The 72,089-nt window shown below is 40.6% G+C and overlaps 1 protein-coding gene across 1 annotated transcript; it reads right to left on the bottom strand.

Moving 5' to 3' along the window:
* Positions 1–38,952: 38,952 nt before the first annotated feature.
* OSTM1 (osteoclastogenesis associated transmembrane protein 1) lies at positions 38,953–69,122 on the bottom strand. The gene is made up of 6 exons (XM_089664857.1): positions 68,436–69,122; positions 64,884–64,995; positions 61,450–61,544; positions 59,133–59,255; positions 53,496–53,661; positions 38,953–45,835 (listed from the first exon to the last, which is right to left on the bottom strand). Exons 1-6 carry the CDS (start codon positions 68,778–68,780, stop codon positions 45,780–45,782), a joined length of 897 nt encoding a protein of 298 aa, XP_089520983.1. The 5' UTR covers positions 68,781–69,122; the 3' UTR covers positions 38,953–45,779.
* Positions 69,123–72,089: the final 2,967 nt, after the last annotated feature.

Below are 72,089 nucleotides of genomic sequence, written 5' to 3'. Positions count from 1 at the left end.
TTCCAAATCTCTTTGAGTAAAGGCTTTGTTGAAAGTATTAGTCAAGCCTTGATGAAGGGAGAATGTGTGAACCCCTAAAATGCGTTTGCTCTGATTATGACTCTGCTTTTCATCACCGTTGCTTTGTTACCTATATGGGTTTTCACATATCTGGATTCTCTCAGGACCCCATCTTATGAATCAGGTGCCCTGGAGCACCTTACAAGATGTTTTAGCTTGCTGTATAAAACAGATGCCAGCAATGGACATTCATCATTTCACATTTTGAGATTTGGTGCTTCTAAATCATGTACTCCAGGTTTCTATTGTCTGTGTCTCCGATGGGGAGATTTACCCATTTATTTGTCCCCATTGTCACCAAGACAGGATGTGAAGGAAAGATCCAAAACACTACAGGGGTCACCAAAACAGCCATAGATAAGAAACCTTCTGAAGGGAACGCAACCTCCAGGGGTGCGGTATGCGCTCAAGGAACAGGAATCACCTTCAGGGCTCAGGAATAAACCCAAAAGAGAGGCTTCCGATAGTGTAATAACTTTTATTTAAGGAGTAATAAACAAATGAAGCACTTACAATACACAAATCCAAAGATGGCCGCCCGTATCAAGGTGTGGACCATATGGGTAGTAGTGGTAGGTGAAGTAGCATCTCCCTAACGCGTTTCGTGGCAAGTGCACGTTATCAAAAACCTTCTTTGATAATTTCTGAGCCCTGAAGGTGATTCCTGTTCCTTGAGCGCATACCGTACCCCTGGAGGTCGCTGACACCAAAGGATTCTACTACACACTGGAGGAGCGTTTATTCCACTGGATACCTGGTAACGCCACAACAGGATAGGACGCAGATGTTTCTGGTGACCACAGCAGAGACGACCACCACTCCGGCAGGTTTCCTGATCCATTGACCAGGAGTAGGTCATTTTACTCCAATGCGCTACTATCTGCGCTATCTGGTTAGTGCATTCTACAGCCACACTTCTTACCACAGATGTCACAGATTTATTTTTGCCACTCCAATGATATATTGACTTTGACACCTATGTCACCATTTACACCTTTGTAACCAGGAGAATGTTATAGTATTGGTTGCCTAAGACCAATACTTTTATGCTAGCTGCGTTTATATCTATCCAGGTGGTCACACTTCATCGTGAGACAGACCATTCTACTCTAGCGCTGCATTTTTTACATTTATGACTGTTATCCCACGAGGCGTTTTGGAGGCTTGCCTTTCATGCTAGCTGCTTGCATACTTTTGTTATAAACTATCCAGCGCTCGTTACACCCTTTTTTATATCTATTTTAATGAAACTTTAAGAGTATCTATACTACATGAGGGCATTTAGTGCAAAGAGTCCTATTTTGGACCGAGAAGTGTCTTCTGTGCCCTTTAACCACCTGGCGACTGGGCTATAGCCGAATGACAACTACAGTGCGGTCATCCAGTTCTGGGACTGCATCATATGACATCCTCCCAGAACTGCGCCCCCAGCAGAGAGCACCTGGCACTCTCTGTGATCACTGTGTCCCTTGGACACAGCTGATCACATGACAGGATAAACGGCCAATCAATCGCAGCGGCCTTTTACTATGTGATCTGCTGTGTCCAATCACAGCTGATCATCATGTAAACACACTTGCTGATTATCAGCAGTACTTTCCTCACGCTATTACAGCGTGAGGAAAGTACTGCCGATAACCAGCAAGTGTGAAAGGAGACATCTACACTGATAATCGGGGCACTGATTATCAGTGCCCCGATTATCAGTGCAGCCCCAAAAGTGCCTATCAGTGCCCAGCAGTGCTGCTAATCTGTGCCCATCAGTGCTGCCAGTCAGTGCCACCTATCAGTGCTGCCAGTAAGGGCCATCAGTCAGTGCCGCCAATCAGTGCCCTTTAGTGCTGCCTGTTAGTGCCCATCACTGCTGCCTATCATTGCTCATCAGTGCCACCTATCAGTGCCCATTAGTGCCACTTTTCAGTGCAGCCTCATCAGTGCCTCCTCATCAATGCCCACCAGTGCCGCTGCACCAGTGCCTTCTCATCAGTGTAGCCTATCAGTGCTCATCAGTGCAGCTTCATCAGTGGACATCAATGAAGTAGAAAAATTGTCTGCTTGCTAAATTTTGTAATAGAAACTAAGAAAAACGTTGTTTTGCAAAATTTTTGGTCTTTTTTTGTTTGTTTAGCAAAAAATAAAACACCCAGAGGTGATTAAATACCATCAAAAGAAAGCTCTATTTGTGTGAAAAAAATGATAAAAGTTCATATGGGTACATTGTTGCATGACCTTGCAACTGTTAGTCAAATTGCGACAGCACTGAAAGCTGAAAATTGGCCTGGGCAGGAAGCGGGTACAAGTGCCCGTTAGGCATGTGGTTAATATAATTACATTTTGTTACTGGGGCCTGACTTTCCCTGACTTTATGGTGGAACTCTACCATCTCCATACTGGCCACTGACACTGTCTCACCAAACAGGTTTTAGCCATCAAGCCAGCGGACTTTAAGCCCCAATAACAAGGTGATACCAAATCAGAGAGGAACACAGGCGCAGCCTTTGTGGGAAACAAAGATAAAAGCAGGTGTCTATGTCTTAGCACTATCTTCTCTTTAAAGCACATTGAAAACCAAGAACAAAAAGTATAGAATAATAATAGAAGTAATATATTGCAGGTGACCAGGTCTTAGATATAGTGACTGTGTTAGTTTTCCTTTTTCTGGCTTTTTCCCCTCTCTATGGTTATCTGGGGATCCTACCAGTGACACACTTTCTGTTCTAGGGTGACAACACTCATTGCACTGTATATGTAAAGAAGCAGCTTTGTCAACCCAGAACAGGAAATGTGTTAGGACTACAGAACACCTCCCCAGTTCCTCATCCCCATAACATATATGGGAGGTGTTCTATGGTTCAGGGCTGATAACACTGCACACTGCAGCATGCAAAGGCCACAGGGCAACACTGGATTATTGGCAGATCAACTGGTAATTTTTGCAGATTTAACTAAATGTTTTCAATTGCATATTTATCAGAGTAAATAAAGTCCATTGTTCAATTATATTGACCCTGGCAGGGCCAGAGACTTTTGAAGCTTAGATGCTCAGACTAAGTTTAGCATCATTGGTATACAATGGTAGAAGGGATGGGGCCCCAAAATGGAAGCAATATGTGATCAGCAGAGGTGCCTATTAAATAAAAGGGTTTTAAAAAGCAAAAGCTGCTCATTGTAAGCACCCCCATCAGTGTTGAGTGGTTAGTCCCATCCCTGTAACCTGTTACATCTGGAAGAGAACTTGTTCTTTAGAAAAACAGCAGACTTACTGGCTGGATCACCAGAAGAAAATAGAAGAAAGAAAGCCTAAAAAAGAAAACTAATGTGGCCATCTAAGGATTGGTAAGCTGCAATATAATAAACGTTTGCTTTTGGGTTTAATACTGCTTGAAGCACCTGATATATGTATTTGCTGATATTACCTGTCAGTATTAGAGCTCAGGCATGTCTGAATTCGCAGTCAGGGGCGGACTGACCATTTGGAAACTCGGGCAGTGCCCGAGGGCCCGGGGTCAGTAGGGGGCCCCATGAGATGCCCCTGGTACCTTTTTCATAGGCTTTTTTGAGTTTGGGCAAGGGCACAGGGGCCCCATGATCCCCTATTGCCCGGGGGCCCCATGAGTTGTCAGTCCGCCCCTGTTCGCAGTCCTCCTACAGCTCTAGTCTGGAAGGAAGTGACCGGGCTGGGGAGCAGAGCAAGGCCCCCGGGTTGTATGCATCTCTGAATATTCTTCACACCAGGGGCGGACTGACAACTCATGGGGCCCCCGGGCAATAGGGGACCATGGGGCCCCTGTGACCAAATGGTCAGTCCGCCCCTGCTTCACACCAAAGTTTATATATATCAAACCCTGAGAAGTACAGGAGGGCGGTGAGGGGACCGGGTCCTGTGTAGATAAGGAGCAGGCAAACCTGTCCAGTCCCCACAACAGGAAATAAGAATGACAATTAAAAGGAAACAGTGACCATGAATGAGGAAATGGCGGTAAGTCACATTTTTTTTGATGGCTCATAGGAAAGAGGTGCCTTGTTGCCAATACGCAGACTGATTATGAATACAGATATTAGCACCCCACACCTCCTTCTAATAACTACTGGTATGAAAAAAAAAACTACCTAAATAACCTTTTTTTTATCTTTATTTATCTGAAGCCAGAGTCACATGACCATCCTTGTCTATCCTTCTGTTTACTTCCTGGGGTCCTTCTTTGGGTGTCCACATCACTGCCTGAGTGATAGATGCACCTTCTATTGGCGAAGGCGACACTTCCATTGGCTGGATCCTCTCTCCAGAGGTAGAAGAACTCTCTGGGGTGGTGAGGAGACTGGTGCCCAAGTAGATGATGAGCAGGGAAAACGTCTGGACCACAGGGTGGGAAATGGGCTTGGTTTATAGAGGAAGCGGTGACTTTCATCCAATATACTGGAGGATGGCTTAGGAAGAGATTTTCAAGGCTGAGGAGTAAGGTAACTGACTCTCAATGCCTCATTTACATATTATTTTTCCTGGAGTTGGGCTTTAGTTGAAGGCAGAGTTCACCTTTACGAAAAAAAACTGCCTATGCTGAGAAAGGGGCGTCTGTAGATAAAAACAAACTGCAGTTCACTAATGCCCTTGCTATAGGTGTAGGCCATTTCCGTACCCCCCCCTGACTGAACAATGCCAATAGATGGCCTCATCCTGTCCTGTCTTGTTGCTGTGTTGCTGGGATGTAGCTAAGAGACTCCCAGCTTTTACTGCTCACCTCCCCCATCAGAGGAGTAAGCTCTTTCTATGATTCAAGCCCCCTCACATGCTCCTTTCCTCCCCTGATGTAGTAAATCTGAGCTCAGCATTGGAGAGCTCACTCCTGTGATGGTGGAAGTGAACAATAACAATTGGGGGGGGGGGGTATCTTCTTTTTCAGAGGTTGAACATGAAGGACATTGGTCTTGTTTAACCACTTGCCCTCCTGAGGATTTACCCCCCTTAATGACCAGGCCTCTTTTTGCTACTCGGCGCTGCACTAATTCAACTGATAATTGCGCGGTCATGCAATGCTGCTTCCAAACGAAATTTACGTCCTTTTTTTCACACAAATAGAGCTTTCTTCGGTGGTATTTGATCACCTGTGCGCTTTTTATTTTTCACGCTATAAACAAAAAAAGACCAAAAATTTTGAAGAAAAACAATATTTTTTACTTTCAGCTATAAAAAATATATAGTAAACTCAAAGTTAGATATAAATTTAGACCAAAATGTATTCTGCTACATGTTTTTGGTCAAAAAATCCCAATAAGTGTATATTGATTGCTTTGTGTGAAAGTTATAGCGTCTACAAACTATGGTATAGATACTGCAATTTACGCAATTTTTTTGCTATACAGCGCTGCGCTAGTTTAACAGACAATTGCGCGGTCATGCAATACTGTACATAAATGAAATTTATGTCCTTTTTTCCCACAAATTGAGCTGTCGTTCGGTGGTATTTGATCGCCTGTGCGTTTTTTATTTTTTGCGCTATAAAAAAAAAGTTTGACAATTTTGAGGAAAAAAAACAATATTTTGGACTTTTTGCTATAAAACATGTCCAGTAAAAAAAAAATGTAAAAATCAAATTTAGTCATAAGTTTCTGCCAAAATGCATTCTGCGACATCTTTGCTAAAAAAAAACCCCAATACGTGTAAATTAATTGGTTTATGTGAATGTTATAGCGTTTACAAATGGTGGGAAAGATAGTGGGATATTAAATTTTTTTTTATACTAATCATGGTGGCGATCAGCGACTTATGGCGGCGATCAGTGACTTATGGCGGGACTGCGGGACTGCGGCGGACATTCTGACACTGGGGGGGAACTGACTTGGGGTCACTGACATCCCCAGTGACACCAATACAGTAAACAGAGCAAAAAAAAACACTGACACTGTACTAATGGCACTGGGGAGGAAGGGGTTAACTTTATTATTCAGTGAAAGGGTTAACTGTGTGAGGGGAGTGTTTTACTAGGGGGTGGGGGGGTGGGGGGGTGTACTGCAGGGAACACCGCTGATCGGGACAGATAAACTCTTCTGTACTGATCAGCGTGTCAGGAGCTGTCAGGGAACTAACTGAAAGCACAGCTACTGCAGCTGTGCTCTCTGTCACTGATTGCCGCTAATCACTGGGACATAGCAGGTAACTGACATCCACGGCCATGATCGGCGGGACAGGTAGGGCGGCAGAGCGCCTCGCGCGCACCCCCTACCTGTTTTAAAAACACATTTTAAAAACGTGGTTTTGCCCAGCCATGCCGCCCTGCCGCTGTATTTCTACAGTGGCTGGGCGGCATGTGGTTAAAGGATGTACCGCTATTAACCCTTGATTTTTATTTTATTTAGCACTTCCTTGGCACCCCCATGTTTTGCCGAGCTGCAATTAAACCTTAAATTTTATTTAACACATCTTTATTATCCCCCATTTTTTTGCCAAAAAGCATTATGCCTTTGGCTCCCACTGCTTTCATTCTGTCCTGTGAAACCAGGAAAAGAGAAAAGCTCTTCTGCAGACATGTAAGCAGGTGCAGTTGTCTTATCTGCCACTAAGTGGCTCTGTCTCAAAATAGTATGGTAATAGGAAATTATGTAAATGGATGTTAGGTCTCCTTTTAGAACTAGTGATGTAACAAATGTAGTTGCTGCCTATATAAATGCCAATATCGGAAGAGTCCTAATCTGACGGGGCATGGAAGCCAAACACCACACAAATCTGCAGATGTAGTCGGCAGCTATTGCAAAGGCCCTTTAAAGGGCCGAAGGTCGGGGAAAAGATTATTGGTTCCATGCATTGACTCTACCAAGTGGCATTGGCCCTAGAACTATGAAGGGACCATCAGATGGGAGGTCAATCAGCCACTTCTTAAGGAACCCGTGGAGACCACTGGAGGAACCCTGGTTTAGAAGGTCTCTTTTCACTTGGAAATACTAAGTACATTCCTACATTTACCACCACTTGAAATCCATGAACCATTGCCACTTTGTCCACGACTGGCTCAGCAACTTCAAGTTACCAAGAACCCAAAATTTTCATTATGAGATTTACAGGTAACTCTTCCTACAGTTGGTGTTAAAGTGCATGCATCCACTGAGATTGCAGCAAGTTAACCTGCATCCTGAGGTGAGAGGAAAAAACCTTTGTTATCCAAAAAGAACATTAGAGCAAGTCTGCATTGAACATGCAGGCACAAATGAGGGATCCTGGAACAAAATGCCATGGATTGAATCAGAGATAGAGTTGTTTGCTGGTAGATGGTAATGGTAGACATGTTTGGTGCAAACTTTTTTTGGGAAAAAGCTCTCATACCAATTGTAAAGGATGGTGGTGGAAACATAATTCAGGGTTCGTTCTCTGTTTCATGTACAGTCTAGATTAAACAAGAGAATTGGGAGACATGATTAAAACCTTTAAATACCTCAAGGAGGTGAATAAGGTTTGGGTGGGCAGTATTTTCAATATGAAGCTAAGTTCAAGAACACGGAGACATGACTTCAAACTAATGGAAAGTTCAAAACTAATCTTTGAAAGTACTATTTTACCGAAAGGGTAGTTGATGCTTGGAACAGACTTCCAGCAGAGGTAGTGGGTCTGTCAATGGTAAGCGGATTCAAACATGCTTCTAGAAAAGAGCCACAGGAGCCCAGGCAGTGTCCCAGTACCCAGATAGTCTACAGCCCTCACACAACTGTGTCCTCACAGACACCTACTGAATGCTACCGGCCCTTTTCAACCCTCTCTTGCAGGCAGGTTAACCGTTAGGAACCAAGTCAAGGCTGGAGACTCTTTCCCACCCAAAAATCTCTCCAAGTCTCCGAATTCCAGGTCCCATTTTTTTTTTTGTGAATCTGTGCTAAGAATTTGCACCTTCAGCAGCAAGTTCCGGGCTGTCAGAATACAATAGCCTGCAGAGAAGATTCTTCCATCTACTCTGTTACCATGATGGGGGAATAAAGTGATTTTTCTTGTTTAACCTAAAAGCGAAATCTTACTGTGTATGAGCAGCTTAAAGCGGAGTTCCGCTCAACCTATCAAAAAATAAAAGTCAGCAGCTACAAAAAATGTAGCTGCTGACTTTTAAAAAACAGCCACTTCCCTGTCCCTCAGTCCTGTGGTGTGTCCCCCGCGGCTCGTTTCACCAGTCGTCCCGTATTCCAGTAGGCCCACATCTTCAGTGTGGGCACCCGGCTGTGATAGCTTGTGGCTTCACAGCCAGGTACCCACTGTGCATGCGCGAGTAGCGCTGCGCTTCGTGAATGGTCCTGTAGTCTTCTGGGATCTGTCACGTGTCCCAAAAGACTACAGGGAGGGAGAACACCTTCCGCTTCCGATCTCCTAGGTGATCGGACTGGAAGTCGGAGCGGGTACCTGTCAAATTCGGGTACCCACTCCCCAAAGGTGCCAATCCTTAATGGGAAGCGGGGGAGCAGTCCTTAAAGCGGAACTTCCCCTTTTGGGTGGAGCTCCACTTTAAGGACCATACTTGAGATCTAAATTCTAGTAAGCTCTATTTACAGTTCATTTTTTTCTTTGATAGTGTAGAACAATGCTTGGTATGCATTACATGCTGATACACAAACAGAATTAAATTCCATCTTGAGTCTTATCGGACCTCTGGGGTTTATTTACTAAAGCTGGAGAGTGCAAAATCAGGCTCGCTTCTGCATAGAAACCAATCAACTTCCAGGTTTTATTTATAAGTATAGAACCAGCGCCACGGAAATTGTATAAGACAAAAGTAAGCGGCAGAACCTAGTCTATAAACTTATAGGATATACAAAACTTCAAAAAAATAGGTTGCGCTTAAATACATACAAAAGTGTAACAAAAAATGTGACAAAACAATAAAAAACAATATTTTAAATCAAAGTGAAATCCAGCAAAAAAGAAAAAAGTGCAAACGTTCAAATAATCAATAATGTCCAAAATAATTAATCACCAAGTGAATCCACCACCAAAAATGGTTAAAGCTCCGTGAGGACGTCGATGACGAAAAACTTAGGGCGGTGCCTTTGGATGTGACATTTAGCACGCTCCTGGTCTGCTTGCACCTTGTATGTGCATGTTTAGCTGGGTTGCTTTTATTCATTACACACGCTGTCTATACTGGTGTCAGTCTGGACACCTTGCTTGTAAGTGCATTTCTTCATTCAAGTTTGTTGTTTTTTAAAACATACTGCACCATGATTGTTCACTTTTTTCTTTCGAGTGACGGTCTGATCATCTCTCAGTTTGGATACTAAATCACCTTTGGAGTGGATTTTCAGCTTTGCAGAACATCATCTGTTGGAGTTCATCCCTCATTTCTTCAGTGTTGCTGTCACCATATTAATTATTGCTCCCAGAGTAACAAGTGCTATATGCTGGTTTTTTCAACAATCAGCATATTACTCTGGTGCGTTTTATTTAACCATTTTTGGTGGTGGATTCACTTGGTGATTAATTATTTTGGACATTATTGATTATTTGAACTTTTGGACTTTTTTCTTTTTTGCTGGATTTCACTTTGATTTAAAATATTTTTTATTGTTTTGTCACATTTTTTGTTACACTTTTGTATGTATTTAGGCGCAACCTATTTTTTTTGAAGTTCCAGGTTTTATTGCCAAAGCTTAACTGAACAAGCTGAGGTTAGAAGCTGATTGGTTAGAAGTATTGATTGGCTCATTTCTGCATAGAAACCAATCAGCTTCCAGGTTTTATTGCCAAAGCCTAATTTACCAAACTGAGATTAGAAGCTGATTGGTTTTTATACAGAAGTGAGCCTGATTTTGCACTCTCCAGCTTTAGTAAATAAAACCCTGTGTGACAGTGAGGCCCAGACCAGCGGAGAGGGATATTGATTGTTTGTAGCAGAAGCACACAACCCGCATCTTCATCCTGCTGCTAAATGGGAGATTCCAGTACATCTTGGCAATCCCCATGTGGCAGAATTTTGTCATTCTGCAACAGCTGCATTGGAAATATTCCACCACTGCCATTTTTTTCCTAAAGGTTGTTTCCAGCATTCCTTTACAACCTCTGCGAATGTAGATTCTGTTCAACCAGGACATGGGGAATATTGGAACTGTGATCTAAAAATAACCTCCTTACAGAAAAATATCAATTGAATGAACACACCCAAATGGAAAACATGCTTATGACATTGCTTCAGTATACAGGAGCTCCTACAACCTTTGGAGCATAGTGCAGAGCAAAACTCAAACAAACAAGACTCTTGAGGCTTGCTGGGGGCAGCGGAAAAGCTAGTAGTACAGGATGCATTCCCCTTGTCATTTCAAATGACATAGGGCTGTCCCACAGTGCAAAATTCCAAGTTTCCCCCAGCAAGCCTCAAGAGTCTTGTTTTTTTGAGTTTTGCTCTGCACTATGCTTCAAAGGTTGTAGGAGCTCTTGTACAGAGTACACCTTGCAAGGCCTTGATTACCCACATAGGGATGCACAGGTGTTCCGTGCATTCTTGTGCAGGCAGCCCCATTCACATCGACTGGAATACAGCAACTACTCAGCAAAGCTGCTACTCACAGTTTGACAGCTGTGAGGGTGTGAGTGCAGGTGCATGGCTCTGAGCACAGACAGTGCATTCAGGGCTGTACACCCACAATTACACAGCTATGCAGATGGTGCGTCCTAATTGACATAGATGTGACTCACACATTACTCTGGAAAAAGATGGTGTGGTTGTTTCAAGGAGCAGAATACAATGATACTTGAACAAAAATGAGTCGCATGGTCGAGTTGCCAGAAAGAAGCCTTTACTGAGCCAATGCCACGCCTCACAGCTTCTGGCACACTGTAATCTGGAGTGATGAGACCAAAATAGAGCTTTATGGTCACAACCATAAGCACTGTGTTTGGAGAGGGGTCAACAAGGCCTAACAACAAGAATACCATCCCCACTGTGAAGCATGGTGGAGGCTCACTGGTGTTTTTTGGGGAAGAGCTCTAAAGGCACAGGGAATCTTGTGAAAATTGATGGCAAGATGAATGCAGCATGTTATCAGAAAATACAGGCAGACAATTTGCATTCTTCTGAATGAAAGCTGCACATGGGTCGCTCCTGGACTTTCCAGCACAACAATGACCCTAAGCACAAGGCCAAGTTGACCCTCCAGTGGTTACAGCAGAAAAAGGTGGAGGTTCTGGAGCGCCCATCACAGTCTCCTGACCTTAATATCATCAAGCTACTCTAGGGCGGGTGTCGGCAACCCGCGGCTCCAGAGCCGCATGCGGCTATTTTTCACCTTTGCTGCGGCTCCGGAGCACACTGCCCACCAGGTGACAGGCAATAGGGTTGCCGTAGCTCAGTGGTCGGCAAGCCGCGGCTATTTACACATTTTAATGCAGCTCTTCTGTGTGCCGGGCGCCCGCTCCCCTCCCTCCTCTCGGGCGGCCGCCCCAAAAGTCAGGACTCTGCAGCTAGCCCAGCAACGGGCAAACTACGGCCCGGCGGACCTTTTAATCCGGCCTGCGGAGCGTGGCAAACATTGGCTGTCAGGATGTAGGCGGGGCAGCGTGACGAACTCCTCTCCTCTCACAGTCCGCCCTGAAGACCGGAACGGCGCGGGAACACGGCGAGAGGAACGCGCGGAGCAAAGGTAAGTGAATTGACACAATATGGGGAATGAATTACTATAGGGGGGATGAATTACTATGGGGGATGAATTACTATATGGGGGATGAATTACTATATGGGGGATGAATTACTATATGGGGGATGAATTACTATATGGGGGATGAATTACTCTGGGGGATGAATTACTATGGGGGATGAATTACTATATGGGGGATGAATTACTATAGGGGGGATGAATTACTATATGGGGGATGAATTACTATGGGGGATGAATTACTATATGGGGGATGAATTACTATAGGGGGGATGAATTACTATATGGGGGATGAATTACTATGGGGGATGAATTACTATATGGGGGATGAATTACTATATGGGGGATGAATTACTCTGGGGGATGAATTACTATATGGGGGATTAATTACTATGGGGGATGAATTACTATGTGGGGGATGAATTACTATGGGGGATGAATTACTATATGGGGGATGAATTACTATATGGGGGATGAATTACTATATGGGGGATGAATTACTATGGGGGATGAATTACTATATGGGGGATGAATTACTATATGGGGGATGAATTACTATGGGGGATGAATTACTATGGGGGATGAATTACTATATGGGGGATGTATTTTCAGTTTTAAAAATGTGGCTCTCAAAATAAATTTCAATCGTGGTTTTGACGAGATTTGGCTCAGTTGAAAAAAAAGGTTGCCCACCACTGCTCTAGGGAAATCCCAAACTTCATGCAAGACGACCAAAGACTCTACAAGACCTGAAGGCATTTTACCAAGATGAACTGGCAGCTATACCACCTGCAAGAATTTGGGGCCTCATAGACAAATATTACAAAAGACTGCAAACTGTCATTGATGCTAAAGGGGGCAATACACAGTATTAAGAACTAAGGGGATGCAGACTTATGAACAGGGGTTATTTCATTTGTTTACTTGTTGCCCTGTTTTGTTTTATGATTGTGCCATTCTGTTTTGACCTACAGTTCAGTATAAATCCCATTATAAATAAAACAAATGTGTTTATTTGTTCCCAATTCTCCAAGGGTATTCAAACTTTTGAGCACAACTGTAACATGTGGAACTGTGAATTTTTTGAAACAAAAAAGCACTTGGAGACTCAAGTGGGCTTAGGGAAAAAAAAGCCCAAGGATCACATAGTGAATGTTTGCTGTCTGTATTTTACGGAATTTGCACGTCATTTTCAAAGATGATTCACCCTATTTGCCCATTATATTTAAAGAGGATTTGTCCATAAAATCTACCCATCAGTGTAAGGGAAATAGAAGGGGAGAGGGAGTAGAAGAAGATAGAGGGAGGTGCTTCCAAAGGGAATGGATATTGAGGAAAGTGGGAAGGAGAGGGAAGGGTTCCTGAAAGCTTGGATGTTGGCATCACCAGTCAGAAGTTGCCCAGGCTGGTCGGATGCAGAGTGGGAACAGCGTACAACCACCAAGGGGCCCGCTCTTTCAGGAATTTATCATGGGAGTCATGCAACATGCTAGACATCTTTTCATTTATCATCAGGACGGTCAAATTGTTCTTCACCACTGAAAATGAGACAAAGGATATATTCCAGGCCCTGGCTATAGCACATTTAGCGGTAATAAACAGATAGGTGCCAAGCATCTGCTGGTAGGAGAATAAACCCAGAATTGGGCAATGATGGGTTCATACCTGCAATGCGGCCCGGGACCCAATACCACCTCAGAAGGACCTTATAGGCAGCCTCCAACATAGTCATGTGGAAGGAACATTTTGCTATGGATGACCAGATCTTGCTCTAATCCTCAGGGTCAATAGAGGTTCATAAATCTTGTTCCCAACTTAACTTGTAAGAAGTAGAAGAAGGAGGGTCAATAGCATTCAGGGAGGAGTTAATCAGGGAGATGGTGCCTGAAGCACCAGGGGAGTGTCAACAGATGTATTCAAAGGCCATGGATTGGAAGGGGAAGGTGGAATTGCGTCTCACGGGGGTCATTCAATGGCAAAGCTGTATATTGCAAAAGAACTCCATAGGTGGGGCTTCGTGGGTCTCCTGAATGGAAGACCACGAGGGGAAGGTGAGAAAGTTGCGGACCTGCTTAAAACCATGAGATGACCACCATTAAAATGCTCTTGGCTGTTCTAAGCCTGGAGGAAAAAGAGGATTGTTAAAGAGAGGAAGGAGGAGTACAAGCTGATCGATAAATCTTGATTGTTATGGGCATCCCTCTACTATGTGGTATGAAATTGCTAATGGGTGAATTTTTTTAATGCAATAGGCGAATTCTCTTTAAAAGCAATGGGTGAATTCCAACTAAATCCCACAGTGCATCCTTTATTATTAGATCCCAAGGGGAGTATGTATAAAAAAATTTGCATTTCAATTCACCCAGTGAAAATGCATGTGAATCTGCGCAAATGAGGCAAAAAATAAACATTGGGCTATTTCCTGTACTGGTCAAATGTTTTTCATTGACTTGAAAGAGAAAACACTGTATTTAGCCAGTAGATCGTGCTAATTATCATAACATTTTTCTATTACAAGTGAAACTCGAAAAATTAGAATATCGTGCAAAAGTTCATTTATTTCAGTAATGCAACTTAAAAGGTGAACCTAATATATGAGATAGACTCATTACATGCAAAGCAAGATAGTTCAAGCCGTGATTTGTCATAATTGTGATGATTATGGCTTACAGCTCATGAAAACCACAAATCCACAATCTCAGAAAATTTGAATATTGTGAAAAGGTGCAATATTCTAGGCTCAAAGTGTCCCACTCTAATCAGCTAATTAAGCCATAACACCTGCAAAGGGTTCCTGACCCTTTAAATGGTCTCTCAGTCTGGTTCAGTAGGAATCACAATCATGGGAAAGACTGCTGACCTGACAGTTTTGCAGAAAACCATCATTGACACCCTCCATAAGGAGGGAAAGCCTCAAAAGGTAATTGCAAAAGAAGTTGGATGTTACCAAAGTGCTGTATCAAAGCACATTAATAGAATGTGGAAGGGAAAACTGTGGAAGAAAAAGGTGCACAAGCAGCAGGGATGACCGCAGCCTGGAGAGGATTGTCAGGAAAAGGCCATTCAAAAGTGTTGGGGACTTTCACAAGGAGTGGACTGAGGCTGGAGTCAGTGCATCAAGAGCCACCACACACAGACGGATCCTAGACATGGGCTTCAAATGTCGTATTCCTCTTGTCAAGCCACTCCTGAACAACAAACAACGTCAGAAGCGTCTTACCTGGGCTAAGGAAAAACAGACCTGGTCTGTTGCTCAGTGGTCCAAAGTCCTCTTTTCTGATGAGAGCAATGTTTGCATCTCATTTGGAAACCAAGGACGCAGAGTATGGAGGAAGAATGGAGAGGCACACACTGCAAGATGCTTGAAGTCCAATGTGAAGTTTCCACAGTCTGTGTTGATTTGGGGAGCCATGTCATCTGCTGGTGTTGGTCCACTGTGCTTCATTAAGTCCAGGGTCAACTCAGCCATCTACCAGGAGATTTTGGAGCACTTTATGCTTCCTTCCGCAGACGAGCTTTATGGGAATGCTGACTTCATTTTCCAGCAGGACTTGGCACCTGCCCACACTGCCAAAAGCACCAAAACCTGGTTCAATGACTGTGCTTGATTGGCCAGCATACTCGCCTGACCTGAACCCCATAGAGAATCTATGGGGCATTGCCAAGAGAAAGATGAGAGACATGAGACCGAACAATGCAGAAGAGCTGAAGGCCGCTATTGAAGCATCCTGGTCTTCCATAACACCTCAGCAGTGCCACAGGCTGATAGCTTCCATGCTACTCTGCATTGAGGCAGTAATTGCTGCAAAAGGGGCCCAAACCAAGTACTGAGTACATATGCATGCTTATACTTTTCAGAGGTCTGATATTGTTCTATGTACAATCCTTGTTTTATTGATTGCATGTAATATTCTCATTTTCTGAGATTGTGGATTTGGGGTTTTCATGAGCTGTAAGCCATAATCATCACAATTATGACAAATCACAGCTTGAACTATCTTGCTTTGCATGTAATGAGTCTATCTCATATATTAGCTTCACCTTTTATGTTGCATTACTGAAATAAATGAACTTTTGCACGATATTCTAATTTTTTGAGTTTCACCTGTATATATATATATATATAGAAGATAACACATTTGGCCACTAGATGGTACTAAGTATCAGCGGAAAAGACACCTAGTGGCTAAATACGGTATTATCTGTTGTAATTTTTTTGTTTTGTTTCTGAAATGGCTTACTCTGATTTCACTGCATACTGTGAGCTTCTCACAATATACAAACAGAAGTTACAGTAAGTTAGACAGAGTCCATCTCATTTCCTGGCTGGAGGGCATCCATCATCATCTAGCACTTTCCTCCATAGCCTGATTGCCCTTGGCCCTCTCCTGTCATTAATTTTATTTTAGTTCTTTCAATCTTGGAGGCTGAGCATCTCATGTGGGGATTCCTTGCATACAAATACAGTCTGTTTCGGAACACCCACTCCTCAAAACTGGCATCCACTTGCTTTTTGATATTTGAATAACTCCTCTCAAGAGCCAGCCCACTGCTCTGAGATTTACAGTCTGCTCATAATTTCCAATCATGTAATCACCATGACAGCCAATCATGATTGGCTTGTGAACAAATGTTTCTGGAAAAATATACCACTGTGCCCCCCCTCTCTGAATATAACAAAGAAATAAAGAGGTTTATTTAAAATAAATAAATACATAAATTGGATGAATGTCACAAGCATTCATGCAAACTACCAGTATTTTCTCTAATACTATGACTTCCTATGATCATCAGCTCCATCTAGTGGCCAAATACCATATATTTATGACTGAGGCATTTCAGAAAAAAATACCACATATTGGCCACAAGATGAAGCTGACGACCATAGAAAGAGTTAGTAGAAGAGAAAATTCAGGGAAAATCCATACAGCTTGGATGATCACTTGCGACATTTGTCCAACTAATGTTTTATTTGTAGATCCCAACTGTGTTTTAAAAAAAAACAAAATTTTAAAAAATGTAGTAAACCAATGCGTACGGAAGCCATGAATTTGGTCTGAGTATCTATGCTTTAATGACCTCTGGGTAGGAAGGGGTAAAAGCTGAAATCCAATCAAAACAAATATTGTTGAAATACTTGAGGAATGTGTATTCTTACTTGAATCTTGGTGTCCCTTGTATATTTTGTCCAGATTTGTACAATAATCCAGGACTGAAGACCCTACAGAACTTCCTGTAACAAAGACCAGTCACTGCTGCTCTCCCTTCTTGTGCAGAATGACTAGTCTGGTCTCTGCCCCCCCCCCCCCGTAGTTTTTTGCAGACAGCCTGCAGGGGGTGGAGCCTGCTGGGTCCCTCCTACAGCTTTGCTTTCTGAAGCTGGCCATACACTAGTAAAGTTTTGTTTGAATGTTCTGAAAAATTGTTCATCAGAACATTCGATCTTGCCATCAGAGTCAACTCCTTTAATTTGAAAGCTTTTAAAATTTCATCCAGACCTGATACTTCGATGGAATGGATTAGGTTTCTTTTGTGCCTAAAACATGTGCTTTACAAGATGTACGATTTTTCCTGAGTGAAAACCACATTCACAAATTTTCTTTAATATGAGAAAAATTTTCCATCCTGGTCCCTTGAATTTTCTCATTACTACAGTCAAAAATGATTGTCATTTTGCACCCCCCTAACTATTAGAAAACAGAACAAAGGGTCCAAAAACAAAAGTCTTTGAACAAAATTCTGCATATACAGCATGTGTGATGCAGCGGCAGTGAATACACCCCGAGTTCGGTTGCAGTAAACTTGAAACTCGTATTGAACAGGATGCCAGTGATACATTCCAGCAGGAGAGCGCCGCTTAGGGAAAAACTCACAGTTCAGTATAATTCACAGATGTGGCTGAGGAGAGATATTGACAATGTCTGTCTCAGAGGGTGAAGTGGCTGGTCCGGTTCCAAGCGGGAAGGCTTTCTTCCACAGTGGCAAGTCCTTAGCCTTTCCCTCCTTGTCTGGAATCTTTCCCTACCATTAGTTACTCCCCCTAACAAGTGGGGTCTCTCTCCCTACACTAGCCACTTGCAAAATATTCACCAAAACCTGTGGGCAGGAACTTATAAGGACCCAGTTGACCCAAGATGGCCACCAAGGGTCACACGGCTGCGGCGTAGCCAACCGGAATTCTGCTCCATTGACCCAAGAAATCATACAGAAACCCTGTTTCTCTTGATTTCCTCTCCAGGCTGTAGTACAACTCAGTAGTGTAAAGAGTAGGTGCAGGGCTGAGAAAATTAATCAAAATACAATTAAGTGCAATAAATCCACTAGACTGCAGAGTTAATCATAAATTAGCAGACATCAATAATTATATCACTGTTCAACTGTTATTTGTAAAGTGAAAATAGTGCTAATCAAGTGACCATTAAAATGGTATTATAAAGTCCATAAAGTGACAAAGTGTTAGCATAAAAAGTACTGAGGGTAACATACCATCTTGCTAAAAATGTATAATTCATCTCCACTGTATTAATGTCAAGGTCCTACCTTTTCCCAGAGGTTATGTTTCTCCATGTGCTGGCATCCATGTTGGATTTCTGCAGAGCATGATGGGAATCTTTTATGCCTTCTGGTCTCTGAGGTCCATCCCCCAGAGGGGTGTGGCTGATTACACATAAGCCTGTGGTCCGCACATGCCCTTTGCACTTGTGTCTTTGTGTTGCTATAACTCTGTTCTGACTCTCGTGACTCTCCTGGAATCTGACTCGGCTTGTGACCTGACCATTCTTTGTGTTCTCCTTTGATCTGACCCTCCGTTGCTGACCCGTGATTCTCGTCTGCTGTCCTGTACCGTTTTGTCCCGTTGTTGTCGACCCGGCCTGCCCGACTACTCTATTGTCTTTTCCACCAACTCACGCCATTGGCAGCGGCCATTACCGCAACTGAGGTGTCTCGGGGGCCGCGACCTGGTTCCTGGCTGCGTCAAGTCCATCCCCACCATCAGGGGCCCTGGTGAAGGGCAGCCTGGGACTTAGACTTTGCGCCCTGGGGGACTTCGGTCTGTGGGTGGTGGTTGTCGCCAGCCAATGCGTTATTGCTATTAGGCCTGCCTGTCCGTTCCTCAGCTCCTGCCCTGACATTTAATATCGATTGCCCCATGTGCAATTCTAAATATTTTCCTTCTCTGTTGCTCACTTAACTGGATTCTCAACTCTTTTTCCCATTTACCCATGTACGCTGGAAGTACCGGTTCAGATATTGTAGTCAGTATCATATAAATTTGTGAAGTACCGAGTTTTTGTATTCCATCCGAGTATAACAATTGCTCAAATGGGTGCATATTTTCAACCCAATGGCTGTGGAAGTGATGCTACAAAATGCCTTAATTGACGATACCGCCAATCATCTAACACATAAAACGTGTCCTTTTTTTGTTTCAGTTCTTGTAAAGTACCTATTTCCCTATCTTTCATAATATCCTATGATCGTGCATTCCTATCTTTAATCCAAACTCCTGCTATAGTGCTCTTGCCATGTGGGAAAAAATTAGTTCCCTCCAGTGGTATTAGTGGTGAATTAAACCATCCATTTTGTTTATGGCAGATACAGTATATTGGCAGCATTTGAGATTTATATAAGATTTTAGGCACTATCACTATCTTCACCATGTTTATACATCCTATCCAGGAAAGTGGTCCTTTTGAGATTTTTCTCAACTCATCATTTATCTCATTTAATAGTGGTATGTAGTTTGTCTGATATATACTCCTAAGTGATGGAGTCAACTTTACACCTAAGTAATTTAGTTCTTTATCCCTCCAGGTAAAGGGAAATTTATCTTTTAATATCTGCTTTCGATATATTAATATGTAAAATCTCAGATTTTGAAAGGTTAATTTTAAAATTTGATAATGCTTTTAACATTTTCATAAGATTTGGTAAAGTTATTTTAGGATTTATTACATAAAACAACAAATCACCTGCATAAGCTGCCACCTTATGCTCCACTTCTTCAATTGTAATTCGTTTTATAACTGCACTTTGTCATATAGTTGCTAATAAGGGCTCCAATGATAGTATAAACAGAAGAGGTGAAAGTGGACATCCTTGTCTTGTTCCATTATGAATTTCAAAAGGTTGTGACAATAGGCCATTGACCTTCAACACTGCTGAAGGATGACTATATAAAGAATTTATCCACTACATCATTTTAGGTCCTAATCTTATCGCTTCTAAGGTACTCCTCATAAATCCCCAATCTACCCTGTCAAACGCTTTTTCAGCGTCTATCGACAGAAATCAAACTGGGGATTTCTCCTCCTTACTTTTTTGTAAGAGGAGCAATGATCTCAGGCCATTATCACTTCCTTCTCTCCCTGGTATAAACCCTACTTGGTCTAAGTGTATTCATTCTGGCATTAGGTCTTTCATCATGCTGGCAATAACTTTTGCATATACAGTTGCAAGAAAAAGTATGTGAACCCCTTGGGATTACGTGGAGTTTTGCATGAATTGGGCATAAAATGTGCTCTGAACGTCATTTAAGTCACAACAATAGAAGAACACAGTCTGCTGAACATTATACTACACAAATATTAGATGTTGCCATGGTTTAATTGCACATAACATGTAAACATTTACAGTGCAGGGAGGAAAACGTATGTGAGGCCCTAGCTTAATGACTTCTCCCAGAGCTAATTGGAGCCAGGAGTGAGCCAACCTTGACTCCAATCAGTGTGATGATATTGGATGTGTTGCTGACAGCTGTCCTGCCCTTAAAAAACACTCACCTGTTTTGGGTTTACTGGTTTCAAGAAGCACTGTCTGATGTGAACCATGCCTCGCAGAAAAGAGCTCTCAGAAGACCTACGATCAAGAATTGTTGACTTGCATGAAGCTGGAAAGGGTTACAAAAGTATCTCCAAAAGCCTTGCTGTTCATGTGTCCACGGTAAGACAGACTGTCTACAAATGGAGAAAGTTTAGCACTGTTGCTACTCTCCCTAGGCGTTGTCATCCTGTAAAAATGACTGCAAGAGCACAGCGCAGAATGCTGCATGAGGTAAAGAAGAATCCTAGAGTGTCAGCTAAAGACCTACAGAAATATCTGCCACATGCTAACATTTTTGTTGACACATCTACAATAAGGAAAACATTAAACAAGAATGGAGTACATGGGAGGACACCACGGAGGAAGCCATTGCTGTCCAAAAAGAATATTGCAGCACGTTTGAAGTCTGCAAAAGAGCACCTGGATGTTCCACAGCACTACAGGCAAAATATACCGTGGACAGATGAAACCAAGATTGAGTTGTTTGGGAAGAACACACAACACTATGTGTGGAGAAAAAAAGGCACAGCACACTAACATCAAAACCTCATCCCAACTGTAAAACATGGCGGAGGGAGCATCATGGTTTGGGGCTGCTTTGCAGCCTCAAGGCCTGGACGGATTGTTGCCATTGATGGGAAAATGAATTCCAGAGTTTATCAAGACATTTTGCAGGAAAACGTACGACCATCTGTCCGCCAACTGAAGCTCCGCAGAGGATGGGTGATGCAACAGGACAATGACCCAAAGCATACAAGTAATTCAACAAAACAATGGCTGCAACAGCACAGAATACACCTTCTGGAGTGGCCCAGTCAGAGTACTGACTTCAACCCGATTGAAATGCTATGGCATGACCTTAAGAGAGCGATTCACACCAGACATCCCAAGAATATTGCTACACTGAAACAGTTTTGTGAAGAGGAGTGGTCCAAAATTACTCCAGATCATTGTGCAGGTCTGATCTGCAACTACAGGAAACGTTTGGTTGAGGTTATTGCTGCCAAAGGAGGGTCAACCAGTTATTAAGTCCAAAGGTTCACATACTTTTTCCTCCCTGCACTGTGAATGTTTACATGTTATGTGCAATTAAACCATGGCAACATCTAATGTTTGTGTAGTATTATGTTCAGCAGACTGTGTTCTTCTAATGTTGTGACTTAGATGATGTTCAGAGCACATTTTATGCCCAATTCATGCAAAACTCCACGTAATCCCAAGGAGTTCACATACTTTTTCTTGCAACTAGTTTTGTATCTATGTTTAGTAATGATATTGTAATGATATTGGTCTGGCACATTGAGACAAGTCTTTGCCTTCTTTTAGGTATAATTGTAATATGTGCCAACAGCGACTCTTTCCTTATTTGCATTCCCTCCCCTAACGTATTCATATACAGTTGTGTTCAAAATAATAGCAGTCAGACATCACTAACCTGATCAATCACTGTTTTTGGTAGAAATTATATTTTTACATGGCAAATAATTTACTAGCAGGTGTAGTAGAGTAATAGAAATCCAACAGACCCAACAGTCATGACATGCATGCTGCTGATTCTGTGTAATTGAATCACTAATTGAAAGGGGCATGTTCAAAATAATAGCAGTGTGGAGTTCTATTATTGAGGTCATTCATTCTTTGAAAAACAGGTGGCAATTATTGCCCTTATTTAAGGAAGGAAGGCAGCAAATGTTGTACATGCTGGTTACAGTGCATTTCTCTGTGAAATTCTGAGGAAAATGGGTTGTTCCAGACATTGTTCAGAAGAACAGCGTACCTTGATAAAAAAGTTGATTGGAGAGGGGAAAACATATAAAGAAGTGCAGAAAATGATAGGCTGCTCAGCTAAAATGATCGCAAATGCTTTAAAATGGCAACCAAAACCTGAAAGACGTGGAAGAAAGCGAAAAACTACCATTCGAATGGATAGGAGAATAGCCAAAATGGCAAGGACTCAGCCAACAATCAGCTCTAGGAAGATCAAAGAAGGTCTAAAGTTACCTGTGAGTACTGCTACAATTAGAAGATGCCTATGTGAAGCCAAGCTATCAGCAAGAAGCCCCCGCAAAGTCCCACTGTTGAAAAAGAGACGTGCTGAAGAGGTTACAATTTGCCAAAGAGCACATTGACTAGCCTAAAGAGAAATGGCGCAAACTTTTGATGAAAAGACTGATCAAAGTAAGATTGTTCTTTTTGGGTCTAGTGGCCAGAGACAGTTTGTCAGATGACCCCCAAACACTGAATTCAAGCCACAGTACACTCTGAAGACAGTGAAGCATGGTTGCGCAAGCATCATGATATGGGGAGGTTTCTCATACTACGGTGTTGGGCCTATTTATCGCATACCAGGGATCATGGATCAGTTTGAATACATCAGAATACCTGAAGAGGTCATGCTGCCTTATGCTGAAGAGGAAATGCCCTTGAAATGGGTGTTCCAACAAGACAACGACCCCAAACACACCAGTAAACATGCAACATCTTGGTTCCAGACCAACAAGATTGACGTTATGGAGTGGCCAGCCCAATCCCTGGATCTTAATCCAATAGAAAACTTGTGGGGTCACATCAAAAATGCAGTTTCTGAGGCAAAACCAAGAAATAGACAAGAACTGAGGAATGTAGTCCAATCATCCTGGGCTGGAATACCTGTTCACAGGTGCCAGAAGTTGGTTGACTCCATGCAACACAGATGTACAGCAGTTCTCAGAAACAGTGTTTATACAACTAAATATTAATTAAGTGATTCAAAGCAAAATCTTCAAACATTTTACAGTTTATATAGTGAATGTTTGAGTTTGTAAAGAATACAAACACTGCTATTTTTTTGAACAGTCTAATATTCACTTTTCTTCAATTTTTTTAGAGGAACAACACAAATTTGATATATTTTTCCCAATGCATATTGTTCCCAATGCATTTGTGTGTATGGAAATAAAAGCTATTAGAAGGATTTTGAGCTTTATTCACTTTTTTCAACACACTGCTATTATTTTGAACACAACTGTATACTGTATATACACACACTAGCACACATTTTTGGCACTAGTTGTTCTTTAAATTTCCTATAATATCTTACAGTATAACTCCAGCCCGGGGCTCTTCCCAGCAGCTGTACTCCTTAATGCTTCTTGTATTTCTTCTTGTGAAATTGGTCTGACATTGACAGTCTTTCTTCTTCTAGCCTAGGTAGTGCTGCTGTTTCTAGATATGTCTGGATTTTTTTCTTCTATCTCCCTCCAATTCTTTTGGGTTCTTAGATGTAACCTCATATAGGGAGCTATAATATTTTTGGAATACACTAGCTATTGTTCTCGTTGAATAAACTATTTCTCCTGTATCAGTAAAGTTTATTGAGAATATTAGAACTAAAACAGGAGAAATAGTTTACTCTCCATGCAATCTGACAGAGCTTGAGCTATATTGCAAAGAAGAATGGGCAAACATTTCACTCTCTAGATGTTTAAAGAAGGTAGAGACATCCCCAAAAAGACTTGCAGCTGTAATTGCAGAGAAAGGTGGTTCTACAAAGTATTGACTCAGGGGGGCTGAATACAAATGCACGCCACTCTTTTCAGATATTTATTTGTAAAAAAATTTCAAAAACCATTTATCATATTGCTTCCACTTCACACTCATGTGCCACTTTGTGTTGGTCTATCACATAAAATCCCAATAAAATACATTTACGTTTTTGGTTGTAACATGACAAAATATGGAAATTTCCAGGGCATTGTACACAAACATCTTTCTCTATGAAAAAAATGTCACTTTTCTGCAGAGGCATTACATTAAAAGGTATAGAAACTGATGTGAATCTTAACTGGTCCTTTTTCTTTTGTCTTCTTTCGATCTGCATACAAATACAGTCAAATAGTTATGGCAAGTCAGCTTTAATTAGGAGATACATATATAGACAGACAAACAGACAGACAGATAGATAGATAGGAGAATGTGACTAAAGATGACATATTTTGCATATTTTAACAAGCTGCTAAACATTTTTAAAAAGTAGCCAGCAGAGGGCCATGGAAGATAAACTGTGGAAACTGTAGAACCGGATCGCATGACTGACATCTATATTTAAAACCTACCATGCAATAAATACAGGTACAGTTTATTGATTTAAAGATGTTAGTCCCCTGATCACCATTTAAAGGTGCTGTCATTCTGACCCTCTGACTCTTTGTGAGTCACTGATATGAGACAAGTATTGTCTTCACATAACTCATGTTTGTTAGATGTTTTACTCAAATTATTTTAAAAAACAGCCACTCACCTGTCCCTCAATCCCGTGGTGTCCTCCTTGCAGCACGTTTCACACGCTGTCCAGTGTGCCCAGCGCCGGCATCTTCAGTGTGGGCACCCGTGAGTAGCACGAGTAGCGCTGTGCTTTCTGAATGGTCCCGTAGTCATCTGGGACCTGTTACGTGTCCCAGAAGACAATGGGGAGGGAGAGGAGAGGACAACTTCCTCTTCCAATTGCCTATGCCATCACAGTGGAAGTGGTAGCGGGTACCTGTCAATTTCAGGTACCCACTCCCCAAAAGTGCCAATCCTTAATGGGGGGGCAGGGGACCAGTCTTTAAAGCGGAACTTCCCCTTTTGGGTGGTGCTCCGCTTTAAGTCCATGGTTCTTAACCTTTTTTGAGTCACTGAACCCTTTAAGATTATGGTGAAATCTATGGCGCCTTCCCCACAAATATTCACATGAACACAGCTATGCATGTGTAGCACCCTCTAGTGTGCTACTAAAATAATGTAGGCAAATTTTTTGAGTATGACTCATGATTACTGCGTGAGTCTGTGATTAAGGTCAGGTTACTGCAGGTCAAGCTGGATGGTGTAACAGGTTGGGACTCCATCGTCTCCACCTGGTTCTGGAGGACCAAGGGAACCTTCTAGAAACCAGGAGGTGGAAGAGGTGGAGACCTAATCTACATGTTTACGGGAGTCTAACCAATCCCAGGTTTGGAGGCCCTGGTAGAGTGGTTGACCAGCTGTAAATATGGGATAGTCAGGCTGGCTGGGGAGTTGAGTGGAAGATGGAGTGCTGAGGAGACTGTAGGTGGCCTGGTAAGGGGTCCCCTAGATCTGGAGGGGGCTGGCTTAGGAGGATACATTCAGCATTACAGCATAAACAGGATCAAGGCCTGTGAGCAGTGAGAGCAAGGAAGACAGAATGAGAACATCAGCACACCCAGGGATTAACAAGGGGAGAGGCTGCCACATGTAGCAAGCTTCCAAAGGCCAGCGTTGTACTTAATCCTTTATCCTTGTCCTGGGAGATCTTCAGAGCAGCCAGGGGGGCTGGTAGTGTTTGCAGGCTTTGGAGCCGGGAGCAGTTCTACAGGGGAGAGGAGACATCTCTGCATGTAGTTTACAAGTCAAGCTGATTTTCAGAAGGGGGGGCTATGAGTCCCTAGCTTGTAAGAGGCTGTTGCTACTGATCTGCAAAGACTGACGGCTTTCAAGGAAAAGAACAGTCCAGGATCTGTTTCTGTGAATAGGAAGGAAGTTGCCCCCGTGCATTAATTGAGACAAGTTGGGCATCCCAGAATCCCTATTACCCTATCCAAGTTATTTTCCTCTAATAAAATAACAAAAGCCAAGCTGTGGAAGATCCGCGTTTCCTTGCTGTGCAGAGCTCAGGGGTACCTAGAAACACAGCGGCCCTCACGAGGGTAGCACTACACATGCAGTGAATTTATGTACTTTGTTATTGAAATTGGATTGCCTCATACATATATGATATACACAAAGTTTGAATAAAGTAAACAATCTAACAAAAAACTCACTCCTCATGCAAAAAAGTAATGGACACTTATTACAAAAATGAAATCATTGTGTGTAAATTAAGCAAAACTATTTTAATTCTGCTGAAATCTAATACTACTACAACTAGAAAATGGGAATTCGGCCTTGCTATTCTCATCAAAAGATGGCGATTGTGCAGAGAATGATGATACAAATTTAAATAGTAAACATGAACCAACAACAAGATGCTTATCGACTACCACTATAAGCAGAAACAACGTGCACTCTCTTTATCCTCTTGACCTCCAGAACATTTTTTCCCTTCATGACCAGGGCATTTGTTTGCTATTCAGCACTGTGGTGCTTTAACTGGCAATTGCTTGGCCATGCAACATTGTACCCAAATGAAATTTATATAATTTTTTCACACAGCTAGAGCTTTCTTTTGGTGGTATTTAATTGCCAATGGGTTTTTATTTTTTGCTATATAAAGAAATAAATACCAAAACTTTTGAAAAAAACAACAAAACATTTTTTTTAGCTACTGTTATAAAATTTAGCAAATAATCTTTTTTCATAAATTTAGTTCAACATGTATTCTGCTACATTTCCTTGGTACAAATAACTAAAATCAGTATATATTATTTAGTCTGTGTGAAAGTTGTAGAGTCTACAAACTACAATATATTATATTTGAAAATTGATCAATCCAGATGTACAGTACTGACAGCCAACCTGATTTCTTGAGGCGTAAAATGCCAGGACAGTACAAATACCCCCCAAATGACCCCTTTTTGGAAAGTAGACAGTCCAAGGTATTTAGTAAGAGGCATAGTGAATTTTTTGAAGTTATAATTTTCTGGAAAATGAAGAAATTACTTTTTTTTTTTTACATACGGTCACTAGTGCAGTACAGTAACATCATATGACTGGTGTAGCGGCGATCAAGTATACTGACTGGTGACAGTATGTAAAAAAAATAAATAGCTTTTAAATTTTTTAAACTTTTTTTTTTGCCATTTGTTTACATACATTTATTAGAGTAGTTCAGTATCACCATAATGATACATGTACTTGATCCAGACTGCCCATGCGGCCTTGTCATAGTAAATGTAATGTGGCCAGGCGGCAACTGGTTAATTTCTTTCAATGGGAAACCATTGATTGGGACAAGGGGGGGGGGGAGCTGTATATTAAATTTAAAGGTTATATTTTTCTGACCCTCAAAGACCCCCTGAAACCAATCCATGGACCACTTAATGGTCCATGAACCCCATGACACCTGATTTAAGTGCATATAACAGGTATTGGCAAACATTCTTTTTTCTTTTTGCTGTTCTAAAGACATTGAAGTTAGCCTTTCCAGCTATTTAATCAAACTAAGAGCCCATTCACACGTGTGCGACTTGTCATGAGACTTTAGGGTCCAAAGTCGCAAGACAAGTCACACCCCATGTTTCCCAATGAGTACAATTCATATCTGTGTTACTTCAAGTTGCAGCAACTTGAAAGTAGTTCCTGCACTACTTTGGTCCGACTTTCATGCTACTTGAGGACCACAGACTACAATTTAAACCCTCCAAAGTCACATGAATGTTATACATGTGACTTGTGTGCGACTTTGGACAGCACAAACAATCATCCTTTGTCAAAGCCAAAGTTGTACCAAAGTCACACTCATCAAAAGTCACATCATGTTGCACTGTAAAGTCACAATGAAAATCGCATCATTTTGAAGTCGCCTTACTGCTAAGTGAGAGGATCTACTTTCAATATTGACACCTGTACAGTTTCTGTGTGTGCGTACAGACTATCAGCAGCAGACTGCAGCTATTCACTCACAGCTGTCAAACCAGAAACAGATTTCTACCTTCTTCAATAATTATTGGCTGTCTCTGGCATCACTTTACGCATGCAAAACACTTTCAGGCCTAGTTTCCATTTGCAGTTGGGGGGCAGAAAAGCAGGAAGTTAACACATGCTGCAGCCATGGCAAAGATTATCACACTTCCATCACATTCAGAGGGAAGCGCCACCCACCCAGACCCAACCCAGTCAAGCAAATGGGGCCACAGCAAAATTCTATGAGCTTTTAGGTGTCAAAACAGACAATGAGGAGGCATCATAATGCCTCTCCACCACCTGTCAAATGCCAGATCATTGTTCAGAGGGCTACCTCAAGTGTAAATGGGCCCAAAAGGTGGCGACACGTGTATAGCTATGATCATTCTATCAACCACTCCGTGGAACTAAAATGTTCAAATTTAAGATAAAAACTGTTTTGACACTGGCAAATCATGACAGAATTTTATTGAGTGTTTCTGATCAATCAATCCAATATTTGTGTGTGTCAAATAAGAGTAATACACATTAATTAAATGGTAATTTCTGATCAACATTTTTAATCAATATCGCATGTGTTGCAACTTTAGATATTTTTAGTGATGAACTGTTTGTATATAATTGCTTGTAAATAAATGGAGCACAAATCTATAAAGCCACCTTAGACCCCGGTCACACTGGATGCAAATTGGCATGCGATTTGCATGCCAAGTCGCACCCTATTGTCTGCAATTACAGCAGTCATATCGGTGCGGTTCCAACTTGATCAGAGCCGCACCAATTTCTAAAGTAGTACATGCACTACTTTTGGTGAGATTTGCATAGACATCTGTGCCAGATGTCTTTCAAATCACACCTGAAATCGTCATGTCACCCGACTTTGAAAGCGGGTGACTTCACTGTACGTCGCACGATTTGAAAGTCGAGTTTGATGTGACCGGGGTGTTAGTCGCCAGTCACTGCTGCGATTTACAATCGTGCAATTTGTGTGCAATTTCAACATGATTTCAGGTGTGATTTCTGAAGACTTTATTGCTACTTGCAAAGATTTTCAACGATTTCTTGCAATTTGTAGTGTGATTTCCATTATATTCTATGTAAGTGAAATCGCAAGAAAACGGCAGAGAAAGTAATGCAAGAACTAAACTGCGCTGCAGCAAATCGCACATGTTAAGACACTGACATTCACATTCATTAGATCTGATTTCAATTCACAAATCGCACCGGTGTGACCGGGCGCTTAGAGCGGATATGCGGTATGGATTGAAGCTGAGGTTTCACAGTTGACACAGTAGTTGTTCAGCAGTTCAGGTCAGGTTTATACAAGTCAGGTCACAATTTTATCTTGTTCACACATATGCGGTTTAGAAACAGTTCCCATAGCCAGTAATCCGCACCTAAACCTGACCACACTGTTCAGAAATCAGACAGGACTCTTTTTCAATCCACATTGCCAGTGCAGCAGACATATGTGAACAGGCACCATAGGAAGCGTTGTTATTTCACATGTCATGCGGATTGGATGCGGTTCAATCTGCATCCTATCAGCATATACAGTGGGGCAAAAAAGTATTTAGTCAGCCACGAATTGTGCAAGTTCTCCCACTTAAAAAGATGAGAGAGGCCTGTAATTGGCATCATAGGTAGACCTCAACTATGAGAGACAAAATGAGAAACAAAATCCAGACAATCACATTGGCTGATTTGGAAAGAATTTATATGCAAATTATGGTGGAAAATAAGTATTTGGTCAATATCAAAAGTTCATCTCAATACTTTGTTATATATCCTTTGTTGGCAATGACAGAGGTCAAACGTTTCCTGTAAGTCTTCACAAGGTTGGCACACACTGTTGCTGGTATGTTGGCCCATTCCTCCATGCAGATCTCCTCCAGAGCAGTGATGTTTTGGGGCTGTCGCTGGGCAACACGGACTTTCAACTCCCTCCAAAGGTTTTCTATGGGGTTGAGATCTGGAGACTGGCCAGGCCACTCCAGGACCTTGAAATGCTTCTTACGAAGCCACTCCTTCGTTGCCCGGGCGGTATGTTTGGGATCATTGTCATGTTGGAAGACCCTGCCACATTTCATCTTCAATGCCCTTGCTGATGGAAGGAGGTTTGCACTCAAAATCTCACGATACATGGCCCCATTCATTCTGTCCTGTACATGGATCAGTCATCCTGGTCCCTTTGCGGAGAAACAGCCCCAAAGCAAGATGTTGCCACCCACATGCTTCACAGTAGGTATGGTGTTTTTTCGATGCAACTCAGCATTCTCTCTCCTCCAAGCATGACGAGTTGTGTTTCTACCAAACAGTTCTATTTTGGTTTCATCTGACCATATGACATTCTCCCAATCCTCTTCTGGATCATCGAAATGCTCTCTAGCAAACTTCAGACATGTACTGGCTTAAGCAGGGGGACACGTCTAGCACTGCAGGATCTGAGTCCCTGGCGGCGTAGTGTGTTACTGATGGTAGCCTTTGTTACATTGGTCCCAGCTCTCTGCAGGTCATTCACTAGGTCCCCCATGTGGTCCTGGGATTTTTGCTCACCGTTCTTGTGATCATTTTGACCCCACGGGGTGATATCTTGCGTGGAGCCCCAAGATCGAGGGAGATTATCAGTGGTCTTGTATGTCTTCCATTTTCTAATTATTGCTCCCACAGTTGATTTGTTCACACCAAGCTGCTTGCCTATTGCAGATTCAGTCTTCCCAGCCTGGTGCAGGTCTACAGTTTTGTTTCTGGTGTCCTTCGACAGCTCTTTGGTCTTCACCATAGTGGAGTTTGGAGTGTGACTGTTTGAGGTTGTGGACAGGTGTCTTTTATACTGATAAGTTCAAACAGGTGCCATTGATACAGGTAATGAGTGCAGGACAGAGGAGCCTCTTAAAGAAGAAGGTACAGGTCTGTGAGAGCCAGAAATTTTGCTTGTTTGTAGGTGACCAAAAACTTATTTTCCACCATAATTTGCAAATAAATTCTTTCCAAATCAGCCAATGTGATTGTCTGGATTTTTTTTCTCATTTTGTCTCTCATAGTTGAGGTCTACCTATGATGCCAACTACAGCCCTCTCTCATCTTTTTAAGTGGGAGAACTTGCACAATTGGTGGCTGACTAAATACTTTTTTGCCCCACTGTATGTGAACTGGTACTTAAAGGTTTGTGCATATAACCAAGATGATAATGATGAAAATACCACTTTGTCTAGACAGTTTGAAGGTAATGCTGAGTACTCAGTGGTTTCCCCCATGCAGAGTAAGGGGTTCCAAAGTAGCCCAGCAGGAGAGGAGAGGACTAATTTTCAGTATGCTCTGGATTGCCAAATCATTACAGGCGTACCTCAGTTTACGAATTTAATGCAACGGGACTTATCGTATTGCAAAAAATTTGTAAACTGAAACACGGTTTCCCATAGGAATGCACTGTAAACCAATTAATCTGTTCCAGAGGTCAGAAAAAAGTAAAAAAAAAAAAGTCTTTTATCTGTTCAAAATTCTTTATAAAGTGCACTTTAAAGGAATACTGTACAGGGACATGATTAAAAAAAATGTTTTAAATGCACTGAAAACCAATTAATCCGTTCGTATTCCGAAAAAAATTAATAAACCGAGGCATTATTTTCAATGGATTTTCATTCGTAAACCGAAAATTACGTTAACCGAGGCGTTCGTAAACTGAGGTATTCCTGTGTTTGGTACCTGGGATTTCAGAGGTTCAAAGAGATTTTGGGTAGGAAGAACCTCAAAACCCTGATTACAGGGACTTTGGTCATGAAGGGGTTAATCTGGGTGCATCAGTGTACAGAATAGGAAGAGAAAACAGTCAGCACCTTGTGAGATATAGAGCTAGACACACCTGGGTGAGCATGATGAACCAAGCTTGGAATTGAACCACATTGCTGAGATATGAAAACCTCTTATTTGGGACTCCTGAAGCAGACAGGAAAACCTACAAACCCCTGTGCGGGACTGGTACAGTGGCAGTGAGCAATTACCTTGTTTTTTTTCCATTGAACCAGAGCTATGGCCTATTTTGTGTTCATTGCTGACATAAGCTGCTTTGTTTTTTTCTGCTCTGTTTGCAAATTCCAATAAAGCCCGCCACTTTTACAAGTGACAGTCAGTATATGATTTGTTTCTAGTATTAGATCCATCTTTATGCTGTTTTTTTTATGTAGTTTTTTTGCTGATCTGCAGTTTTTAGTGGAGTTTACATTTGTCAAACTGACGGCCCTCCAGCTGTTGCAGAACTACAAGTCTTCTGCTTGTGGGAGTCATCTTTGTAACTGTCAGCCTTGGAATGCCTCATGGGACTTGTAGTTCTGCAACAGCTGGAGGGCTGCCAATTTGACACCCGTGGACTTTAGATCAAGCTGGTCCAAATTAACTATTTACTTTACCAAGATATGCAGTGGCTCTCAGCACTGTATGAAGCCTCAGCTACATACTGTATACAGCCCTGTGTTTCGGCAATGCGATGTAGACTTCCTGTCACACACCTGGAATAAAAGAGACAGGCTGAGTGCTACTCAGCTATTCACAATTTTTTTAATTTTCTCAATACAACACTTCCACTGACTGCCTGAGCCGGAGCTGCAGAGTGGATTAGATCACGATCTCTCTGTCTCAGCCAATCATAGGAAGCTTTGATGGAAAATCTCCATCCCACCGCCGGAACACAGTGTACTGTATGTAGCTGAGACTATAGTCCATACAGTGCCGAGAGCAGCTGCATGTCTTAGTGAAGTAAAATCTTTAATTTGGACCAGTTTGATCTAAATAAACTGTTTAAATTTCACTAAAAGATAAAGATCAGCTTTAACCCATAGGGCTAGTGTACTTGAGTATTTGAAATAAGAAAGCAGAATCAAATGCCATATCTTCGATTCTACTTTAACCCTCCATTACTTTTTTGATAAAGTAATGGAGGGTTAAAACACCTGTCAAGTTTTTTTTTTTGCCTATTCGGGAGATTTCCTTCACTTCTTGACCCATAGCCACAACAGGAAGTTAAAAGAAAAATGGGGGAAATACCTGGTAGACATTATGTTATCTATATTCCCATCGCACAGATTCCTGGAAATATGGTTTATCAATGGCGGGTGCTGTAGCGACTACCAGCTTGGACTAGAAACATCGTAGGCAAATGTACATATTTGCCAGCACACTGTGGATCTTCAAATATGGTCCAAAGAAGTTTTCATTGCAAAAAGATTACATCACAAGAAAGTACAACATTTTGGAGCCGCGCAGGACCCATTTGTCAGGCATGTGATCATCGCATGCCTGACGAAGGGGTTCTGCGTGGCTCCGAAAAGTTGTACTTTCTTTTATGATGTGATCTTTTTGCAATAAAAACCTCTTTGGACCATATTTGGAGATCCATGGTGTGCTAGCAAATATGTACGTTTGATAGTCATTATGGTGACCAGAGCTAGCATCTCCATTGGAAGATTTCCCCCTCACTTCCTTTTCTGGTGACCATCCAAAATTTGTCATTTTCTGTCATTCCTGGTGCCAATAGATAATTTCTCCTGAAGCAGGACAAATAGAGAGGGTGAATCCCTCTAAAGTAGGCTATGCACTATAAGAAAATCCAAATTAAACTTCTGTACGAGGAACAATTGTTTGATTTTCGTATAGTGTGTACAAAACGTTCAACATCCAATTCAGACTTTCCAAACAAAAATTTCCAAAGTGACAAACTCCAAAAATTTTTGTGTCAGAACTAACTATTTACATTTAATGTGTACTGTTTTTGTACGAGAAAAATCATACGAAAGATACAAACAACTGCGCATGATTAGAAACAACAAACAAAACAAAAATGAGAATTTTTATACATTAGTTACATCCTTGGTCTCAACTTGCTGTGAAACATTGAGGAAAACCGGACAATCGTTCGCCTGATTTTCTTATTGTGTGTACCCTACTTAACAGGGACACAAACAACAATAAAAAAAAAAAAAAAAATCTGACAGGTGTTTATAATCTCTCTCCATACTATCTAAAACAAAAAAAAGGATTCTGGTTTTTGCTTTAACTCCACACAAGTCAAAGTGAATGCATGGTAAACAAATGACAACCACATGGAAAACACATGACACATCCCGAATGTTTGTATAGACTAGTCCTTAATGAGTTAACCAGCCATGAGAACTGATCCAGTTGATGAGATTTTACTTGCTAATCTGACTCTTGGTTTAGGCAAGAAAAGGAAACCATTTCTCGTCTCTGTAGCTAGAGATCATATAGCGCCAAATAAAAGGGTTATTATACCTGTACGGGGTCAAAGTCTATGGATCAGAAGATTATAGTATTATAAGAGATTACAAAATCACTCCATTATGTGAGCGAGTCTGTTTCCAAGCAGAAACTAGCAGGGTGCTACACACAACAAAACTCACAAATAAGACTCCCTCTGGCATCTTTCTGAAGGTCTTATGACAGGTCAGCTGTTAGTGACATCAACTCTGTTAGATCACATGTCTAAACCTTTGCTTTATGACTTATGTCTTTGTTACAGACAAAACTCTTAAATGATAATCAGCCCATGCTTAAGTCCACTGTAGAAAATGGATCAAATCTGGAATCCATGGGTTGCCATCACTTATGCTATTCAAAGTAACTAGCAAGGCACTTGCTTTTCATCCTAACCACTCTAGAACCCTCTTTGTGTAACATCCTTATGATAGAGAGGCTGAACAGCCAAACAGGGATGCACAGATGAAAAATAAGCCTCTTGGCACTGCAAAATTGTGTATTTTCCCATTATGAATATGAAGGTATATTTTATGCCTTCTTGTATTGTATGAAGTACATTATTATTAGTTGTAAAATTTAGGTTTACTCCACAATGTTTACAAATCTCACATTTGCTAGCACAGTACTGCTCTGTATTTAATAAAATATTATTTTGTAACATTTATGTAGAGGGTAAGTTTACTTTAATAACTTACTCCCATCATATGTTTATATTGAGCTACAGCTCCCAGACAAGCAAGTCTTCTCTCTGCCCGGGGCCAAAATTAAATGATTCAATTTAATACATTTACAAATTATTTAACTGGGGTACATCATTATCCTGTGATATAAGTCAATTGTGGACAAACAAAATAGGTATTCCTGTATTTAGGGACATGTGCCAAAGTTGGCATGATTACCTATGACTAGTCTGCATGAACATGTCTCAAATACAGGCATACCTCAGTTTACAAATTTATTGCGTTCTCCAGGATGTTTTGTATTGCGAAAAATTTGTAAACCGAAATGCGGTTTCCCATAGGAATGCATTGAAAACCAATTAATCCATTCCGGCGATCAGAAAAAATAAAAAAAAAAGTATTTTATCTGTTCAAAACGCTTTATGAAGTGCACTTTAAGGGCATAAATACTGCACAGGGACATGATTAAAAATTTCCAGAATGGCTCCAAAACTCGATGCAAAAACCGTTCCAACACCTCCACACTCGATGCCACGTGCTACCCACAGACTCCAGCATGCACTGGCCTGTGTTATAAACCTCCCAGGTGCAATTCATCCTTGGGAAACTTGCTTCGTATTGTGAAAAAATTTTGTAAATGCATTGAAAACCAATTAATCCGTTCTAGATTTTTTATCTGTTCAAAACTCTGTATAAAGTGCACTTTAAAGGCAGGGAACCGGCGCTATAAGCCTCCCAGGCACAATGCATCCTGGGAAAACTTGCTTCATATTGCAAAAAAAAATTAGTAAACCGAGGCAATATTCTCAATGGATTTTCATTCGTAAACAGAAAATTACATTAACTAAGGCGTTTGTAAACCGAGGTACGCCTGTATTTCGGAGACACAAACACGACCTGGCCCTGGGGATTAGGACATCCCACTTATCTGTATCCGAGGGTTGTCCTTCAACTTTTACATTTTATAAAATCAGGGGTTGGATCCAGGGTGTTCCTGCAAGTACTGTACACTTAACCTTTAAAATATAAAACATGAATATTAGGATTAGACTTTTTTCTAAAGCATTCTTCAAGAATACATGGCAAGGCATGTCACTGGCCCTTCGTTTATTCTACAACATTGTGTAGAAGACCTGAAGCCTCAACTACATCAATTAAAAGAGAAAATACAGATGCTACACAAAAGAAGGTAAAAAGAACTCTCTTTAAGAAATTACATACCATACCAAATTTATGGAACAAATATCAATTTACAGCTGCTAACCTAAGAACTTATAAAGTAATGTACTGTGTAGTTTTAATTAAAATACCAAAGAATGGCATGCAGCTAGAATTTCCAGTCTTGGCTTTCCCTTTCTTGTGTAAACAGGACAAAAAGTCACAATAAACCAAGATACTTGGATTTTTTAAGAATCCACTAATACTAAAACTTCATGTATACAACTGTATTACTCTGCATAGAAAGAGGAAACGTACATAGTGAGAATTACCTAAGAATTAATGATTTTTAACAGCATTAAATGTCATTATTTCAAGATCTTTTCGTTGATCCTATTCCTTTACACTATTTTGTGCACAACAAAAAGTTAGTCCCTTTGGTATATTTCCATAAGCTAATGGTACAATTAACCTAAACTACAAAAAAAAAAAAAGTGGTCTTTATCACAAATTCCAAAGAGGTTGAGATGCTGTGTAAAATCTACCGTATATGAAAACAGAATTCAATGATTTGCAAATTTAATAAACTCATTATTTTAACAATAGAAATCTCAAATGTTTAAATTAGAAAATGTACTAGTTTAAGAAAAAATTAGGCGATTTTAAAATTGATGGCATCCCATAAAGGTTGTGACAAGGCCATGTTTGTTTATCGCGATGTAGCACTATAAAGGTCTGGGAACTGAGAAGACGAGTTTCTGGTGTTTTTTGAGGAGAATGTTGTCCCATTCTAGCCTGATTTTAGGATTCTGAGGAGACAAGTTACTGGAGTTTTGGGAGGGGAATACAGTACTGTCCCATTCTTTCCTGATTTTAGGATTCTAACCACCCAACAGTCCTGGGTATTGTCATATTTTTTATTTCAAAATGAGCCATATATTTTTAATTGGAGAAAAGTCTGGACTGCAGGCAGGCCAGTTAGGGGCCCAGACTCTTCTTACAAGAAGCCATGCTGTTGTCATAGATGCAGTATGCGGCTTAGCATTGTCCTACTGAAATATGCAAGCCTTCCTTGAAAAAGATGTCTGGATGTGAGCACATGCTGCTCTAAAACCTGGATATACAGTATCTTCATCAGCAATGATGGTGCTTTTCCAGATGTACAAGCTGCACATTCCATACGCACTGATGCACACTAACACCATCAGAGATGCAGGCTTTTGAACTGAGCACTGATAAGTCAGAAAGTCCCTCTCTTTAGTTTTGAGGAGGCAGCACCCATGGTTGCTAAAAAAAAAATTTCAAATTTTCGATCCATATGACCATAGAACGCTTTGCCACTTTGCAACAGATTATTTTAAATGGGCTTTGGCCCAGAGAAGATGGTGGTGTTTTTGGCCCATGTTCAGATATGGCTTCTTCTTTACATGATAGAACTTTACTTTGCATTTTTGGATGGCACAGCAAACTATCTTCACAGGCAGTGATTTTTGGAAGTATTTCTGAGGTTTGGTGTGCACCAGTTTTAGTAAATCTCCCCCATGACTTTCTAATCATGTTACTGACCTGTTGCCAATTAACCTAATTAGTTACAAAATGTTCATCAGCTCTTCCTTATCAGTACTACTTACACTGCCATCTTCTTGCTGCCCCATCCCAACTTTGAGACGTGTTGTTGCCATTAATTTAAAATTTACCTTATTACCGAATTTAATTAAAATGGTATTGTCTCAGATTAAACATTTGTTTACTATTTCCTATTGTGTTTATGAGATTTGCAAATCATTGCATTCCAATTTTATGTAGATTTTACACAGCGTCCCAATGTTTTTGGGATTGGGGTTGTACCTAGCGTAAAATATACTTTGAGAATTATGTTTTTGCCCTTTTATCTGAAGTGGAATGTTTTTTTTCTGGAGCTCTGCATAATACCCAACATCTCTGTAATTTCAAATATACAGTGTATACCAATTAATCAAAAGGACTCCTTAGATATGAACTGCACTCCCCCCCCCCCCCAATAGCTGTTATGCTGGCTTGTCCTCAATTCACACACTCTCCTTACCAGAGAATTCTACTGTGATCTGCTGCTCCAGTTCACAAGGCTAGGTGCTGGTCCACAATCTTCTTTGATGTCAACAGGAGCTTGGCTGCCTTCTCCTGATTAAGGCAGACGGCCGCTGAGGAATAAGCCAGCTCCACCCGCTAGCTGCTGTAGGTCTCTTCTCCATGAACCCTTCTGAAATATGTGAAGTGCATATCCCAGGAGACTTCAGAGAGGAAGAAAAGCCTTGTGGCAGGGCAGATTAACAAAATGGTAAAATAATCAAACATTTTGGATTGTGGAGTGGGGGGGAATGTAATGAGCTGGCAGTGGTGACTGGCGTTCTTCCAGTTTGGAAAACACCAGTTACTGCACTATGTGAACTGGCAATTATGAGAAGTAGGACTGCACCATCATGAAACTGCTGTAAAAAAAAAAAAAATGGCAGCCATGCTTCAGGTTGCAGATTAATATTTTAATTCTATGGCAACCAACAAAGTTGAATAGCTTTATTTAACATAACCAATGTTACTGACTCTATAAGAAGTGAAAAATGTTAAACTTCGTACTGGAACAATGTAATGCCATGAGAGAATGCCACTATAATGAAAGATATATTCACTGTTAGAAGTAAAAGTACCGTATACATTGTTCTAAGCTTTATTTTAAAACAAAATAAATGTAAAAACAACAGTAAACATATTTCAATTCATTTTAAAGGTTTTATTCTCATCTTCAAACACAAAAAATTGGTAATACAGTCTAGCCATGTTCGTAAATGAAAAAAAATTAAACAAAATAAATCAGAATAAAAAAAAAAAAAAACAACATAATCCAGGTCCTTATTTGTGGTTTGCACAGCAGGAATACACAGAATCAAATACCGGGCCTAGAAAGTGGGAAGCTGTGGTAACATGAAACTGCTCTGACAAGGAATTTTAAAATGCTGTGTGGGTATAGCTTTGGCACCCTAAGGGCCCTTTCACATTGCTTGGTTGAAAAAAACATGGTAAAAAACGCATATACCTTTTTTGATGCATTTTGTGCATCTCCTGGCTGCCTGACTCCCAGAATGCACCTGTGATACATGGGCATATGACTCAAAAGCGCACCAACAACACGACTGCAGTACATTTTTTATGCATTTTCCATTAAGTTCAAAGGGGAGATGCATTTTTGGTGCACACTTGAAAAGCGCATCAAAGATTCAGCATGCAGGACTTTTCAAAATGCACCACACCCGCAGCACACTGGTGTAAAGAGTTCCATAGAATTTAAAGGGAAATATTTTTATTGCATTTTTCTTGCGCTTTTAGCAAGTGTGAAAAGGTTCTCTAACTGCTGTGCTAATTTTATAACAATATAATGAAGGAAGAAGGCAGGGCATTATTCTGCAGCCAATCACATATCTGCCTTTTAAACTTCACCATAAATGGCAGCAGGGGTGGACTGACCATTTGGAAACTCAGGCAATGCCCGAGGGCCCGGGTCCGTAGGGGGCCCCATGAGATGCCCCTGGTACCTTCTTCATAGGCTTTTTTTAGTTTGGGCAAGGACACAGGGGGCCCCATGATCCTCTATTGCCTGGGGGCCCCATGAAATGTCAGTCCGCCCCTGAATGGCAGTTATAATTTAACCGATTGCTATGACCAGTGCCTATTTCTTTTGCCATTCATTTTCTGAATATTCCCATTCAGGCTGAAACATGATGCTAAAGCAACAGAATATGCCACTGCAAAGAAGAATGGAGAGGTTTGGTCTACATTAATAGCCAGCACAATGACATGCAGAAAACTGTAGTACCAAAATAGTTTTTATCTTTTGTAAATTTACAGCACACAAAACAATAAAAGGATTGCTGACTGGTTACTATAGGTAACCGCATTTAACACTGACATAATAAAAATAGGTCTACTTGTTCTTAAACCAATAGTTGCTTCCAGAATAATACAGTGTAGGAAATTATACAGTAAAAACAACCTAGAAAAATAGCTTGATTAAATTACGCTAGTTTAGCATAACTATTTCTTCAAGTACTGCAAAAGTAGAAATTAGTTTCTATAAAATCTTTAAAATCTAAGCTGGTTTTTGAATGATTTTAATTGGTTACAAAGCCAGGAAAGTAAATTAAAGCCGCTTCACGGGTAAAGCTCTTAACTGCCCTATCCTGTAGTAATGACTTTCAGCCCTACTTAGCATGAATATGCTCAAAAAGCCACTGATTACAGAATCAAAGCTGTCATTCTGCAACTTGGCAGATATAAACCAGCTTTTATTAGCATAAATGAAAGATTGCTTTGAACAGCTCTCAATCATATGATTCACCAAATCAAGGTAATGCTTCCAGAGGCTGTAGGGCAGGCGGCATTCAAGCTAATCCGGGGGAAATGGAATTGGAGCACAATGGCTGTCAACACAATAACTTGCAATGATCTCCCTGACACATTCAACAAAAATACCCACTCAATGTTAAAAGTCCTGTCAATAAAGTACAAGGCTATTACTATTACCACTTTATGGCAGTAGTATGATAGCAAATCCAGAAGTAGTTATGTACTGGAATCATTTCTGAAGTCACCAGTGTAAATGACTGTCAGTAATATGTTCCAAACACAGAATGCAGGCATGAAAGAAATAAATAAAAATAGGTATGCACCTAAGCCTTATGATAAATGTGCAAAGTAACAAATTGTAATGAAAATACTGGCATATTAAATATACCAATTAAATTCAAATGTAGCCAAATATCATATTTCTTAGCTTCTTATCAAGTTTACGATCAAGTCATGTGCATGCGGAACCAGACCTGAATAGAAGCTTGTTGTGAATAGAACAATGGTCAATTTTTAACACCAATTTGCATGTTGCAAGAACTTCACTAACCAGATAAAAAACAAAACCTCATATGATTTAGCCACTTTATGATCAGAGCATATTTTTTTATTCAGCACTGTGCTACTTTAACTGCCAATTGCTTGGTCATGCAACACTGTACCCACATGAAATTTATAGTTTATTTATGGTACCTATATAGCACTGTCAATTTACACAGCGCTTTACACATATATTGTACATTCACATCAGTCCCTAACCCTCAAGGGGCGCACAATCTAAGGTCTCTGACTTACATTCATACATACACATACTAGGGCCAATTTAGACAGGAGCCTATTAACCTACCAGCATGTCTTTGGAATATGGGAGGAAACCGGAGTACCAGAGGAAACCCATGCAGACACATGGAGAACATGAAAACTCTATGCAGGAGGTGCGGTGGCTGGGATTCAAACCAACAACCCCAGTACTGCCAGGCGGAAGTGCTAACCATTTAGCTACCTTTTTTCACACAAATAAAAGCTTTCTTTCTGTGGTACTTGATCAACACTGGGCTTTTTTAAAAAAAATATTTCCTAGTTTCTGTTATAATCCATATCCAATAAAATCAAATGTATTCTGCTACGTCTTTGGCAAAAAAAAAAAAAAATCCCAATAAGTGTATATTAATCAGTTTGTGTGAAAGTTTTAGCATCTACAAACTATGATATATACAGTGGATATAAAAAGTCTACACACCCCTGTTAAAATGTCAGGTTTCTGTGACGTAAAAAAATGAGACAAAGATAAATAATTTCAGAACTTTTTCCATCTTTACTGTGACCTATAAACTGTACAACTCACTTGAAAAACAAACTGAAATCTTTTACGGGGGGAAGTAAACATAAAAAAACTAAAATAATGTGGTTGCATAAGTGTGCACACTCTCTTATAACTGGGGATGTAGCGGTGTTCAGAATTAAAATCAAAATCATGTTAAATAGGAGTCAGTACACACCTGCCATCATTTAAGTGCCTTTAATTAACCCCAAATAAAGTTCAGCTGTTCTAGTAGGTCTTTGACATTTTCTTAGTCACATCTTACAGCAAAAGCCATGGTCCACAAAGAGCTTCCAAAGCATCAGAGGGATCTCATTCTTAAAAGGTATCAGTTCGGAGAAGGGTACAAAAGAATTTCCAAGGCATTAGATATACCAAGGAACACAGTAAAGACATTCATCATCAAGTGGAGAAAATATGGTGCAACAGTGACATTACCAAGAACTGGACATCCCTCCATAATTGATGAAAAGACGAGAAGAAAACTGGTCTGGGAGGCTGCCAAGAGGCCTACAGCAACACTGAAGGAGCTGCAGGAATAACTGACAAGTACTGGCTGAGTGGTACATGTGACAACAACCTCCTGTATTCTTCATATGTCTGGGCTATGGGGTAGAGTGGCAAGAAGGAAGCCTTTTCTTATGAAGAAAAACATCCAAGCCCAATATATTTTTCAAAAAACACATGTGAAGTCTCCCAAAAGCATGTGGGAAAATGTGTTATGGTCTGATGAAACTAAGATTGAACTTTTTGGCCATAATTCCAAAAGATATGTTTGGCGTAAAAACAACACTGCACATCACCAAAAGAACACCAATACTTACAGTGAAGCATGGTGGTGGCAGCATCATACTTTGGGGCTGTTTTTCTTCAGCTGGAACTGGGGCCTTAGTCAAGGCAGAGGGAATTATGAACAGTTCCAAATACCAGTCAATATTGGCACAAAACCTTCAGACTTCTGCTAGAAAGCTGAACATGAAGAGGAACTTCATCTTTCAGCATGACACCAGAAGATTAAAGTTTTGGAATGGCCCAGCCAGAGCCCAGACCTGAATCTGATCGAAAATCTGTGGGGTGATCTGAAGAGGGCTGTGCACAGGAGATGCCCTTGCAATCTGACAGATTCGGAGTGTTGTTTCAAGGAAGAGAGGGCAAATATTGCCAAGTCAAGATGTACCACGCTGATAGACTCATACCCAAAAGACTGAGTGCTGTAATAAAATCAAAAAGGTGCTTCAACAAAGTATTAGTTTAAGGGTGTGAACACTTATCCAACCATATTATTTTAGTTTTTTATGTTTACTTCCCTCCACCAAAAAGATTTCAGTTTGTTGTTCAACTGAATTGTACAGTTTATAGGTCACATTAAAGGTGGAAAGAAGTTCTGAAATGATTAATCTTTGTCTCATTTTTTTTTTTTTACATCAGAGAAACCTGACATTTTAATAGGGGGGTGTAGACTTTTTATATCCACTGTATACTGGAATTTATGCAGCTATAAACGATATATTAATAATGGCAATGATCAGCTACTTAATAGTGTGATTGTGATAGTGTGGCAGGCAATCTGGCACTAACAGACACTGATTGATACCGACGTCACTAGTATTACTAATACAGTGATCAGATATAATACTGTACACTGTACTAATGACACTGGCTGGGAAAGGGTTAACATCAAGGGGAAATGAAGGTGTTAACTGTGTACTGCTTTTACTCACAGATCTGGCTGTTTTTTCTCCCTGCTTTTCAGGAAGAAGAAACAGCTAGATCGCTGTTCTGTGTGTGCAGTGTTGCCTGTGTTTGTAAACACACAACTCTGTGCTGTGATTGGCCACAGCCGATCAGCAGGTTTCAGCTAAAATCACTGGCTTAAACCTGATGGTAAACTCGTGGTGTGTCCAATCATAGCACAGGTCAGCAAAGACGTGTGCACAAAGCCCAGAAGAAAGGCTGCGACTTACGGGTATCCCGCCTAGCCTGGCTTTGCCGCCTGCAATGCAGTAGATGTATTGTGGGTCAGCAGCAAGCGATTAATGTAAGATTCCAACACTTCAATAAAAAAGTAGGGAGGCCTCCATAAGGCCCTTACATTTGATTTAGATATATACTGTACATTAAAATAAGATGTATCTATGTTTAAGTCCTTACATGATCCTATATCTGCAACATCCTCACAATTTGGTTTAACCACTTTATGTCCGGACACTTTTACCCCCTTACTGTCCAGGCCAATTTTCAGCTTTCAGCACTATTACACTTTGAATGACAATTGTGCGGTCATGCAACACTGTACCCATATGAATTTTTTAGCATTTTTTTGAGACAGATAAAGCTTTATTTTAGTGGTATTTATTCACCACTGGGATTTTTATTTTTTTTGCTATAAAAATGAAAAAGTCCAAATATTTTGAAAAAAAGTGTTTTTCTTATAAAATTTTGCAAATAAATAATCTTTCTTCATTAATCTTGGCCAAAATGTATTCAGTTATCTTTTTAGTAAAAAAAAAAAAATAACCCAAATTAGTTTATAACCAAAAATTATAATTTTTCTAAATTTTTTTTTTACATTGTTATTTATTTTTTTTATATTATTTATGTTTTTTTTTAACATACTGTCACTCTAGCAGTACAGTGTCACCATGGTGACACTGTACTACTTGTGGGGGGTGATGTTTTTTTTTTTATACACCGATTGCTTTTACACCCATAAAGGCTGTAAAAGCAATCATTTCTCCTCTCTGGCTGCATTCTTGCAGCCATTGAGAAATACTGTGTGAGCTGTGATTGGTCACATCTTGTCACATGGTACAAGGCTGTTGTGATTAGCCTTGTACCATGTAATCTCTGTGATGATTCACAGATTTCACACGTAGTAAGCAATGATGTCAGAAGTGACATCTTGCTTACTACTATTCATGTGATCACCGATTGGCCAATCAGTGATCACATGATCAGGACCTCACACAGAGGTCCCGTACAGAGGTCCCAGGGAATGCGCACAGTCCAAAATGGCAGGCGCTGTTTATGAACGACAACCCGCCCCTGCACTGCCACCGTCCAGCTGTTTATATACAACGGCCGGATGGGAAGTGGTTAATGATGACCAGAAGGTAACAGCAAACATAAGAGCTATGAAAACGTAAAAAAAGAGTAACGACAATACAATGCACAGCTAATATGTACAGAGTTAAAAATCTGAAAGGCTCAGTTTGTGCTTTAAGATTGGTGCAAAGTTAAGTTATATAGCTTGGTCACTGCCCCACCTAAGCTATCCAACATGACAATGAAGTGGCATTACCTCAATGATGAGGTCTTTGCTCTTTCCTATTGCCAGCAAATTCTCAATGTTATACTGACAATGAACAGTGCAATAGTATCTATTTCACCTTGCTGCCTCTCTCTATTCCAGTCTGATTCCCGTTGTTCAGGGAATTAAAATATAAAGACAGACTTTATGTACTTGTACTAGCTGCATCTTCCAACCATCTATGGTTATAGTATACTTTCTAAAAAAAGAGAAGAGTACCACCAGCTGTAATATAAGTAAACAAAAAAGAAGATGCATCCACGAAGCACACTGTTATTACTTTGTGCATATCTTTTTTTTTTTTTTTTTTTTGCAATATAAAATGCTTTCGGTTTAAAGGAAAAAGAAAAAAAAATCCACAGTGAGCATGAATGTTTAAAGTACCAGTATACATAGTGAGATGCAGTCATACATACTCCTCTAGCAATAAAAGGTCCATTGTGTATATACAAGACTTTTGACACCAAGATGAAAATCTTCACAAGTCCTTGCATAGAATGTGTCCACTCCAAGTGGAATACTGTTTGCTCTAGTGCAAATCTTCTTTTCTGAGTCATGCTGTCCTTCAATTACTTTCCTCCTGTAAGTGTGCCAAGTTAGCATTCGATTTTAACCTCTTTGCTGAAACAAAGACAGCACAAATCATTACAGTCACTATTTGTCAAAGACATAAAACATTAACAGAAAAACTAAGAAATGTGTTAAAAAGAATAATCGTATTAAACATGCATTTCAATTAGTAAAAAAACATATGTAAGTGCAATGTGTAGAACACAGTGGCTGGACAACCAATGCATTCATGCTTGGTCACTGAATATAGGACATCTAGCTGGAAATCTACAATTCCATACACAATAGCAGTTACAAGTAACAATGATAAATTAAGAATAATTTTATACACTGTGCATGTATTCAGCAGAATACCACCTATTCAAAGATTACCATGCTAGGCTAGCCATAGAAATTTCACTATTGACAAATGAACAGTGCAAGAGTTCCCTGGAGTTGGTGACAAAGGCTGACAAGCAAAATATTAATAATAATAAGAACAAGTGCAAACTGGGGCAGCCGCTCACAAAACATAAAAGGTAACACTGGTCAATTGTAAAATAAAGAATCCTATATGGTTTGTATGATAAAGATATAAAAAATAATAATGGTTTCAATCGTTAACAAAATTGCCAGTGTATTGCAAATGTGAACTGAATAGTTTTGTAGTAAGGGGCATTATTAAAAGCAATGTACTCAAGCAAAAAAAATACCCAGTTACATATTTACGAAACTGGTATCTTTGCTTTTGATGTTGAGGTGCGATTTGCAAGACATCTGACACAAATATCTATGCAAATCACACCAAAAATAGTGCATGTACTACCTTAGAAATTGGTGTGGCTCACTGGTGAAATCGGTGCGATATGACCACTCTAATAGCGGACAATAGGGTGTGACTTGGCATACGATTTGCAAGTCGCATGACATGTATGTAAGATCAAACCGCGCAAATCCCCAATCAACTGAAGTCACAAAGCTGCAAGTATATTTATTACAGATACTTGTATAGCACTGTCAATTTACGCAGCACTTTACATATATATTGTATAATCACATCAGTCCCTGACCCTCAAGGGGCGTACAATCTAAAATCCCTAACTTATATTCATACATACACATACTAGGGCTAATTTAGACAGGAGCCAATTAACCTACTGGCATGCCTTTGGAGTGTGGGAGGAAACCAAAGTACCTGGAGGAAACCTACGCAGGCACAGGGAGAACATGCAAACTCCAGGCAGGTGGTGCCGTGGTTGGGGGTACTGCCAGGCGGAAGTGCTAACCATTTAGCCCCTGTGCTGCCCTATATATATATATATATATATATATAAATAAGAGGATATATCTCTTAAAAGGCTAATTCAAATGGATACTGCGCTAGGTGAACCCTTAAAACTTTATGAGCACTATGGAAACCTTCACACCTCTGAAAAATGATCAAAAATTTTAAATGAAACACTGTAATAATTAAACTAAATAAGTGAATACATAAGGGCCCTTCAGATGGGGTGAGGGTCTTCATAGGGCATATGTATGCACTTATTTAGTTTAACAATTACAGAAGTCACATGGCATGCAAATCGCATGCCAAGTCACACCCAATGTGACCAGGGTGTTAAGGTCAATAACAAAACAAATTATGTGGGTGAAAAATCAGCACAAAAGCATTGTGACTAAGGATTCATACTCTGAATTGTCTAAGGTTGTTAGCTGTATACCCCTAGGTTCAGTGTTGGGACTGTTACTTAAATTTTTTTAACCTATACACATGATATAAAGTTTAGGATTAAAAACACCCTTACTTTTTAACCTCTATATACACACACATATGACAGAGTTTAGGATTTAAAAGTACCATTATTTTTAACCTATTTATACTTGATATAGAGATCTAGATTAAAAGTACCATTTTTGTATTTGCAAGAGGAACAAAACTATGTAGGGATAACCTCTATTTTTTTTTTTTAACTGACCCGTTTGACAACTACACAGCAAATGAGGATTTGGTTTTAAGGTGTAGATAAAAATATAAAATGTATGCACTTGGAGGCAAAAAAACACATACAGTACATGGACTTATACAATCTAGAGGAAGAACTACTATGGAATCATTGATGGTGAAGGATCTAAGTGTTCTTGTAGAACAGCTTTTACAGAAAACCAAATACATTCTGTATTAAGTATCACAGACCCAAGGACAAGAAATGTAATTTTACCCCTATATAAAGTTTTACAGCAACCATAAGATCGTAGTCAGGGCTTGCTGACCCACCATCCCAGAGAATCAGAGTGCAATGCAGAGGGACTACTTGTAAAGTTGGAGCTGATGTAGGAAACAAGAGCCACATAAGCCGATACCTCCACTGTAGTGCTGGCTCCTGTCTCATAGGTAGTGATACCAACTGCACTCCACCTTTTATCCCAGTTAGCAGTCTCCAGAGTGGTGCCAGCAGCAGGAAATCAGAGATCTTCAGGTCAGTGTGAAGCAATACATTGACATAATAGTATAGGGCTGCTTTCACACTGATGTGCTGTGGTTTACCCACACAGTGGGAGCAGCGCAGTGTACCTTAAAAACGTGTAAGCTGCTATGTGAATAATAAATCTTAACAAGTGCTAATTTTGAATCGCCTGCACCTAACACATACTCATACTAGTGTGTCAAAACAAACCAAAAAGAAAAACCACAATGTGCCACGCTTCACTTCAAAAGTAATATGTGTATCCAATCACTAATATTTCTAATGCATATCCAAATATATAAATGAATAAAAATAAATACACAACTGTGCATCCAGTTATATATGAAAATAATTGAAAAAAATGAATGAACCAATGATGATTTTCAACAACAGTGTCCATATGATTGTTATAAGCAGTCAAAAGAAAAATCCATATATGAGTTTCTTCAAACGTGCAAACTTTGCTTTAGCGTATAATATCCCATGCTTCCTAAAAAGTATTTATTGCGAATAACTTGCATAAACGTGCTCCCCCACCGGTTGTGCTCTCACCTCAAATATATGACCAAAGAGCAGGATACCATCCCATCCATACTTTGGCCCATTTAAAGGGACACAAGCGTTACTTAACGGTTTGGTCATATATTTGAGGTGGTTCATTCACTTTTTCATTTATTTTGATCTATAACTGGATGCACAATTGTATATATTTTTATTCATTTATATATTTGGATATGCATTAAAAATATTAGTGATTGGATACACATATTACTTTTGAAGTGAAGCGTGGCACATTGTGGTTTTTTTAGTGCAGTGTACATTGCTGACTCTTTAGAGGCAGGGAAAAGGAGATGTCTGTGCTATTCCAGGGTATTCCAGCCATTTTAGGGATTTGGCTAAAGTTAGAGTTAGGGTATAAGGGTTGCATGTAAGGGTTTGTTTGTTTTTTTTAAATGCAATGCATGCACATTTACCTATGGTTTATCCTTTTAAAGACCCTGCAAAATAAAGGAAAAAAATACCTGTTGATGTGGCAGAAATGCACTAAGCTCACAATTTCTTGTGGGCTGACAAAACAGCAATTTTGTGAACTGAATAAGATCAGCCCTTACCAGCTGTTTTTGCCTAAGCTACTGAAACCCTTCCACTGTCCTAATTTCCATAACATCAGGTCTAATTGTTGAGTTAAAGTTAAAGATAAGCAATAGCAGGGCTAAGTCGGTTCTTGAAATAACATAGGAAGTGTGCACAAGACAAATCCGATATCCTGACATGATCGAAAACTATTTTTTCTTGAGATTATTGAATAGCCATAGCACGGCCCTGTCAAGGATATATTTAACAGCCAAAAACAAATCAAAAGAGATGAATTCTTAGGGTTAACATAAACTACTTGTCTAGCAGTATAGAAGACCTGATTTTTCTCAGCTGCAGTTAAAAGTGAAATTCCAGGCTAAACCCTAACTAATCCTAATAATGTTCCCTCCCCCTCCTAATACCCTCCCTAACACCTATGTTGACTAATCTGTATAAGAAGGAAGTATATATTTACCTATTTTCATGCCGCTCCAGTCCAGCCATGCGATCACTCATGTTAGTCAGTGGCTGGCTACAGGGAAAGAGCAGTCGAAAATGGCTGAAATGCCTGGGAGCGGTGATGTCACCCAAAGCTTTTTTGGCTGTACTTCTCCCGTGGATCACAGGAGTGCAGTTTGTTCTGCACTCCTGTGACCCGACATCCACTGGCAGAGGACCGACGTCCGCTGGCATCACTCAGCCGATCCAGGCTGGGGAAAGGTCCAGACTTCAATGTCGGCATCCGCCCCACAGTCTGGAGCAGCACCTGGCTCAGCCTCTCAACAAAGCTTTGAGATCCAGAGCCAGCTGCTCCATCCTCCTTCACAGCCCAGTGCTCCAGTCAGCACTGGGAGGGGGCTAAGCAGAGAACGGTGACTGACAGTCCCACTCTGCTCATAGCAGCTGTGATAACTCAGCGATCATGTGATCGCAAAGTTTTTACCCTTAGAGCTGGCGGGGGACAGATGCAACACTGGACTGATGCTGCATCCACCTAGATTATTATACAGTATTTATAAAGCGCCAATAGTTCGCTCAGCGCTGTACATTACAAAGGGGGACAGAACATGTGACAGAACAATACCTATACAATGCAAAACATGAGGGGATTGAGGGCCCTGCTCTTTCGAGCTTACAATCTAGGAGATAAATATAAATAGGGGAAAAGAAAAAAGAAAAGCCCTACTTCTCTTTTAAACATGTATGAATAAAAACAGGACTGCATGAATCTGTGGCTCCTATATCTACCTTGAGTTTATCTTAAAAGGGTAAAGGACAGGGTAAGCGCAAATGTTAATTTAGGGATTAGGTTGAAAATAAGGGTTAAGGTTCAAGTTTGGTAAGGATTAAATATTCTAGGTATTCTAAAGGGTCAGGTTAAAGAAAAAAAAAAAAAGGACTTAATTATGGAAGCTGCCACTGCTGGGTTTTTTTTTGTGCTTGCATGCTCCGGGGCTGTCATCTACCTTTTGCATTTTTTAGTACAGAGTCTCTGACCTAAATCAAGTATATGCATATCAGGTTTCCGGGCATATCACAGGCACATCCTGTGTCCAAGTAGTATAGAATAGATCAGGATGACAGCCCCTAAACTTGCTCCTTCAATTTATCATTAGAACAAACTAAACACAATGAGACACATTAAATTCACAAAGAAAAATATCATCGATGGACTGTATTAATATTTTTTAAATCAATTACAAATGCAGAACAATACCATGTGTGTTTAGTAATCAATACTTGCTTGCTTGCGACTGCTCGCACTAAAAGGACTGCAAATGGCCATCTTATGACTTTTGGAGTACATTACCACATGCACCTTAAAGTATGCTGCAGTAAGCCAGCCCATTCATTTTGAATGCACTGCCAATACTGCACAATGCATGTGTAAACAGACCTGTGGCATTTTTATTTTTTTAACCACAGCACACAACACAGACTCTTTTCATCTATGTTTTGTGGAGCTCTAAAACCTATTTACAAGTTAGGTGCCTTTGGTTGCCATTATAAATAAAAGACACCAAAATTAACTTCACACTACACTTCGTGCTTCACTGTGTGTTGCAGTAACAAATGTTTAGCAATGCATTATTCACAGATTTAAATAGAGCCTTAGGCCTCAATCACACTGGCATTGTGTTTATATGCGGTTAGAGGGCATTTCCAAATGCATATAAAAGCTTGTAATGATTTTTTCCAAGGTGCCATTCGCCTTCTTTTAGAGAAAAATAGAATTCTGTTCATCCAGAATCCGATTAGACATTCTAAATGTGGCTAAATGTGTTTAAACGCACCTAAAAGCAGGAATATCTAAACAGAAGAAACAGTGACCTGGGAGGCATAAAATTTGTTTAAACTTCTCTGATCACCTCTCCTGCTATTAGAAAAGCTAAACACAAGAGTGACAGTGTGAATGTAGCCATAGCCCCCCTGCACACATAGACGTTCAGCTGCAGTGTGTCTGGCAGGGACAGGTGCAGCATCCAGCCAGTCAAAGTCTATGGCAGGCTGCAATGGACAGGGCTGAACACTGTACAGAGTGGTCCTGGCACTTAGGGCCCTGTTCTGCTGGGGGGGTGGACTGTAGCTGAAAGGCCCAGTGTGTAAGGGACCCACAAGTTTGTAACTCACATCTTAATCTCATGTTTTACCCCCTTACCATAATAATTACTTTCATCTTATGTTGTTTCATAACAGAAAATGACAAATTGTAGGAGGAAAATGTATTCTAAATGCTAGTCTGAGATGTTTAGTGCAGTAGGGTTAGAAACTCCTTAACTGGCGGTCAATGATCCCAGTAACAATGCTGACTTTCCACATTCCTTTGAGTATTGAGCCCGCTAAGGTGAACATGATATTATGGCTGCTCAACATAGAACACAACTGCATCTGGCCATTCAGAATAGAGTGTCACGGAAATAGGGGATATGTGTGATTGCCACATTTCTCAAAATGTTTGCCCCTGAACCTGTTCGCTTGCACATATGACCAACAGGGTTGATAGAGGAGATGTCACTGAGATTAAGGTGATCCTTTCCTTAAAGAAACATGGGTGAAGTCATTGCTGACCTCTTTCTGAAAATGTTAGTTGCCTGGCTGTTATTTGCACCCACTGGCTTTATTACATAAAGAATATGTAAACACTTCATATTCCTGATATGTGCCTGCTATACTATGTACCTGCGTTCCATGTGTCCTGTTCTTTGTATTACTTGCTTTGTGTGAAATCCCTAGTGTTCCCGCCAGTGCTTCTGCTTTCCTATTCAGAGCAAAGCATGGTCAGTTCTCTAGCTGTGCTGGGAAACCAGACTCTTCCCCTCCAATGATCAGACTTCTGCTGACAGCCCCCCTCCTGCACAGACTTTCACTGGGAAGACCAGTGTACTGCTGTTTCTCCTCCCCCAGCTCTTATGCATCTGAGAACAGAGGGTATGTGATCACTTATAAACAAAGGAGGGAAAATTATCTATAATAGTTTTTTTTTTTTATATCTACACACAAATGTTTTACCTTTCATTTCTATTTTAAAAAGTGAATGGGTTGTTTTACAAGGTGAGGGTTTACAGTCACTTTAAAGCCAAAAACGTAGGACAATCCTCGGATTCCTCTTGTACCAAATTGTATTGTAACTGTAATGTCTGCCTTCATTTTGTAAAGCACTGCACAAACTGTTGGTGCTATATAAATCCTGTATAATAATAATAATAATAATAATATTGTGCATAAAGAAAATGAAGACAGGTCCACAGTCGAGTGAGTGCATAGTGGAAACAGGTCAGAGACAGTTTATATATTTAAAAAATACCAGTTATATATGCAATAGGTACATCTGTTGTGAACCTACTCTGTGAAATAAAAAGGGATTATTATGCCCTAAATCTATGTTGTCCTAGTCTCACTTGACACAAGTGGCATTCCTGTTTCACAATCCTTAGTTTCAACCAAATGTTTACTTATGCTTTGCACAAGTATTGTTTGGCAAAGAAGTTTCAGTCCAAAAAGATTATATGGAATATTTTCGAACAATGGAAAGAAAGGACATTATCTCCAAAATGTACTACAAGAAACGTAGAACTATCCTGTACAAATCATAGATAGCAGGCACAAAAAAAAAAAAAAAAAAAGGTTTCAAATTATATAGCTTTGTTTCTGTTTGCCACACATTATATATGGTTATATGCGATACTTACCTACTATCAGTTTACGCTTCCGTTGCTCAGAATGAAGGATGGCAACTAAGTAGAAAACGGTAGGCAGGAATAGGATGAATGCTGTAACTACAATCACTGGAACAGTGTCTGTGCAGGGCAATGTGCAGTTGAAAACTCCACTCCAAAGACTACGAGTGCTGTTCATCTGAAATAACAACATAGATAATAGGTAATACATAGATCTGTTTTCACATGTTTAAAGTGTTGGTAAATAAGTAAAGTAGAACTATTGACAAAACATTTTTTCATTTTGGATAAAGTAAGGGAGGGTTATAACCCCTTTGAGATTTTTTTTTCACCATTTATGTCCTATTGTGGAAAGTCAAACAGGAAGTGAGAGGAAACCCCCGGAAAATTAAGGGGGTCCCCAAGGAATTCCAGGTCACTAGACCTAGTGTCCCCATTGGAATATTTCCCCTACTTCTGGGGTCAACCCAAAATGTGGGATTCTCTTTTACTTTAAATGGTAATGGTAAACAGGACAAATAGAGAGGATGAATCTCCTTAACAGCAGCACAGACAGCAATAAAAATGGACAAGCCTTCTAATCCCTCTCCACTCTATCCAAAACTAAAAAAAGTTTTGCCTTTAGATATACTTGAACTTTAGGTATTTAAAAACACAGGTGTCATCAACAATTACGCTGCATTTATATTTTTGCGTTTTCAAACACATGGCAACTGGCACAAAATCTGCAAACTTTTCCGTGTGTTTCTAACGCACTGCAAACGCACATCGCACTTGCATTGCCATGCAATCACAGCTGCACTTTACTGAACACACAATAACCTGCACAAAATCAACACTCTTTGCCATGGGTTTCGGAAACGTGCTGCAAAAGTGCATCATGCTTGCTTGGCATACTAATCGCAAGTGGGATGTCATTAATAATTAGACTGCATTCACACAAAATGTACATCATGCTTGCATCGTCATAATGGCAAAGCACGTGTATTCTGTACAGGTTGCCGCACATTTGAAAACGCGCAGATGGGAATTTAGGCTAAACTGCAATGACACCCCAGTTGTGCTTAGCAGACACGTCTTGTCGCGCAAGAAAACATGCAATGCTCTACAGCTGAAAAGGTTCTTAAGCTACGTTGGGGCATTTGCCGTGCATAGGGCAGCCCATTCAAGTGCTCTATGCATGCAAAAAACAACATACTGAATGTGCGTTTCCTCTAAATTCAGGTTTGAATGGAATTTTCTTGGGAAGAGAGCTTTTAGGCAGCAAGGATGACCAAGGAGGAGAGGCGAGAGTTAAAAAAACAAACAAAAAACTCCACTGAACTTAACCCTTTTGCGCTGGCGCCTCCAGGCCCTTTAAGAGGTTTCAGAAGCCGGGAGGCGAGGTTTTAGGGTCATGTGACCATCGTGATTTGCTGTCACGGCAGTCACATGATCGGAAAAGGTCCCGATCGCAACGGGAGATCGTTGATGTGACGTCTGTGAGATAGCATAGAAGTCTAAGGGGTAAAATTCATGCAGGAGTCACAGCAAACAGAACAGAATGTGATTTCACCAGTCATGTGACTATGTTGCAAGTCGCCTCCCAAGTCGCACCCAGTGTGAACCAGGGCTTAATGTGTTGATAAAGTCAGACCGCTTTTTTGACTGCAGCAGCTGTTAGAGCTGCTCTATGTACACAGCAACTCCCAGCTTTGATTAAAGTATAAGCAAAGACTACAAGTAAGTTTTCTTAATACCACTGATTCTTAGCGATCTCTCCTCTCCCCTGCAGCAGCTGCTCCATGGTAAAGGCAAAATGGGATCTTCTGCATCACGTGACTGCGCCAGAGCGGACAGAAATAGTGTATTTACACAAATCTTTTCACCAGTCTACCTGTCCTGTGTATTATTAGGTCTTTTTTTGCGGGTCTGTGTAGCACATCAGCAGCATCACACAGGAAGTCCATAGCCCAGTGTAAACTAAGACTTCAGAGACTTGTACTCCAGATCTGCATTATAGTAAACCCATTGCTTTGCCCTACATGGACAAATCACAGTAATCTGAATATTTTATGCACTTTATTAATTACTATGAAACAATTATTTACACATGTGTATATATGTAAATCTGACAAGTCAGTTGTCAGACAGAATGGAATGGGTGGCTGTACAGCTGCCGGATTGCTTCCACATACACCAGCAACAGCTCGTCCTCCCTGTGCACAGTTCTGCCCTGCTTCCTGGGCTCCATGCTCCCATTGGCAGACAAGGGATCGGCATGTCAGATGCCAATGGTTAGAGGGGATGGACATCAGCAGACGCTCTCCAACTATCAGTGAAACCAATCTCCTCTTCCCACTAAGAACCTTGAAACGAGTTGTAAAACATCTCTTCTGGGTCAGGCTGTCTTTTACCTAGCTAGACTGGCTGGGGAAGAAACTAATGAAGCACAATCTGCGCTACATTAGTTTTAACAGGGCAGTTGAGACATCAGGGTCTAAAAGACTCCTGATGTCTCAGAAAGAAGAACCTGTCACCCAAAAACTTTCTCCCCTATGTGATTATAAAGTTTAGTGAAAAAAAGTGTAAAGCGTAAAAAAAAAAAAAAAAAAAAAAAAAAAAAAAAAAAAAAAAAGAGTCCCCCCACATATACACACTTACAGATGTTAACACATCAGTGCACCTACGCATGAAACTGTCGCTACATGTTACATATTGTTCTGCACACTGGAGTGACAGCAATAATTCCAGGCCCACTATTCAGAGTTAATTCTAAACTGGTGACTTGTAAGGGCTTTTAAAGCGTCACTATATGCAAATATGGAAAATAGAGTACCAAAGTGTGTCACCATTTCACAGGCACACACAGCTTTAAGGCTGAGCATGCTGGGTATCCATTTACTGCAACCTCATCTTCTATATATTTAATTTGTGTGCCCTAAAATTAACTTTATTGTATTTCTTTACTGAAATTTTTTGCTTGGAAAACCATTGTGCTAATATCATGTAATGTAAAGAATTTAAACTACCACTATTTTATTCTCCAGAGTGCCTACTTTCAGAAACAATATCATGTACAGCAAGTCCCCGACTTACGAACATTCGAGTTGCGAACTTACACAGATAAGATCGGACCTCGCACTACGAACATTCATAGATGCAAACAAATCATGGAAGTAGCTCACATGTCTGCCGGACATTGTCACAGCTGCACATTGTCACAGTTTTGCTGCGGTGTGTTTACTGTACAGTGTGATAGTGTACAGTGCGATAGTCTACTGTACAGAGCCCAGGATGTCCGTAAGCAAGAGGAAAAGCAGTGGTGATGTGGAGGGGACTGCTAGGAAGCGCAAAGCAATAACCTTGGAAACAAAAGTGAAAATAATGGAGAACTTGGACCATAGCAAAAATATGGTAGACATCGCTTGTTCTTATAACATGAAACGTTCAACCACTGGCACAATTCTAAAGAACAAGGCCAAGATCATAGAACATGTAAAGTCTGCTGTGCCTATGAAGTCAACAATAATATCCAAAGAGCGTGGTAAAGTGATAGAGGAGATGGAGAAACTTCTCAGTGTGTGGATGCAAGATCAGCATTAGCATTGAGTCTCACTCAGCTTAATGCTTATTCAAGAGCCAACCTTCACAATGTAAAAGTAAGTGGTGAGGCTGTGAGTGCAGATATCATAGCTGCCCAAGAATTTCCAGCAACACTTAGAGAAATTATTGATGAAGGTTCTTATTTATCCCAACAGGTTTTTAACATCGATGAGAAAGGACTGTACTGGAAGAGGATGCCAGAACGAAGTTACATTAGTAAAGAGGAAAAGGTGATGCCAGTCTTCAAAGCAGCAAAGGACAGACTTACTCTGTTGTTTGATGGCAATGCTTCCGGTGATATGAAACTAAAGCCTCTCTTAGTTTACCATTCAGAGAACCCAAGAGCCCTCAAAAACATAGCCAAGGGCTCTCTACCTGTTGTGTGGAAGAGTAACTCCAAAGCCTGGGTTACACAGGCCATTTCCAGGACTGGTTTTTCCACCACTTTATCCCAGAGATAGAGAAATATTGAAAGATATCCCATTCAACATTCTTTTGCTGCTTGACAATGCACCAGGTCACCCCCAATTCATGGATGCTTTCATCCCAACGTCAAAGTAGTGCATCTGCCACCGAATACTATGGCGCTCATCCAACCTATGGACCAAGGAGTTATTGCAACTTTCAAGAAATATTATTTACGTCACACTTTTCATCAGGCAGTGAAGGCTATTGATGAAACAGGAACAACCTTGCGACAATTTTGGAAGGACTATAACATCTACAAGGCCATAAAAAACATCAACTTTCCTTGTCGTGAGGTTTCGGCTGTCATCATGAATGGAGTTTGGAAGAACCTTTGCCCTCAGTTTGTCCATGAAGTTCATGGACTTGAGAAGATGGGTAAGGAGTCCAAAGAGGTATTCAACAACTTAGTGACCCTTAGCACGAAGCTGGAGCTAGATCTGCAAGAGGACGACTTCATTGAACTCCTTGCTGTGCAACATGAGGAGCTTAGTAATGAGGAACTGATGGAATTAGAGGCCCAGCGAAAAGACGAAGAGAGCCAAGAAGAAGATGTAACTGAAGAACCAAAAAGAGATTCACAACACAGGAAATGGCAAGGGGATTTTCTTTACTTGAAAAGGCACTGTTAGTTTTTGAGGCACAGAACCCCAACGTAGAACTATACATAAAGGTTACAGTAGCTGTTCAGAATGCCATCCAGTGCTACAGACTCATCTATGATGAGAAAAAAAAAAGAGCTATTACTGAGACATCACTGGATATTTTTTTCCAGAAGGTAGACAGAATTGAATCCATCAAAAAAACTGTGTCATCAACATCAGGTGCGAGTGAAATTCCATCTTGCCCTCCATCTCCTATTGTTGATGATCCTTCAGCTCTTTCATCAGGTATGGGCCAAATTTCTTCTTGCCGTCCATCTCCTATTGCTGATGATCCTTCAGCTCCAACAACATCAACATCAGGTGTGGGACAAAATCCATCTTGCCCTCCATCTCCTATTGCTGATGATCCTTCAGCTCCACCATGTCCCACCTATCCTCCCTCCTGCAGTTAGTAACTCTCTTCCACTATTTGCCAGTTGTGGTACTGTACTTTACCACCATCTTAAAGGTAACTGATAAAGTAAAAATACTTTTACAGTTACTATACCTTAAAATGGTAGTACAGTACAGCTGTAAAAGTAAAAAAAAGCTTATTTACAGTTGTACTGTAGCACCATTTTAAAGGTAATTGTAAAAGTAAAAAATAGTTTATTTACAGTTGTGCTATACTATACCACCATTTGAAGGAAACTGTAAAAGTAAAAATAGTTTATTTACAGTATTTATGTGCTTTTTTTTGTTATGCTTTACATTGTATATTTGTGTCAAAGGTGTATAAGACTCACTTTGTCGGACTTACGAACGAATCCGATTTATGAACGTTCTCCTAGAACAGAACTCGTTCGTAAATCGGGGTTATCTTCAGGCCTACAATGATTTTTAAACATGTACAAAAAAAACACCATACTGATAATCTAACAACTACATGCTGTATGTAGTAGGTTGGTATATATTTTTATACTGTAACAATGAATTACAAACTGCTATTACTTACAGCATCTTCTAAATCGATACACAGCTGGTTGCCATGTTCTAATACAGTGTACAGATTATTAAGACGCCCGTAGCTACCATTACAAAGACGGCAAACATTTGAAAAATTGCCATGATCTGGTCCCTGTAATAAAACAAACAATAATTTCAATTATTCTAATAGATTAGTATCCACCATTATCAATCTTATAAATACACTGTAAATCCAGACATATAACAAAACATGGAATGATCAGAGAACTGTGATTCCAAGCTTAGAAATGTTATTAATTTCTATACAGAGCTAACACACTCTATAGGGTGTGGATAGTTTAGGAGTTGGAGAACTGTCTGTGCAGCACTCTTATCAGTTACATTGTTCCCAGTTATCTGAGGTCTATTTAATATGAATAAGAGGGGAGGTGCTCTGTAGCCCTGTCCCAGGGTGCTCCATCATAGATGTGAGCGTTGTCAAACTGGGACAGGATATGTGCAAATGTTAGGGTAAGAAAAAATGCCCGGGAACCACTAATGCAGCCACCAGACCTATGGACTGGTAAGTTGCAATATATTAAAATGTTTTTGGGTTTAGATCACTCCAAGTATCATCACTTAAACAGGAGAAGGACCAAAGCTCTTTTGGCCGTACTTCTGTGGGCCAAAAGAGTGCACTTAGTTTTGCACTCCTGTGACCCAGATTCAGCCGACAGTGGGATTAAGTCCACTGTTGGCTAACGTCAGTCAGCCGGTGCAGACTCTGGCAAAATCCTGACTTTAATGTAGGAATTCACTCAGATGCATGGACAGGCTCAGTTCTCCATTTTAGAGGTGGTGGGGGACCAATGCTACATTCACCTAGTTGAGTAAGTGTGTGTGTTTTTTTAATCCCATGCTTCTCTTTTAAAAACACACTGTTACCTCATTCATGGCAGTGATAGTGTATTCAGAAAGGACCCATACCAGTTGTACTCATCTTACTAGAGCTCTTTCGCTGCCAGCAACAATACCATGTGCTTCTAGATATGAGGTAGCATATAAATGCTTCACATGTAATAGTGCTCAGGTCCAGCAGCCAATTAGTAGACTAGAGCACTATCACATGACACAACGTCTTAACTTCCAATAGCATCTGACACCAGTGCCAGCTGCATCAGGGATGAGCTACAAGGGAGGGCAGGTGCGGCGAGTATAACCAGAAAGCTGAGGACCCTTTAAAAAGGCACTGATACTTTGTCCTGTATAGGCGAGGTTGCTGTATCTTTAAAGTGTTTCTAAACCGAGGACCCTGCATTCACTATACCCGGTCTCCCACAATACACAGAATATGGAAATGCTATTATTTTAGTAAATACAAACTGCTAAATACCTTTTCTCATCAGCAGTATATAGCAGTCTTGTGACTATCAGTGTCCAGCTGAGCACTGGTTAATCTGGTAGGAGGAGTTTTCATTCTCTCCTGACTGTCCTATGAGGCTGCATAACCCCTGACCCTCTGTCTGGACAGTGCTGATTGGCCCTGTGCCGATCACATGCACCCTCCCAAAGGGAAAAAAACAAAAAACAAAAAAACACACAACTCTCTAGCCATACACACCAAACAGCGCATATGCAGAGTGACTCAAAGAGCTCTGTGCTATCAGAAAATGGATTGTGGACAGTAGAAGAAAGGGGGGGGGGGGGGGAAATCAGAGAATACAGGATCAAACTGCCTTTTTCAACAATGTGGAGATTTACCCCTTAGGTTCCACAGTGAGTATAACAAGCATGCTTTACTGCATATACAGACTGATTTTACTGTTGTGGGTTTAGTAACACTTTAAGCTCCAAGCCTTCCACATTATCGATGGTTAATAAAACATCAGATTCTAGTATGCTATGACAGGGAATTCTGTAACAGACTGGAGACACTGGACTAGCCACATCAACTCCTGCCCCAAAGAAACTTCTAAGCGAATGTCCCTGCAACAGACGCACACAGATAGTGGGAGGAGTTTGGAGCACCCAGAGCAAATTCATAATAACAAAGCTAGATCAAACATTTTATGAATACAATGCCCCAGTAGGAATAGGACAGCAGGGTAGAAGTGATAACCACTGGACAAACATGCAAACCTTATTCGAAACAAACCTGGCAAGTATTTGGTTTCCAAACATTAAGGAGAAACAGTAACAGTAAAAGTGTCACTTCCTAATCCTTACTATCTCAAATCTTATAAGTGCAAGGCATTATCAGGCCTGTTTAATTATACAGAAAAAAAATATATGCAAAAAACAGGTACCAAACTGGTCGGTATATACAGTACCAAAAATAGTCTGAACATGAAAAGTAGAGAATTTACCAAGGAGCTGTTGAAACAGTGCATCAACTGATCAAATAAGTTCATAAATTCAGCCGTGGTATTCAGTACATCTGTGTTGTTCGTCTGCAAGCAACCTGGGAAATGAAAGCAACATACTGGAACATTACCTATATTATTTGAACACTTTATGTCATATATTTAGAAATAGGAATCAAATAACATAAAACTTACATTATAGCCACAACCATGAAATTAAGGCTAAAGTAGAGGTTACCATTTATTAATGATAATATAGGGAAATCTGATATGATTCTGTGCAGGAAATCACCCTGGTGGTATGGATAGTAGGAATGGTAAAGCCAACAGAAGCAGAACTGTACTCACCTGCTACTCCAGCTATAACAGATCCAAGCTGTCCTTCATGACTCCCTTCACTGGCAGTGCCACCTTCCCCAACAGTTTTAATGGGCCTGGATCTCAGCTTATTAGCAATCGCTTCTGATGGAACTCCTACCAGAACAACTCCATTGTCCCTGCCAGGCAGCTGCATTCCAGATATCTTGCTGAATTTCGGGCACCGAACCCAGAGTATAGTGCACTACACATGTGCCACAGGCAATGTACACCCTTTTAAAAACTGCTAGGAGATTGGAAAATTGTTTGTTCTTCCTAGCACAAGCAACATGAAAAATCTCTATATCCCAGCAAAAAAAAACAACAAAAAAACGAATGCTCCATAGCTATTTTCACTTCTCACATATAGGCAATAACTATCACTTACTACTATTTTTGAAAGTGTTTTGTAGGTATTACATAGGTCTCTAGATTTTAAGGAAAAAGTAAAAACATAAATATTTTTTTCTAGGTTTGACCAGTAATAATTTTAAAACCACTAGAGGCATATTATTAAAGCAGTGAATGTTGTATGTTTTTTTCTAGTTTGACCAATAAAAATGTTAAAATAACTAGGGGCATATTCTTAAAGCAGTGAATCTGACACTTACTGCGGGTGAATCTTCTAGGTGCCTGTATTTTAAAATGACAGTGACTGATTCACCAGCAATGAATGTGGGCTTCTCGGTGTTACTATAACGCATTCTGCAATTTTCATTTATCATGACATCACAACTGTTTTTGAAGAAACTATGACAAAAAAGAAATTAAGGGGTTTTTATTTTTTTTTTTAATGTCCGTTTCCCACAGACTCTCCACTCTGAGATCCAGCGCCAGTCCTCTTCAGGGTTGATTGATGTCTATCATCAAACCCACTTCCTTTGAGTCCAGGCTGTGAAAAACATACCACCCAGGTGGTGGGTCATTATGCTGCCATTGCAGATGGGGAAAGAACCAAAACAATACCGGAACAGCAGAATTTGAAGTTTAAAGTGATTCTAAAGGCTTATTTTTTTTTTTAAAAGAAAAAAAATAACGAACATGTCTATACTTACCTGCTGTGTGCACTGGTTTTCAACACAGCAGCCCGGATCCTCCTCTTCTCCTCTGACGGCACTCCTGGCCTCTCCTTCCTGTCGAGTGCCCCCACAGCAAGCACCTTGCTATGGGGGCACCCACTGCTCCATGTGTCTGTTCACACATGGAGCTGTGGTTTGGCCCCACCCCCCTCTTCTAGCTGTAGTAGACAGCAGTGGGAGCCAATGGAGAGAGGGAGTCCCAGGAGAGATACACTGTAATTAGTTGCTCCTGATAACTGCACTAGGTACAATATATTTTTAAGCTTACATTTTAACTAGCACTAACATAGAAACACCTGTTTTTGCTTATCAGTACAAACCGAGCTGCACACAGTTGCTACACAGTTAAGAGTAATGCTAGGTACACACGTTAAGTTTATTTCATTCAACCCAGCGAAGAAAAACAGAGGCTGCTGTACTACCTATGCAATGTTAGTGTGGTAATCTTCCCCGCTGAGATACTGTGTTCTGACAAGGGGACTGCCCCCTCCACAACACACTGAGCAGTGCTTGCAGCAATTGACTGCGAGCGCTGATCAGTTGCTGGTTTCCAGCATGCTTGTTTCACAGAAGCTAGTTGTAAGAGCGGGCTTCTGTTGGACAGGCAGCTGTACACACGAGCTGAAAGTCAGCAGGTTCCTGCTGAACAGTCCGTTTTCAGCCATTTTTTGGCCCGTGTGTACCAGCTTTAAACTGTCCAACTGCCAGCAGGTCCTGGGCAGCTACAATCATGGCCATGTGCTCAGTGAGGCAGGACTGTAAGACTTTGATATATCCTATGGGCTTGCAGCCTTACAAGGATAATTCATTCTAGCCTAAATTGCTGTAAAACTACAAGCTGAACTCCTCTAAATGTTTTCATAGACTGGGCAAGGGTTAGAATCTCAGTCAGGTTCCTACTGCTGCCATTATTTTCCCCATAATAGTTCGCCAAATCCTCTCTCTTTCTGTTAATGGTTATGAAAACATTTCAACTGGGTGGATCAAATATGTAAATTGGAGGAACTTTATCATTTGAATGAAGATAAGATGGAGAGTCACCATACAAGATGGAACAAATGGGAGGAATTCAAAAAGTCAAGGCTAGCCTTAGAGGTTATGGGGGATTAACATAGAATAATATGGAAACATATTTTGTTCTTCCTTTACAGGGATTACGATCTCCAGAAATGAACAGGAAAATGCAGAGCAGAAGGGGTCAGGGATTGGACGGGGGGGCAGGGGTGTATTTAGCACAAGGCTAACAAGGCAGTTGCCCGGGGTGGCATTTTTCAGGGGAGCAGCATTGCCCCCTGGAAGAAGGGACACTTGCGGCATGGGGACCAAGTGGGAGCTGAGAAAGGCTCAGAGCCCAACTGTCGTTCCTGCGGATGTCCAGAGCTGCATAGGTGAGTGATTTCTCCGTGGGGGGTATAGGGGTGTTGTTGCTCAAAATTTCAGGTGGGAGGTGTCCGATTTTTGTTTTGCCTAGGGCAGCACAAAACCTAAATACACCACTGGGGGGGGGGGGGGTGGGTGGTATATAGGAAGGGGGGAGGGGGAAGGGATGAAACGATAAATGTTTTGATAATATGCTAAGGTTTTAATGAGTATGTTTGTATAACTTGTTTATCTGAAAAATTAATAAATATTTAAATTGGAAAAAAAAAAAAAAGTATGAAAACAGACAATAGAAAAAAAAAACAAAAAAAGGAGTTTATAAGTACAGTATACAAGGGTTAGAACCTGTATTGGGTTTATTATGTTGTTTATGTCCCTGATGGGAAGATTCCCACATTTCCTATTCACTCAGCAAGTGTCACCAAGGCAGGACGTAAAGGAAAATCTCCCCAATGGGGACAGACAGCAATAAAAAAAAATAAAACACCTGATAGAATTTCCTTACACTCTATATGTAATAGGCCTTGCATGTTAATAAATAGGTGAATACCAGAAGAAAAAGTTGTAATAAAATGTTAAAATAGAAATAACAGAAACTAAGTCAGATTATGCAATACTCACTTGCACACTTTGAAACAGTCCACACATCATCAAAGAAATTATAAAGAGCAACAATAACTTGAACCCTATCAGAGCGAAGCAGTGTGGTTCCACAACTTACTGTGCTGCTATTCTGTAAATAGAAACATTAGAAATGACAACAAAAAGCCAAGATCTTACAGAACAATATAGTAAAATGAAAATGCGAAGAGAATAAGCAACCTTAGTCTGACTAGAAGTCTTTTTTTTTTTATTGAATAAGGAACTAAAAACATTAACAAGGCAGCAAACTATATTTAAGGGTTAAAAACCAGGCTACTAAACAGAAGCAGACACTGAACAGAGTCACATGCACCAGAGAGGAAGATTGCAATGTTTCACATGACCTACTGGGAAACATAAATCATTTGCTTTGTAACTTCCTTCCTTGATCCTTATTCACAGAAAAACTGTAATATTTGGAAACAAATTGTGTACATCAAGTTGCCACATTTTCCCCTCACAGTCAAACATTCAAAGGCTGAATAAAAATGAAAGCTCCAAGCAAAGTGCAATAATAAAATACTGCATTGAAAGAGTAAGCACTATTTCTTCTGCATAATATTTATTATTTATTCCAGGTACTTATATAGCGCCGTCAATTTACACAGCACTTTACATATATATTGTACATTCACATCAGTGCCTAACCCTCAAGGGGTGTACAGTCTAAGGTCCCTAACTTACATTCATACATACACATACTAGGGACAATTTAGACAGGATCCAATTAACCTACCAGCATGTCTTTGGAGTTTGGGAGGAAACCGGAGCACCCGGAGGAAACCCACACAGGCACAGGGATAAGCATGCTTTGCTGCTTCATTATTTGCATTAGGGTCTGATTCCACCAAAACATAATATTTTGTTATAGGTGTAATTTGTTAGCCTGAGTCACCCATTGGGTACTCCATTGGCATGAGTCTTTGCCTGTCCTTTGTAGGGTAAACCTGGCCATATCCTGATAGTTAATTCAGGAATCTCTCACTTCTGCTATTGAATTTTGACAGCTGGTGGGGTCAGCTGTAACAATACCGGAGCAACTGCAGCAACGTATTGGATGTAGTCCCTCTACAGCAGGCTATTTAACCTAGAACAGTGCTACCAAGTTTAAAGTATATGTAAGCCCTCACCTAAAAACACACAGTTCAAAATAGAAATTAAAAAGGTAAAACATTTGTGCATATATACAGTCACGGCCAAAAATATTGGCACCCCTGCTTTTCTGTCAGATAATGCACCACTTTGCCCAGAAAATTGTTGTAATTACAAAATGTTTAGGCATTCTCATGTTTATTTCTTTTGTTTGCATTGGTATGACACAAGGACACAAAAAAAAAGTGTAGAGACAAAAAGCCAAATCTGACACATTCCACGCAAAACTCCAAAAATGGACTGGACAAAATTATTGAATACAAATTGGACAAAAACCATGGACTTTATAGGCACTACAATTTGTTAAAAAATTTCAAACACTTTATTAGACATGTAAAAAGTAAGTATCATACTCACAATGGACATATAAGACAAAGGCACATCACACTAAACAGTGGTGTCCAATCCACAGTGCATCTAAGTCCAAAAAATGGAACCCTGGACTTCCAACTGGCTAACACGTTTCGAGGACTCAGCCTCTTCGTCAGAGCCAACACACTAAGAGTCTGCACCTCTCTTATATATGCTATATAATGCAAACGTATCTGACCATGGAGCCCGTCTACACTTTCAGTACCGTCACTGTGATGAATGGAAGGTTGCACACCAATGATGTCACTGGATAAAACTTTATGCATCCACAACTGGCCGGCAATACGTCTCTGCCCAAAAACCGGGTCAGGCCTCCTTGCAGTCTGGTGGTGGCTGAATAAAATTGTATCCAATGATGTGCGACCTTCCATTCATCACAGTTAACCACTTCAATTCCGGACACTTTTACCCCCTTCCTGTCCAGGTCAATTTTCAGCTTTCTGTGCTATCACACTTTCGAATGACAATTGCGCAGTCGTGCAACACTGCACCCATATGAATTTTTAGCATTTTTTGAGACAGATAAAACTTTATTTTGGTGGTATTTATTCACCACTGGGATTTTTTTTTTGCTATATAAATGAAAAAGTCCAAAGATTTTTTAAAAAAAGGGTTTTTCTTATAAAATTTTGCAAATAATCTTTCTTCATAAATCAAACCAAAATGTATTCAGTTATCTTTTTAGTAAAAACAAATAACCCAAATTAGTTTATAACCAAAAATAATAATTTTTCTAAAAATGTTTTTACATTTTCAATATTTATGTTTTTTGTTTTTTTTTTAACATACTGTCACCCTAGCAGTACAGTGTCACCATAGTGACACTGTACTACTTGGGGTGGGGATGAAGTGTTTTTTTTTTTTTTACACTGATTGCTTTTATACCCATAAAGGCTGTAAAAGCAATCATTTCTCCTTCTCTCTGACTGCATTCTTGCAGCCATTGAAAATACTGTGTGAGCTGTGATTGGTCACAGCTTGTCACATGGTTCAAGGCTGCTGTGAATAGCCTTGTACCATGTGACCTCTGTGATCATTCACAGATTTCACTAGTAGTAAGCAATAATGTCAGAAGTGACATCTTGCTTACTACTCTTCATGTGATCATTGATTGGCCAATCAGTGATCACATAACTGGGACCTCACACAGATGTCCCGTACGATCGGAGTGCGCACAAGCACGGAAGACGTTTATAAATACCCACCCCTGCACTACTCCCGTCCGTTTATATACAGGGGCTGGATAGGAAGTGGATAAAGGACTAGAGGCAATTTTTTTTAAACTTTGGATAGAGTGGAGAGGAACTAGAAGACCTATCAGTTTTTATTGCTGTCTGTGCCTGTTGGGGATAATTACCCTCTGCATTTGTCTTGTGTACTGTTATCACCTAAAGTGAAAGAAAACCCCAAATGCAGTGGCTAAGCAGTTCTGCCTGGCAGCACCAGGGTTGTTGGTTTATGTCCCAACCACAGCACTACCTGCCTGGAGTTTGTATGTTCTCATTATGCAGGTTTCCTCTCACACTCCAAAAGACATGCTGGTAGGTAAATTGGCCCTAGTAAGTGTGAGTTAAGGAACTTAGATTGTAAGCTACTTGAGGGCAGTGACTGCTGTGATTGTACAATATATGTGTAAATTGTCCCCAGATCAGTAATAAAGGAGGAATCTTCCAATGTGGCCACTATTTCCATTGACCCTGGTGACAACCAGGCATGCCCTCACTTTGGAGGGATTTTCTCTCACTTCCTGTTTTGGCTATGGAACAGGAAGTGAAATCTCCCCAATGGGAAACAGATGGCAGAAATAAACTTTACAGAGGTTATAACCTTCCCTTACTCTATCAAAAAAAAAAATGCCTTTATAAATACTTACAGTTACCATAAAAATATCTGGTGCTGGGTCTAATTTAGGGCATTTCTCTATTAAATGAGCTTTGACAAAACGTCATGGATTTACACAAGCTGTAACCAGTAACTGTGGAAGTGAACAGAAATGAAATGACCAACCTGCAGAGGACTTCCGATCTTGTTCATTGTCGCTTTGATTTGTGCGTATTCCTTGTAACAATGCTGGCACACCCGCACGGGCCATGCCATGCTTGCCAAACAGCTGCTCAGATCGCCACTATTGTTAGCAAATTCATGGAGGATCTGGATACACATATTGGGATCCACTGGGTGATCGGGGGACAAGGAGTAGGGTGGGAGTAGAGACAGAGAGAGCTGCTCTGCCCATGCTGACCGTGCTGCCAAGTCTGAGCTGTCAGAGATCTGGGGGTTAACAAGCCACCCCATGGCCAGAGGGACCTCACAGAGCAGAAGACTCATGATCAGTGCACTGCCAGTCATCATACCGTTAGGAGGTGCAAGCAGCACACAGCACTCACCCACTGAGTCTATTACTGCAAGCAGCCTGATCCCTGAGATCTACAGATGATGACAATACACACAGCCTGGCTGGAGGTGGACAGTACAGGGTCCTGTGTGCTACATGTGATTGCAGTCACTCTGATAGGAGCTATCCTTCACTGCTTATGTATAAGAACATGACCCAGCATTGCCTAATACACAACACACCTCTCCTACACATACAACAATCGTACTCACTGCCCACCAGCCCTGCACACACACAGCGACACAACATGCACCATAGGCAGCTGATGAGTTCCTGAGCCCAGCACTTCCGTGTGCAGAAGAGGAGGAAGGGGAGGGGCCTCTGCACATAACCCTTTCTCAGCCACAGTCCACTACATGCATACTAGTCGTGTGCTCCAACTCCTCACACAGCTTTATTTATCACACAGAGACAGCACTGAACAGAGCACACGTATGCTGCCAAGTAGAAAAAGCATTTGACGTGCTCAGTCCGACTTTTATTAATTTATAAACAGTTTAAGACAGGAGCAACAAAACACGCCCACGCTGGGGCTATCAATTGCACATAAAAAGAAAAAAAAAATGCTCTAACACCAACAGAGCAAAAGGTGCGCCCAAGTCGGACTTTTACAATGTTACTGGGCTCATTTCTATTCAAATGAAAAGTTTTATGGCAAAAAAACAAACCAGCATGTTAGCATTTGTGAGCCTAAACCAGGGGTCTCCATACTTTCTAAAAAAAGGGCTACTTTACTGTCCTCCAAACTTTTGGGGGGCCGGACTGTGGCCAGTGGGAGAAGAAAATGTCCCGGAGTTGGTGGGAGTAAACAGTACCCCATCATTGGTATCACTGGTAGGAATAGCATCCCATCACTGGTGTCAATGGGAGGAATAATGCCCCATCATTGGTATCAATAGGAGGAATAGTGTCCCATCATTAGTATCAATAGGAGGAATAGTGTCCCATCATTGGTATCAGTGGGAAAAATAGCATCCCATCACTGGTGTCAATGGGAGGAATAATGCCCCATTGTTGATGTCAATGGGAGGAATAATGCCCCATCATTGGTATTAGTGGGAGGGATAGTGCCGCATCATTGGTGTCAGTGGGAAGAATAGTGCCCCATCATTTGTGTCAGTGGTAGGAATAGTGCCCCATCATTGGTATCAATAGGAGAAAAAGTGCCCCATAACTGATATGAATAGGAGGAATAGTGCACCATCATTGGTATCAATAGGAGGAATAGTGCCCCATCATTGGTATCAATAGGAGGAATAGTGCCCCATCATTGGTATCAATAGGAGGAATAGTGCCCCATCATTGGTATCAATAGGAGGAATAGTGCCCCATCATTGGTATCAATAGGAGGAGTAGTGCCCCATCATTGGTATCAATAGGAGGAGTAGTGCCCCATAATTGGTATCATTAGGAGGAATAGTGCCCCATCATTGGTATCAATAGGAGGAGTAGTGCCCCATAATTGGTATGAATAGGTAAAATTAGGAAAGATTTGTCTCTTGTGTCGAACGTAAGGTTATCTTTAAAACATTTAAACCATTCAAATGTCTTACTGCAGCTGAGCTTCTCATCACCGTACTGTGCTTGAAGTCTTCTGTAGAAAATTAATTACCACATACTGTTTCATGCACACATTAAGGCTCCATGCACACTGGGCGTTTTGATAACGCTGGTAACATTAGAACATTAAAAATGTGAGTTTTTCATTTTTTTTAGCGTTTTTGTATTAGCATTTAGCTGCGTTTTGCTGCGATTAGCAGTGTTTTTCTGCAGTTGTGTATTTAGCATTTTTGTATCTTTTTTTTTCAAAAAAATGTTTTTTGGTCAAAAAAACATCCAAATACGCCAGTTTGCAGTGTTTTACCTCGTTTTGCCATGTTTTTCAGTGTTAGAGCGTTTTTACAGCTAAAAAACTCCTCTAGAAACCCACTAGTCCTGGGGGTTTTTTTTACCAGTCAAAAAATGTCCCAGCCAAAAAACGTTGATTACAGTCTATGTGTGCGTGGACACATAGGATAACATGCTGGGGGGTTTACTGGTTGTAGAAAAATACATCAAAAGCCAAAAACAGCAGCTGTAAAAACGTCCAGTGTGTATGAGGACTAACACTGTTGTCTGCCATCTTAAATAACGATCTATGGACTGGCCTGTGATATGTGCACAGACTATCAGTAATAGGAGACACTTGTACAAGAAAAAGAATAGGGCGGTGCTAAATTTCACTAGATCAAAATATAAATTACCTTAAGCATGAATAAATCATCAGTACACAAAATACAAAAAATGAGTGCAAACAGTATATGTGCAAACAATCGACTCCAATTACTGTTCTATAATACATGTCCAAAATAAACATCAATCCATATATCATAAATGAACCAATATTACAAAAAATAAATCATTAATGTTGAAAAATAGATATGTCCAATTCATAAAGTGTACAGTATATCCAAATTCTTATAACATTTAAAACAGTGCAAGGAAAAAAGGAAAGAGCTTCTTCACCCTGTCACCAGCCATGTACCATCCTCCACCCTTATGCACTCACCAGAGGGCTGAAATACAGATGGAAGTATTACAGCCAGCGTTATATAATCCAAGCATTAGCTCCAGCATTCCAATCCCTGGTCACCACTCAGATATCCTAGATGGAAGAGAGATCATAGCACAGAGCCCAGATGAAGGTGTAGTATTTTATTAAAATCTCTATTACATAAAGTGTTACTAAATCCACAACAGTAAAATCATTCTGTATATGTGGTAAAGCATGCTTGTTGTACTCACTGTGGGACCTAAGGGGTTTGATCCTGACTTTTCTGATCCTCCTCTTCTTCCAGTGTCTTCCTCTTATCTACTAATGAAACATATCGTGTGGAGTCACTCTGCACATGTTCAGTTTGGTGTGTATTCCTAGAGAGGTTTCTTTTTTCTTGGGAGAGTGCATGTGATCAGCACAGGGCCAATCAGCACTGTTCAGACAGAGGTCAGGGGTCCTGCATCCTCCTAAAACAAAATGAAAACTCCTCCTACATGCTTCAACCAGTACTTGGCCAGGCACTGATAGAAGTTGCAAGACTGCTGCAACTGCTGATGAGAAAAGGTATTTAGCAGTTTATATTTACTAAAATAATTGCATTTCCATGTCGTGCGTACTGTGGGAGACCAGATATAGTGGAAGCAGGGTCCCGGGCAGGGGTGGACTGCCCGAGGGCCCGGGGTCAGTAGGGGGCCCCATGAGATTCCCCGGTACCTTTTTCATAGGCTTT

The sequence above is a fragment of the Staurois parvus genome, unplaced genomic scaffold, assembly GCF_062004578.1.
Source record: "Staurois parvus isolate SC_StPar_1 unplaced genomic scaffold, SC_StPar_1.0 ptg000048l, whole genome shotgun sequence".
In the NCBI taxonomy this organism is placed as follows: Eukaryota; Metazoa; Chordata; class Amphibia; order Anura; family Ranidae; genus Staurois; species Staurois parvus.
This window is presented reverse-complemented; position numbering and strand designations above follow the sequence as displayed.

What these genes read in the sequence shown, in the direction of transcription:
- OSTM1 (XM_089664857.1), bottom strand. Translation starts at nt 68,780, where the DNA reads ATGATGACTGGCAGTGCACTGATCATGAGTCTTCTGCTCTGTGAGGTC. An exon ending in AGATCGGAAGTCCTCTGCAG is followed by an intron (nt 64,996 to 68,435) that starts GTTGGTCATTTC and finishes TTCTATTTACAG; the next exon opens with AATAGCAGCACAGTAAGTTG. An exon ending in ACTGTTTCAACAGCTCCTTG is followed by an intron (nt 59,256 to 61,449) that starts GTAAATTCTCTA and finishes GTTTTATTACAG; the next exon opens with GGACCAGATCATGGCAATTT.